At 41.0% G+C, this 63772-nt stretch overlaps 1 protein-coding gene and 1 long non-coding RNA gene across 2 annotated transcripts; both read left to right on the plus strand.

The window, feature by feature from the left end:
- The first annotated feature begins 3253 nt into the window (after window positions 1-3253).
- Window positions 3254-38092, plus strand: scara3 (scavenger receptor class A, member 3). Its single transcript, XM_050057603.1, has 12 exons — window positions 3254-3764; window positions 20775-20813; window positions 22426-22467; window positions 23346-23465; window positions 26582-26662; window positions 28760-28878; window positions 29778-30022; window positions 30690-30909; window positions 32124-32212; window positions 32570-32762; window positions 34412-34589; window positions 34677-38092. Exons 1-12 carry the CDS (start codon window positions 3758-3760, stop codon window positions 35135-35137), a joined length of 1794 nt encoding a protein of 597 aa, XP_049913560.1. The 5' UTR covers window positions 3254-3757; the 3' UTR covers window positions 35138-38092.
- A 5608-nt stretch (window positions 38093-43700) lies between these two features.
- LOC126398364 (uncharacterized) lies at window positions 43701-51687 on the plus strand. The gene is made up of 3 exons (XR_007570770.1): window positions 43701-44051; window positions 46226-46328; window positions 49548-51687. It is a non-coding gene; the product is annotated as an uncharacterized LOC126398364 (long non-coding RNA).
- Window positions 51688-63772: the final 12085 nt, after the last annotated feature.

Genomic DNA, 63772 nt, shown 5'->3' on the forward strand with positions numbered 1-63772 from the left:
TTCAGTTTGTGTTGCTCGGTGTTGACAGTTCACCAGCCGCAGATCCAGTGTGACTAAACTAATTATCTGTTACGTGATCCATTGCAAACTTGTGTTTTGCTCCACCTTGTCAGTGTGTGTGTGTGTGGGTGCATCCCATGCCAAGCTGCTCCAGTGTTAAATTGGCCAACTAAGGAATAGAAACCATGTAGCTTTCCGGCTAATCCTCAACCAGTGGCGTGGATTTCAACATTTCAACGCACGCATGCAGAGAGAGAGAGCTTTGACTGAGCTGCTCCACTGGCTTCTAACACAAAACATAATTATCACCAGGCTTAATTGGTCCCACTGGTGGTACCGAACAACTCGTGGCTGACAGGCCGCAGATGAACTTCAAACATGTGGACGATTCTGGTATCAATTTAGGGGAAATTGGGTTCTGTGTGCATGCGTGAGTATGAGTGTGTCGGAATGTGCATGAACCGAGCTGATTAAGACACTTAACGCTCTAATCAAAGGCTGCTGGCTTCGTAATCAAAATCCAGCTGACTTTGGTCATTAAATTACCTCATGGAATCTTAATTTTTTACAAACTGTAGCATTTTAAGCCAAAATAACTTGTAAACTAAAAGATAGGAAAGCGAGGCATGTGACTTCAAAGCCATTCAGGGATGTAGAAGTAATCAGCAAAAAGGCATTATTCACGCTGATTACAGCTGAGATGGAGACGTAACGCAGAACAAGTTGGCAGTGCGGAAATCTCATGATAAGTGCATCTACAGTAATTATCAGTGCAAGGAATGTCCTTTTGTGGCTGTGAAGTGTTTATCTAAATAGTTGCTCTTGATTAGTTGACCATTTGTTGCCCTTATCCTGCCCTTTGTCATGTTGGCCATTTGCCTGATGAACACAGAGTAGGACTGGAAGTAGCAGAAGCCAAATGTAAAGCTATTAAAATTAACTCCACCTTTAACAGCTGCAACATCAAAGTGATAACATTACATTAAGGTCTCACTGATTACAATCCAATAATGTAATAAATATTATTCTTTGAAAGGCCATTCTCCATAGTAAGTACTTTTACTTTGGCACTTTAGGTATATTTTGATGTTAATACCTTTGTGCTTCTTCCACCACTGCTTAAAGCTGGGGTAGGCAAACATCTGGAAAAGGTAAAAATACAGAGTAGGCAGCAGCTTAAGAGACGGACCTTCGGTTGTAGCATCTTAAAATCAGCCAGCACAAACCCTCCCAGTGGGACCTGTACTTGCTACTGCTGGCCACCAGCTTGTATACAATGTTAATAGTTCAACAAAATAAAATGACCACAAATTACACATTTAAATAGCTCCCATGTAGGTTTATATCACAAAAGATTTACAAAAGGTGGAGCATTGGTGGCTTAGTGGATAGAGCAGGTGCCCTATGTACAAGGCTGTTGCTGCAGCGCTCCAGCCTGTGGCCCTTTGCTGCATGTCTCTCCCTCTCTCTCTCCCCCTTTCACACTTCACTATCCTATCAATTAAAGGCAAAAAATTCCCTAAAAAATATCTTAAAAAAAACAAAAAAGATTTACAAAAGGTTTAATCACTTGATGACTCCAACTGGCATGTGTGCACGGCAAGACAGGAGTGGGAGAGACGCTGTGCTGCTGCCAGAGGAGCCGCTGAACGAGTTTCCTCTGCAGGGAGAATAACTCGCTAAAAGAGTGTGAGAAGACCGGGCCTGTTCATACAACATTTAGGAAGCCGAGGGCAAATCAAAAATAATTTTGTTTTTCGCCATGCTTGTTGTTGCCGTGGCTAACAGTATGACATCAATATGTCAACAAGCTAAAAAAATATGGTGAGTTTTTGATGATGATATTAAAAAGTATACCGGTATCCTAGTGAACGCAATGATATGGCACAGCCCTAGTGGGGAGTCGAGGCTGTCCGGTTCCCCGGAGCTGGGGTTTGCGCTGGCTGGATTTGGGTTGCTGCGGCTGCTGACTGGGAGTCCCTGTCTCTCATCTCCTCCTGGTGAGGTGGTCTTTAGCGGTGGGTTGTGAGGCAGAGGACACGCTGTGATTCGAGGCTCTAGATAAGTTTAGGTTCATAAACTTGTGGCCGCAGCTGTGAGCTTCGGTTACCAGAATGCTAACTATTATCACCATTTTTGTCCAATCCTTGAAACCCTTCACTGATATTGACACATTTTATTTTGTTTATTGTCAGACTCTCATTTAAACTCTCTTTGTTGTAAGTCTGTCTTCCTTTTTCTGGGTTGCTTTACAGTGTAGACAAGTAAGTTGCCGGTGCTGGAATAGCAACTTTCTTTGCAGGATTCTTTGCCATTAAATCAGTCTTTCGAGGAAAGGACGTCAAAAAGCTTCTGAATTTGTGCAACAGCCAATAGGAACGCCCTCTCTGGAATAACCTATGATTGGCCAAAGTGTCCTGTCACAGGCAGTTTTTCTGAAGCCTGAAAACAGAGCGGAGAGGAGGTGCAGAAGTCCAGTGTTTCCTCTGTCCACTTCAAAAGCAACATGCTGAAAGTTTATAATGGGATTTTTGCCCGGTGATTCCAAAATGAAAAAGCTCACCTTATTTTTAAGTCTCTGAAAATACACAGCGCCAGAGTTGTGTTCACATTCAGCCCATCTTCCTACTTTGCAGTATATATATTTAAGTTCCATAGTGAGTACAGGAGAGGAAAGAAATGAGTTGAAAGTCCATAGTGCCAGACAGTCACTGGGAGCTGCCCAGTCAGCTGGATGGCCGGATGTGTGTGTTGGTGAGAGAATTACACCTGCTGTTTAGCCATAGACACTGGTAGTCGAGGTTAGCGGGAGCAAGCTGAGAGCTGCTGCCAGATAGGGATTATAGCTTTGACATGTGTGTGAGTGTGTGTGTGTGTGTGTGTGTGTGTGTGTGTGTGTGTGTGTGTGTGTGTGTGTGAGAGAGTGTGTAGGTGTGTGTTCACAGAAACTATTTTCCTGTCACGCAGGCCAAGGCCACAGATATTCAAGGTGCTCATACCACAATGTTCAAACATTTGTTAGCAATTAGCCTCGGCCACAAAACTGACTTTCAACAAAACACATGGACCCTCCCTCTCCCTCCCTTTTTATTTTTTTTTTCACCCTGTCCCTTTCCCAGTCCCTCCCTCATTTTCCAGTTTCTTTGTTCCCCTCCCATCTCTCTCTCTCTCTCTCTCTCTCTCTGTCTTTCTTACCACCCTTGTCCTTTCTCTTCATCCCCTCTCGCTCCATTTCCTCCCTCCCTCTCTGAAGTTGCACATGGTTTCTGTCTGAGAAGGTTTAGTTTCCTCAGGCCCTGGATGGGAGAGGGATGATGCCAGAGAGCTTCAAGCAAACACACATGTTCCAAAATTAAGACGAGCCTTGACCAGTTTCCTTCAGCATTGAAAGACTTGCAAGAATATCTGAGATAATCTAGAAATCAGACCGTTTTTTAGATTGAAAAGGTGCCTTTTTCTTGCTCAAATGGAATAACATCCAGTGTGGCTGAATCCTAAAGTGCATCAAGTTTTTAAATATGTGGAAGTAAGACTTTTTGGGACTTTTGGGCTTGATCTGTCTTTGGAAAACTGGGAAATGTTTCACGAATGAGCTTGGTGGCACCTCAAAGGTACATTGCTGACTGCCTTTGTTATTCCTGGACTCTTGCTTTGTGGGAAAAAAAGGTGAAGAGGATTGCAATATCACCTCCATCAAGTTGGGCATCAGCAAACTAGATCACAAGTTGTTTGTGAAGGATTCTCAGAGGGAGGAATCATGAAAGGTAATATCTCTGAGTTCTTCCGTGTTGTTATACTGTGTTAATGAAGCACCTATACAGTCTCCTACTATATCACTGTCTAGTCTTGCAGAAAAAAACATTTCTCACCAATACCTGGGTGCATTTGCCAGTGTGAAAAACAATTTAAAATGTAAACAGGAACAGTATCTGTCATTGTGGCATACAGGCAGGCACCTGCACAGGGTACCAGCGACCACATATGCTTCTCATCTGCTGTGAAACTTGGCAGTGTGGATCCTGAGAAAGTGCCGGTTTGTTGTTGTTGGACGTGAGACTTTGATCAGTCAGCTTTAAATCTCTATATGTGTGTGTGTGTATGTGTGTGTGTGTGTGTGTGTGTGTGTGTGTGTGTGTGCGCGCGCACCACAGTCCTGTTTCATGAAACATAAAATGTTCCCTGGCCCTGCCAATCTGCTGCAGATTGACTTAATATCCCCCTTTAGAAGAGGGCGAGTGAAAGCATAACATCTGAATTTGAGCTTTTTCACAACATGCCATGAAAGGAGAGCTGCCACCGTCTTTGAAGAGGGCTGGGGCTTTTACATGGTTCCCAGACATACAGTATGAGAAGTGAGAGGCTGACAGAGATGGAAGGATACAGTGGGAAAGAGGAGATAAGAGAGGGGGAGTGAGAGGGGGCAGGAATGAAACCCACATGTGGGATAGCAGCTTGAAAAATGATGTTGAGTGTTGACATATTCATTACCGACAGTAATTGGCATATGATGGACTTGTTCCTGTATTTATTGTTGTTGTTAACTGAAATCTATCTGTATTCTTTCCTCTTTTAAAACTTGGCGTCTCTTACCTTGGACTTTGTTTTGATGGTGTTTCGGTATCAGTGGTGGCGCTGTTTCATTGACCACTTGTAATAAAACCCTCATCCAAACATTATAGCTTAGCAACCGTACCTTTTGGTTAGTTTACACTCCAATAACTCCAGTTCAGCCGACATTAGCATTTCAATTGTTTAGTCATCATCCTAGCAGCCATTTCTCTTGTAACATTAATGTAAAAGGTTTGTAATGAAATAACATTCTGGTCTTATATTTTTTCTTATTGTAATTATATAGTTATTGGCTCTATACTGCAATAAAAGAACTGCTGTTTTTCTAGGTAATGTTGGCTGACATGGATCAGCAACTGGTGAGGTTGCTTAGCCTCAGATCATAATTAAGATCCCTTTTGCATGGTACTCATTTTAAAATAAGTCAGCTGACAACAAAAAAGTCAGCTAAAGACTGTTTTCTAACTAATGCAAAGAGTTAGGTACGTTAGATGGATTAGCTAGCTAGGTACAGCCAAAACAATTTCCCAGCAACGGTTGTCATTTTAGCCAGGAGAGTAGACGGTTACCAACTGGAAATGAGAAGCTGCTTTTGGCTTCCTCTGCTGGAAATCAAGGAAAAAGTACTCCAGTGAATCGGTGCCATGCCATTGTTCCGATGGCCCAAAATGTTAAAGCTCAATTAGTCCGGAAATTGCCCCATTAGACCAAAAGCCCAATTCTCTGACACCCCATTATCCCCAAAACAAATGGCTATGCTCCAAAGAGACATTTCTCCGAAAATACACACTCCCTGCAGTCAGTGTTAGTTTGCCAGCTGTGTTTGAGACTCTGAAATAATGTACAAATGTAACATATCCGTAGTTTACAGAAACAGACAATGCTTCTTTGGTTTGATTTTTCTTATTGCAGGGAGTGGGTGTATTCGTAGAAACTGGATTGTTTTTGGAACAATAGGCTGTCAGAGAAATAGTCTTTCCATTCAATAGAACATTTTCAGGACTTCGGATTTCACTGCACATAGCAACTTCTCAGATTATCCACTGTTTTTTGTTTTTATGTTTTTTAATTTTCATTCTTCTGCTGGAAGAAAAACAATATACAGCCACCTAGTGGTATCATAAGTAGGACACTGCATTTCATGAAGGCTCTGCAGTGTGGTTTTGGAAGCAAAAAGTGAGAACACCACACTCAGAGCTCCTGGTGTGCTGTGGGTGTTTCATTGAGGTTAATTAGTTAATTACTTTCAGGTTAGTGCAGTGACATACTGTCTTGGTCTTGATTATATATAATGAAAACCAGGTATTGCAAAGTAAAGGTTTTTACAAAGTGAAGCTGTTTGTAATGGTTTTATTCCAGTCTGTGGTAGAAAATTGCAAAACATGTATCCAGGTGCAGGTTATTGCATTAGTTATCAGTGTACAATAATTCAGTTGCTCAATATGGTTTTAGTTTTTTTGTGTGATGTGGGGTCTAAGTTTTTAGTGTTAGGTTTTTTCCCTTAGAGCTGGGAGTGTGTATAGAGTGGTGCAGGGATGATGTTTATTTGTTGGCTAACCAGGAAGTTAGCGTCATCCTGGTTCCCTTGACAAACAGCTAAAGGGATTTTTCCATTGGATTTTAGATTATTGCAGAAATGCAACTCTGTGGCAAACAAAAGTTTATGATACTTGCATGTTTTGTTCAGCAAGATCATCTTCACAAATTAACACTACTTTTATGACTTCTGAAGTGTAAATGCAATCGCCGGAAGTAAAAAAAAAAACTAATAATAGGCTATAAACGAACTACACCACGGTTGCATGACTTCAGCCTCTCCATCACAACAAAACATGTAAAAGCTTAAAAATTAATCAGTGGAGGGTATTAACTGATTTATGTTGTAGAGCAAGAAGTGAAAATCTCTGAAGCTTGTGTTAACCACAGACCTTATTTTAGGCAGCTAAAAAAAACAAAAACATTCAAAACACCCACTGACTTCGAGACGAGGGATCTGGGAGTGCTAAAATGCTGACTCATTTTTAGAACTCGTGCCTGCACCACTGTATCATAGTAGGATTTTAATTTTTCACGAGTGCCTGAAGGAAATCAAGAAAAGCATACAAGTAAAGACAAAAGAAATTAAATCAAACTAAAATTCAAGTAAGCACATTGTGTCTGCTCCTGTTGAGTCTTGAGAAAAGAAACTACCATGAAGTACAAGACGATACAGCACATTAACTCCTGAGAACATATACAGTACTCTGCTCAGCCAGCACAGGAGGTCTGTTAATGTGGTTTCCAGTCTTGCTGAGAGCAGGTCCAACCCTGCCCGACCAGAACCAAACATGCTGCCTCATACATTCCTAACAGGGCTGGAGGGGAGGGGGGGAGTCAGAAGAGGTGAGGCAGGTGTATGGCTGGCAAAGGAGAAGGAAAGAGTGAGGGAAGGGGAGAAAAGAAAGGGGGTACAGAAAGAGAGATTTTCTTGTTTTCAATTCCACTTTTGCTGTGGCAGCGTTATGAATTTACAGTCAAAGCATTTTGAATTTGGTTTGAAAGGAGAACAAGGAAAAAGTCATATTGACTTGTCCTTTCTGTAGCCAGTTTGCACTTTTTCATTTATTTTTGCTTGCTTTGATTAATTGTCTGAAATGTTTCTGCTGGACTTATTCCTGTTTTTACACCAACACTAGTAGCAGACACATAAACATATTGAATATACAGCAACTGGATACTTAATTAGGAAGGCAGTGGTGTTGGTTAGTAGTAACAGCTGTTAATTTATTCTAGTTAACTTACTTTTATTCACAGGCAATGCTGTTTATGTAACTTTTATACTGATAAGGCCAAAGGTATGGAAAGTCCTGTTCATATATCTCTGTGTACTTTTGGTTTGGTTTCTCTTAATTCCAGTTAAGCTGAAGTGTTGATGCTACAGTTTCTCAGAAAATTTTCTAACTTTGTGTTAACAGTTTTTCTATCAACAAAACAAATACCCCACACACAAACACCATGATATGGCCAGTAGTAATTTTTAAATTCATTGCTAACTTTGAAGTGATTTACCAGATCAGGTTGCACCATGAAAACTTTAGTTTTGATACAGTTGGTATTTGTAGGAATGCCCAAAAATATCAAGTCCTTTTACAACAATGGGGAAAGTAAAGCATTAGCTACCATGCTGAAGAGTAAGAGTTACTGTGTGGCTTTTTTGCATGTCAAACAAACTTAAAACCCCAGAGTTAGAGGGTATTTTTTAATCCAGACTCTATTTTCCTATGTTTTTGTGTCTATGTGACTGATTAGATCAACATTTTTTAAATTGGTCCAGTATAGAGCAGGGGCAGAAGCCAGGCTGCAACAAAAACACCCAGGGCATGTTTGTACCATCAATTAAAAGTGCTTATTTTTGCCACTGAGAGGCTCCAATTGTTTATTTAGGTGTCTGACAACACTGTTGAAAGGATCCCTACAGAGATAGACCTTTCTTGTAAAAGAGTAGGATCTTTTTTGTCAAACAGCCCCAAAATTGCTTTCGTCAAACCCACCAAATTCCATTTAAATAAACAGTAATTTTATCATCATTAAGCACTCTTCATTCAGAGTTGACAGACACTAAATAAGACTCACAAAAAACTTCTTGGTTAGTCTTTCCACTGTTCTACCAATTACCAATTGTGGTTTGGTTGTAATAAACCCTTAATTCACCCAGTAGGATGTAAGAATATGCGGGCTCTATACAAGCTGAAATTACACTTTATTTAAATGGAGTTTGGTAGGGCTTGGCGATGGCAATTTCAGGGCTGTTTCCGGTTAAACAGAAAGGATCTAACCCTCTATCCAAACAGTGTTAGATTGTTAGCCACTGGTAGTTTTTTAGGTTCCAAATCTCAGTGTTGAGTAAAGTTAGTGCTACTATAGTGTCTCGAAATGAGCATGGTATTCTGATGGTAGGGTAAGTTTAATCAACCATATCTATGATAAATATAATAGTTAGGGGTGTAATGGTACACAGAAATCTCGGTTCGGTACATACCTCGGTACACAAGTCACGGTTCGTTTTTTTTTTCTCTGTACAGTAATGAAAAAAATAGACAACTATTAAATATCTTTTACTTATTGGTAACCTTATTAAAACATACCACCACAGCAGTTAACTCTTTTTACACAATTTTTGAATGAAAAAAATATATATAAAATCCTGCTTTTTCACATTGTTTGAATGAAAATAGAAATATAAAAGTGAAAAATAAAATCCTGCTGTTTTTTAAACTCATTTTTTGAATGAAAAATATAAATATACATTTCTGCTTTAACAGTTTTACTCAATTAAAATAAAAAGTATAGTGCAGCTGGTCAGCTTTAAAGCCTGCTCAGATTCAGTTTTACTAGGAACTTACTTAGCTTTCCCACTTTGTTAAAGTGCAGTAAACAAAACATGCTTATATCTAAAGTGCAGCTTAAACAATTTTACTCAACTCCAATGGCGTTGGTTATTTCTTTAGCGCGATGGTCAGGGAAACGCTCTTTCTTTTTAAACGACGACGATATCGTAGTTTGCACCAGATTGCTTTTTCTAGTCGTGCCGGTTAACGTTCAAACTCGGGTGGTGTCGCTTTAGATGCGTTAGCATGTTAGACGTGTTTCCAAGTACATACCCGACCGCTGTTCTGCAGTGTCGGCACACTGCTTTTGTCTTGTCCACTTGTTTATTTCCATCTTCGTATTTTACCCTGAAACCAAAGTGTTCCCAAACGGAGGACTTAAGGTTTGCGGGTGGGTCTTCAGGTTCGTCAGGCTCACTTGCCATGTTGTCAAAATGCGAGAATGCGCTGCACAAAGTGAAAGCGGAGATTTACGGGACTCGGTCCGTCACTCAATTATGTCCGTCGGGGAACTAGATATTTTAAATGGTTCGGCTCGCAAAAACGGAATTAAAATAAAACAAAACAAAATAAAATAATATCCTGCGCCCAATAATTCGGTACAGGGTTGTGCCGAACCGAAAGTCGCGTACCGAACGGTTCGACACAAATACATGTACCGTTATGGCCCTAATAATAGTGTCTCTTATGTGAGTTTAAAAAAAATGTGCTTTCCTAGCGTTTACAGGCTGGGGGCGACTCAGCCCTCACCAGTCCCCCCCAAACTATGACTAGAAACTGACCGCATCTATTCTGTAAATTGGTTGCTATTAACATTCAGCTACGCAAACAGGAAGGACTCTGTTTAATTCAAGTATGAATAAAAAGAGAAATGTGCTTGTTTCAGACATGACGTTAATTGTGTTCACGCAGCAGGCCTGTAGATTGAGTGGAAAATATTTGATTATGTATATTTAACTGATGCTATTTGGTTATTTAGTCTAACGTTGTTAGCATAACTGCACTCAAATTCAAAATACTGCCGCGAGTCGTGTTTGCCCCCCCTCCCCTACAGATTCGAGGTTGCTGGACAGTGGCCCGCTGGAGACTGATTTGTTTGCCCACGGGCGGCTGCTGTGGCAGGGCTGTGTCGCCGTGTCCTTGATCTTCGGTTTTCCAGCGGACCGTTTGAGCAAGTCCGGCTTCTCTGCTGCTAATGCTGCTGCCGGGATACAGCTGAGGAGGAGCCAGCTGCTGTATGCTATACAGCAGCTGGCTCACATACATGCTATGTACCGGGACACTGCTAATGCTGCTTGCCGTGCTGCTGTAGCTCAGTCGTAACTGTAACTGATGCTGAGACTCTACTGACTGTGTGACTGGTAGATGGCGGTACAACAGGCCAAAACACAAATTCAAAACATAAACATGATTTGCGGACTGGAAAAAATTTTTTTAAATGCGAATATTCTGGCCGTACTATTGTTGTCGGTGAGATCAGTATGTTATATGAACATTATTCCTTAGTCTCTGTGACATATTAGGAGGATTTTATGACTATTTGCTTTAGATTTTTTACATATAGCTCCTTTAAGATTCATTTGTGAAAATTTTCCCGGATTACATAAATAAGCAGAATTTTCACCCATTACCTCGTTAGTTTAAACAGGTAATATATATTAGATAGCTAGCTAACGTTTGTTTTTTAGGTTGGTTCTGTTTGCTAATAGTTATACATGGCAGTTAGCGGGTGTACATTTGTAGTGACAGTCAGTTACAACTAACTTAACATAGTTTGTGTGGTGCAGCCACTTTTGATTCACCGATGTAAATATACAACCCAATCAACAGAGAAAAGGTTGGCCTGGTACATTCCTGCAAACCAAGGATATGTTACATTTATATGTTATTATGTAGCAGATACACTGAAACTTTCAACAACATTGTGGTTAAGGCATGGTTAGGTATGAGCACAAAACTGCTTTGTCATGGTCAGGAAAAGATCATATTTGGGCTTAAAATACCCAGTTTTAGTGGCACAATCACTGCTGTAGAAGCCGTTGATGTCTTGGTAAAAATCAATCACCTTTCGAGACACTATCCTGGTAAGAAGCACAGTGATTTCATGATTAAATAAAAACAAACAAAAAAACAAACTGCTTGTCATAGCACTATCCCCAATGGATGAAAAACACATGTTTAATGGCTAAAAAGTGGCTTGAAACACAGCATTGACTCACTAAAACAACCAGCTTTGTTGTTTGTTGGTCTCAAACAGTCGTATGCAGCTTGGCAGGCATCTCACCTCAGTGTCACAGCATCCCCTTCTCCTCCCAATGACAAAGTCAGCTCATTAGTCACTTTAGAAACACTGATATGGTACGTATGAAACACACAAATATAACCTATTTGTGATCTGCACAAGCATACAATGCCAACATTTTCTTCCGGTGACTAAGCTGAGATATCCCTATTAGTAAACACTAATGTTATAACTAGACGAAATTTGAATTTGCCAACAGCTGAGGCAGCTGGCTCGAGGTCTGTCCAAATTGGATTGAGCAAGAACTTGATCGTTAACCACAATCTCAACTCAGGTGTCTTTACTTTATTTTGGAAAGCTTTTCTTATTCTAATCTTCATTATATCTCTGGAAAATTCCTGTAAGTGATCATGTGAAATTTGAGGGCAAGTAAGAAAATGGAGAAAGGCCCGCAAATAACCATTAGGAAAATATTGTACACGCCCTTTGGCCTTGAAGCCCTGTAAACCTAACCAGGCTTGTCTCCGTGTCTCAGCCTGGCTGTCCAAAGTGGTTTTACTCCTGAGAAAACATGATGCATTTATGGGATCGTGACTCTGAAAATCTCCCGTTTCACTGGCAAACCACAATAAAAGAACATTTCCTTGTAATGGCTCGTCCATAACTTGAGCGTTGCAGTCTGCAGCAACACATACCAGGCGTTTATAGTTTTGCGAGGAGACCACACATTCCAGTCAGAGGGCACCTAAATGGCTTGGATGTCAACAGAGGTTTGGAGAGGGACTCATTTGGTTTTATGAGTTGTGGTCAAGACCTCCGCTCTGATCTGGAGCAGGGCCCATCTCGGGACTCCTGGTTCCACTTAAGGCTGGGACTTGCTGAGGTTCTTGAGGGGGATTTTCTGGTCAAAGTAACTTAAATGAATTAATGAAAGAAAGGAACTTCAAAAAGCATGGCATGTTGAATCTGTGCATCTTTACGTGTAGAGGGCATGTCCATTTGCATGTTAAATCGGATCAGGGAGTGATGTGGTGAGGTTAAAGGACATTCAGGGCATGTAACTCACCAAGGATAACATTTTGCACAATCTCCTGGCACAATTTAAATCCAGAGGGGGAATGAGGTGAGGGACAGGGTGGGGAAGGGGTTTGGAAAGTCCAGAACCCCCTGAGAAGAACCACCACAGAGGAACCACAAACACGAAGTAGTTCGGATGGTTAGCTGACTCAAGTACAGGCCTGGCGCTGCGTTCGCATGGTGAAAGAGGACGGAGGAAGGAGGGCGGACTGACTCCATGTGGGTGAAGAACAACATCCTGATATTTTCATTTTGATTTTTTTTTTTAACTTCATCAGGCTTATCTTTTAGTCCTGCTTTCACTTGCAACCCTGTGGGTAATTCTGTACTTGATACTGTACATGTATCTATATGGAACTGATTAGAAACTATCCTAAATGTTTAGAAAAGCTCTGTAAACCTGTAGAATTTTCATTGGTGTGGTGGCTGGTTTACAATACACCATCTGAACCAGCAACATACAGTCTGTATCCTGACTGAAACCACAACAAGCTCCTACCTTAATATTTTCTTCAGGCATTTCGAGCTTTCGTCTGTGAGCTGATTATCTTTTTGTGGAGCTGTCAGGCCTCATGCAAGAACATTTTTGTATTCACTGTAACTTCTTTAATTCTGTAAGTTTTGCTCACACAAGGGTTGTCTAATTCATTGAACTCTCTTAACTGCATAAACTTATCAGAAATTACAAGTTTCAGTCTGATGAATGCCACCTGCTCAGATGTGCATTCAGGAGATGCGCATTCCCGGGATTTTATCATTAACACAATTGACAGCCCTGAAATTGCCAAATAAGGCTACCTGCTACACTCATGGCAACATTACGAGGAAGGACAATAGATGCTGTCTTCCATTTACCTTGAAAGTGGGAGCTGGTAATGGCGTAACACCAAAGCTGATCGTATTCCAGTACAACAAGATGAAAAACCAAGATGACCACCACCAGGAAAATCTATATTGTCACGCCAAACCGACATCAAAGAACTAGTGGTAAAAAAAGGCTGACCGCTGCACAAAAATTTGTGCTTCACGTAGGTTGTTTGTTTGCTTTCCCCACTTCTGTTTCTCTTCTCATGCGTTGAGCTGAACTAACCAATCCAGCACTAATTCAGCATGCTTGATCGGTTTAAAAAGAGCCAACTGGTTTGACAGACGCGCACCAATGGCCCAACATTGACGGTGGGCTGACTGTCAGCTTGGTGTGTTAGGGCCCTTAGCCATTGTTAGCAATGTCAGTTAATAGCAATGCATTACGCTGTATTTTTGCATGCAAACACTGTGGCAACATGTCCACAGCTAGAAGTTGGACAGTATTGTATGTATGACAGATTTAATGAGACACAACTAAGGAAGAAGTAATAAGTAATAACATATTGCTACAGATTTCACTTACTGCTGATGGGCAGAGCAGCCATCTTTTTGGCTAGCCATTTTGAGGTCAGGGTTGATGAGGTTCTTTTGATTTTAAGTCAGAAATGTAACTTCAGGGAGAGTCCCAGCTGAAATTTCCCACTGGGAACTTGGAAATTCTAAATTCCCAGTTCAAATGGAGCGCAGAGAGTCTGAGTGAACTCTCAAACATGCAGTGATACATGATCTGAGTGATGGATGACATGTTTGTGTCTTGTTCTGCTTTGTGACCTTGATTTGACAGTGCTGAAATGATATCTGTGAGACCAAAACGTTGCTCTATTAAATTAAAAATAAGTACAGCGTGCAGATGTTTCATCTGATTTTTGCAAGCAGTTTCAGGAAGGAGAACGATCACATATGGGTGTGATGTTAGGGTGTCTACATACATGGATTGTAGTTCTTATTTCACCAATACAACATTTAAAAGTATTGTAGTATTTCAGTTCAGTGATCTTGATCTGTGCAGAGCCGCTTTTAAAGTTAGGTATAAAACCAAAGACCCAGGTGTCAAAATAGCCGTGATGTAATTAATCACAAAAAGTATTCTTGGCAGAGTTTGGAAACATGGTCATTTTCCTGACCATGTTGTACTTTTATTGAATTATCCACAGTTCAGTACTAAATCCTTTGGAAGAACTCTTGGAAATGTTTAGTTAAACACATTTTTTTCAAGCCTTTCCTGGAAATACACATCCTTACAGTATATTTACTTATTGTCACAGCGTAAGTACACGCTTGCTCGGCCCTCAGTGTGTGTTTAAACTGCAACCAAGGTTTTCCATCCTCAGTGTGCCTCACTGTCTGGATAAACAGCCAACGACACATGTCTGGTTCGGTCTTTTTCTGCAGAACACAAAGCCGCAAATAATCCATTTAATTCATTTTATAGTTTCAGTTGCATTACAGGTTTTTCCATAGAATGTATTTCTGAATTTGATCCAGACAAAGCTTTAATATTGTCACAGATGTTGTGCATTTTACTGGTAAATTTTTAGTTGTTAAATTCTTTATGCTACAGAATTTGGTCCCACATAATACATATTCAGATATGTTGTTTTTTTGTAAGCAGTGCATCTCAGAATGAACATCCCCCAAGTCCTTATTTAAACTCTAACATTGTCATAGCATTGTCACATCATAAAACAGATTTATTTTAACAATTTTGGAGGTTACAAACAAATGTCATCTCGAAATATCAAATTGGACTGAGACTTTGTTGCGAGGGTGGTCTTGAATGATCCGATCCCACTCAGTTACAGGAAAGTAAAGTGCGTTACCTGTTAAACACGTCATAAAGGGTTTTTACAGATGCTTTGCTGCACCAAATTTTGAACCAAGTATAGCAAGCAAGTGTAAATTTTAAAGAGACAGAGTGCGTCCACTGACTGGCGCTAAAGTAAATAGAGTTTCCAGTGGTTTCAATGTTTTGCCATAGCCTGACTGCATAGGTGTGACCTTGGAGGGGCCGTGTTGTCCTGCTGTCACATCAGCTCAGTTCTGCTCTGTGAGTGTTGGACAGGTCGACTTCCTCACTAACGAGACAGACGGGAGGGTTTTTTTCCACAGAGAGTGCAGGGAAAACATAAGGCGAGAGAAGAGAAGAGGGAGGGAGGTGAAGGAGGAGAAACATGACCAGGGAGCAGATATTTGAGGGTGGATACTGATGGAGATATTTTGGAATTTCAGCTTCCAATAGCAAATAATGTGCTGACATTTAGACATTTCAATCTGACCATTTTCATGCCACAGAAGTCCAAAAAATGACAAAAATTCAGTTTCTCCCCAGACATGTATTTTAATCAGGGTGGGAAAGTCTCTGAAACAGGATTTAGACCATATGGGACGTGAAAACTCTCCACTGAAACCCAGAGTAATGATGGTATCTGATGCTGCTACTAACCTCACCATACTCCCACTACTTGTACCACTCTCTCTACTAATACTGCCTTCAGATTGAAGTCGTAGGTTTGATTTTGGGTGCTTTGCCTACATTGTTATGTTTCTAATAACACTTGACTGACTTGATATCAGCAAACTGGGGTATGAGTCAGTGGGTGCATTTACATGGACAAGAATAACCCATCAATGAGGCTTATCCTGATCATGATCATTTTCAGAATATGTTGTTTAAATAAATGTTTGGGTAGTGTCACCTCCAAGGCTCCGTACATCAGCGCAGAGAAATGGGATTGTTCATACAGTATTCCTCCATTATATAAAAAATGCTAGTAATGCGGTTACTGATTATTGCAGTCTGTTTGCTCAGGCACTGTGATGTTTACAAGAACGAATCGATGATAGGAGATGGGAGCAACAGGAAATATTGAACACAACACTGTACATTTACTTCCACTTTACAGCTTAACAAATTTCAGCCAACAACTGTCTGCTCTGAATGCATCCACATCTCTTTCTGTCTCTGTCTCTCTCTCAACCACACACACCACATAATTACCACTCACCTGACGTTTTGCCTGAAAGCAGCTACGTCACTCTTATAACACTGTTCTCCACTCCAGTGCCAGCCTGTCACTGTGTAGGACAGGGGAGCAGTGGATGACAATCCGCAGCCTCTTTTATTACTGAAAGATAAAACTCATGTTTCTTCACCACTCCAGAACTGAGACGCTGTCGCTGCTGTCATTTATTTGTATTTCTGCTGCGTCACTCTGCTGAAAGAACATCTGAGCAGGTAGTTGGCAGCTCTCAATAACAATTATAAGGTGTTTATTTCATTTGGAGTCCCTCAGATACATATTTTGGTTTCTTGTAAGTGGGATAAGGGCTTATCTGGGATTCTGAAAACAGGATATGGTGTTTACATGCACAAACACATAAACAGGATACTCCAAAAACACGATCATATACGGGTTCTGCATTTTTTGCATCCGTCAGAACCTTTTAGGGACATTTGACTTGAAGAATCAGTGAAGAAAATGTGGTAGTGGCACACAGCAGCAGCAAGACAGAGGAACGGGGCACACAGAATAATTTCATAGCTCAGATAGCTCACTTTCAGGAAGTCAGATAGTGATATTCAGGTGGATGATGGTGACGAACCACACACAGAATGTGGAGACAGAGAGGGAGGACAGCTCCACCCCGTCATGTAGCTGTGGTGCCAAACTAAAGACAGACAGGGAGGGAGTGGTGATGGCCAGATAGGTAACTCCAGTGGAGAGAGGCAGAGGAGGAAATGCGTCTTTTAATTTTGTCATGTATTGCCAATTTTCACAAAGAATAGAACAATAAAACGCATCGGAATCAGTGTGCAAGACTTAAAAAAGAAACATTCGAAAAACATGGACTCAGTGTGCAAAGGCCTTTATTCGTGTCCATGTAAACACACTCAGAATAACCTTGAAAGAGTTTGTGCAGCTCAGCCTTTGTCTCGTCCCTGTGTTTGTGTATATGTGTGTGTTTTAGTAACTGCAGAGCAACGATTTATCTGTTATCTGTTTAGTTATCTGAACTTTCTGTCAAAAAATATTGTGTGGACATGTAACATTTTGTCCTTCTTGCTTTCTATCTTTTAAGTCCTTGTTTTCTCTCCTCATGTCCCTCTGTCCTTCTTCTATCATTATGTCAGCGTCTGTTTTGTGACTCAGATCTGACCTCAGCTGTTCCACCGCTGGCTGACATAAACATCCACGTCATTCAGGCGTTTGCAGGCCAAGTGTACTTTTCTCTATCAAAACTTCACTGACACTGTTTTTTGAGATAATGTCATGTGTTTTCTTTATTTGGTTTAAGCCAAATTTAAACAAAAAGTTCATTTGTGGGAAACCTAACATTTAGATTCTCAAGTTTCATCCGTGTTTGTCACCACCTATCCCATAATACTACATGCAGACTGTTATTTGCTTCTCAAAGACTGAATACAAATAAGCTATTCTGCCTTTGAATTCATTACGAATATACAGTTTCAAGTCAAATATTTGTCTTGTGTAGAAATGCCAAGTACACATGGAATTATACATTTTCTATCTGATAAAAAACATACTTTTTTTTATGACAAATTATGTTTTTGACACTTAGATATTCATCAGAAATTGTGTGCAACTGCTCCTGGTTTTATTCTCTTCCCCAGCCATTTTTCTCCTTCTCATTCCCTATGAGAGGCCAGACCTCTCCTCATGTTGAGCTGATTATGTGGTTAACCACAGATATTGATCCACAGCAGACATTTTGGTTTCAGAAATTATTTTGCAACATTTTATATTGGCTTGAGAAATGGAATAAAACTGAATAACTTGAGATCTTTTTACAACTCAAAATGAACTGTAAACTAGTAAATCCAGGTTTACAGTTACACAACACATTGAAAGGACCAGAGTTGGGTTTCACAGTGGCAGTGACAGACAACAAAAGTCAGGCGTTGGCTCTTTAAAAGTTTGTAGCTCAGTGTTTATGCGGAGGACGGCAGATTTATTCAGCTCGGATATGGAATAAATCCAACTGATTCAAACCCACTGACTCTGTTTCTTCTCAAACCATTGTATGCTTTCTGTGTTCCAATATTTAGCTGCATTTTCACCAAAAATGGTGAGAGACATCTGAGAGAATATGATTGGATGTCAGTAGTCAGCTGGTAGCCAAGCAGCCAATGGATAAGCAGCTGATACCAACAGTAGTGTAATGAAGTAATAATACTTTGGTATTTTTTGAAAGTATCTAAACTTTACTTAAGTTTTTGTATTTCTGTCAACTTTTACTTTTACTCCACTACATTTTTTACATGAAATGTATACTTTTACTCCATTAGATTTCCCCTAAACATCTTGGTTAATTACTACAAAATAGGGAAGAAAGGGAGGAGGAAAGGAAGGAGGAAGGGACAGACAGACAAATGAAGGAATGGGAGGGAAGGAAAAACTGGGTTTTGTTGAGTTCTGGAAAAAAGAACTTGTTTTGTGTATCATCAAAAATTCTGACCACTAGCTTTTACTTTTTCTTTCAATACATAAGTACATTTAATATCAGAAAATTACTTTTGATACTTTTACTCAAGTGCGGCTTTCATGTACTTTATCCATCTTGCTGCATTCACATGCTCCCAGGAGGGTCCCATTGTCTGAGTTGGGAAGTCGTTCTTCTGAGATTTAAGTCCTAATGTGGAAACAACGTGGATGCTACATAGATGATGTGTTGTATTTTATTGCACAGAGTGTTTAAACAACAGGTTGATAACAGTTTGAAGCTTTATATTAGAGACTGACTTTGTCCCAGACTTGTTGCTGCACCAGTACATCCCCTGAAACTATACCATATTTCAATCAGGAGAGACAAAAGAATGAAATAAAAAAATAATATTTAATACAAAATATGAGTGAACAAATTAACAGATGATTTGTGCTGGTTAAGATTTAACAGAAGTCTTTGGCGCTTGGACACCAGCAGGAGATATTTTGTGATTGAGGGACATCTGAGCAGCAGCAGGTTAAATCCCCCAATGGAGTCCAGACACTGGTGGTGGTGGTGGTGGTGGTGGCGGCTGATGACTCTGAGGCTGATGGCTGCTGAGGCTGATGAGGCTGATGAATCTGTAAAGACTAGGTGGTGATGGGGAGGTGGAGGGCGCACACAACGGCAGCAAGAAAGAACCATATTTAAAATGAGGAGCAGTAAGATGATAGACTGACAGAGAAGGTGTGTCGCTGTGCTATTGGTTGATTGTGAATCAGATGATGAGTCAATTGACCTACCCAAACAATGACACCTAGAGATAGTGATTGAGCATAGGTGCAAGGAGTGAATGGCAGGGTGAGAAACAAACTTACAGCCTGAGCATGGAAAGTATTGTCTTCCTGACTGAACTTTTACTAGAGCTTCATTACAATAAAATTACATATGGGCAAAATATTGACATGCAATATATGAATTAATAAAAGGTTTATCACCATAAACTGAACTTTAACTTTCGTCTGCCACGTTTCTCATCATATGACTTCAGCTCGGAAACTCGTGTACCAAAATTTTTGCTGACTTTCTGAGTTGTTGTTCCAACCTGAGGGGGCATCCACGTACATTTTCCCAGTCGGAAACTCATTTTTCCGATTGTTCCGACACCACATGAATGCAGGGTAAGCTCCATTTGCTTTCAACAGGGAAATATCTTGAAACCTTTCACAGCCACCTTCTAGCTTACAGGTGGACTCACAACATATATTTTTCATGGAATACTCCCTTAGATTACATCAGATCTGTCTAGACTCAGTCAACACATTTTCCACATTTCCACAATCAGAGGCGTCATTTTAGAGTCATTTCGCTGTGCTCATTTTCAGGTGCAGCACTGCTGTAAGACTGCAGTAGCATGTGTGACCACATACTTTACATTATACAGCAGTGTTTCCGCAGTCTGACACTGTTTGCTTTAAGGCCAACTCCTTTGGCAGTATCAACACAGCACCATGGCAGGGTGTCCAACTGTCTCTCTTCAGCTACTCCCCAATCTGCCAAACCTCTTTTTTCCTGTTTTTGAGTGTATATAAATGTGTTCCCAGCCATTTTCTTCAGAAAAAGCCTCCCGTGCTGCTCCTTTGAGTGTTTTGGCTTCCTCAACATTGAATTCTTACAAGGTGTGGGGTTCGGTACCAATTTGGGTGGTGTACAGTTAATGACGTGTTGTATAAAGTCAATTGCTGTTTCACACAGTTATGAAAACATGACGTTAAATGTATTCGTCTTGTGTGGTTTATTAGGCCCTCTGGTTATATTCTGTGGACGTCATGCTTTTCATTTCAGTCCTTTCCAGCAAAGAGTGTGTGATGACAACCTCCTCAGACACACAATACTCCCATCAGATTCAGCACACAAAACCAACTGTTCTCATACTTTACACCACTGTGGGGCTGTTTTCTCCTGAGTGAGCAGAGAAAACATTTGAGCAGGACAAAAACCTTCCTATGTATTGTGCTGAGATAGCAGCCCCACACTGGATATGCTCAGTAGTATACAGGGTCTTCAGGGGGAGGCTTTTGGGGGACTGTGAGGCAGCTGGTTTTTATGATTTATGACAGGAGTAATAAAACTTGTTGGTGGCTCCAGCAAAATTGGTTTCAGTCAGCTAAATGTCTGTTCTGTTTATATCTTTCTTTCCTTTTTAGCAGACAACTATGGTGGATATGAGAACCAGCTTTTCAAAGGTAATGATCACAGTTTTCTATTGTCTGAGAAACAAATGCTTTTTATATGTAATTGTCACATCACCACACGATAAATATGTTACAGACAATATGGAATCTAATGTTAGTTGTTGCTGCCCTTACTTGATCTTATAAGATCCACCTTAGCCCCTTTTACTGCCCATTCAAGGTGGGAATATTGCACCGTTATGCCACCTCGCCATTCTGTATATAAGGTACAATTGCGAATATGGGGGACAGAGTGATCTCACCTTTAAGCAGCCATGGGAGGTAGTAACAGCTCTGGAACTATGTCTGTATAAACAGGACAGCCTGCAAGACAGGATCATGGTGTCTGTGTGACTCACCCTCTGAGATTTAAAAAGTAGCTGCTAGCAGTTAGCAGCTAACTGAAAAAAGAAGCACAGTGGCCATAAATGTCTGCAAATCTGATGACACGTTAATGTCATGGTTGTTGTTTAGAAAGCACTGCTGATGCATTTGTTTTATGTCACACTAGAGGCTAACTCTATTAACTTAAATGTCACACCTGTCATGCCTCTTTTGATTTCACAAAGCTGCGATGCAGTCTATAACCACACACTGGAGCAGAGTAATGCCACCGTCAAGTGGCTCTCTGTAAAAATGCAAAGGAGGCATAAAGAAGGGACTTTGTAATGACTCAGTAGTCTGATCTCTGTGCAAAAAGGGCTCTTGATAAATTTCAGAGAAAAATACATGAGGTTGAAGCTCTCTTTGAAGGGTATTCTATTATATACTAAAGGAATACATTGACATGTGTGAGACATTTATAAGCTGTCTTTACAAGAGTAGCATGAGATAATTGACACCACTCTCATGTCTGTGCATTAACGATGGACCTAGAGCCAGAAGGAAATTAGCTTAGCTTAGCATTAAGACCTAGCATTGAAATATCCACCCAGTAGTGCCTCTATGTGTACATCTTGACATCTTGTATCTTGTTTGTTAAATCTGTGCACAAACAGAAATGCAAAAATGGTCAATTTCTGGTATTAGAGGGAGACCAGGCAAGCTATTTCCAACCTTTATGCTAAGCTAAGCTAATTACCTCCTCACTTTAGCTGCATATTAAAGGGACATATATGAAAGAGAATATAACTCTCGGCAAGAGACCATACTTTTTTCAGCCAGGTCTGTGTCATTGAGCTGTAGAGAGTGTGTGCAGATGGAACGGGTCCGCCAGCCAAAATCCACTTGATGACACAAAATGACAGATTTTGCGTCACCCAATAGATTTTTTTCTCATTGCAAAGGCGGGGAGTTTTTGTCCCTGCCAGCACGGAGAGCACCTTTACATAGTTCATCTGCACACACTCCCCATACCTCGGTGACACAGACCTGGTTGAAAATTAGCAAAGTAGCCCTCCTTTAAATAAAAAAAAGTTTCAGTGATCTACATTAATGTGACTCCCTTTTAGATTTTTGTTTGTTTTACCTTTTTTTTCCACCACGTTAACTAATCAGAATGACACCACAATGAACACTACAAATATTAAAGTTTGTATATTCAGTGATTTCTTTATTTGGTCAGTAGTAGAGCATAATGTTTTCAAATTGTCATGTTTACATTTTTCCTTGTCTTGTTTTTCAGAGGAGGATTTCACTGGAGAGGAGGAAATGCCTACATTTAGAGGTGAAGGCCACACACACGCGCGCACACACACACACACACACACACACACACACACACACACACACACGTCCAGCAACAACAAATAATGTAATCTGCATCATGGGTTTTTTCACCAGGGACATACTGTGTATACATATGCCATGTGTGTATATGCATGGCTTAAGCGTAAATGTCTGACTCTGCTCTACAGAGTTTCACTCTTTTTATGTGTTTTTACATTTGCCATGATAAGAATACTCCATTACATTTAAGAAGGAAATATTGCACTTTTTAATGAACGTGATCATCTGATAAAATATGCTGTATAGATGAAACTCGACCAACACAGTAAGATTTAGCCTCACTTCAGCCATTTAGCCAGACAGCATTAAAATGATCTGATATAGAAAGCTGAAACAATAAATCAGTAAGTCGGTTGACAAAAAAAGAATCAGCAACTGTTTTGATAATTAATTAATTGTTTAAGTCATTTTAAAAAGGCTCAGACATTTTCTAAGTCTTGTATGATCACAAACTAAATAACTTTTGGTTTTGAGCTGTTAGTTGGAAAACAGGCAATTTGTAGACATCAGCTTGAGCTTTGGGAAATTGTGATGACATTATATAGACTAAACTATTAATTTGGTCAATCAAGATAATATTTACATCCTACTTATGACACTTATAATACATTTATTTTTATTATATTGCAGAATATTTTTATTGTATCACTGCTTTTACCCAAGTATAAGATTTGTATACTCCTACCACTGGTTTTATTGATCTCCAAACAGCCAAAACTGATAGAGATTTTGGAATTTTTTACAAAGTTGAATAATCAAATCAAATGTAGTGTAACGTTTTTGTTTCTGTGTCATGGTTACTCATTGTCCCTCCAGGTCGCAGCAGAGGAGGCTGTATGAGGTGCCAGCAGAGCCACTCTCTCCAGCTGGCTGTCAAAGTCCTCTATGGATTTGTTGCGTTCCTCATCATTACTGTGGCAGTGCTGGCAGCACTGGGTGAGCTTTTTTTTTAACAATTAAGTTGCAATGAATGAATCATGTGAAGTTAAAGTCTCTAAGCCAAAAAATACCCCATATATTATCTCCATACTCCCCCACGGAGACATTAATCTCTCAGGTTGGATGTGGTCAACAGCTCGGTGATTAATTAGGCCTATCCACTGACAGATGCTGACAGCTGCTCAGCACCAACAGATGCTTTTCACATTAACATCACATTTTATTGGGTATGAAGGCTGTAAATCTTCCATCTTTTACTACCGTTCAGGGATCTCAGAAGTAGAGAGAGAGAAAGTAGGGCGTAGTGAGAGTGATGTAAAATCCCACAACACTCGAACCAGCTCATATTCAGGTACAGAAGCATAATAAAACATTATTTAATCACACATGTGCTGGAAACATGTAGACATACTGTACATGCTCACTTAAGTTTGTGTTTTGCCACCAGCACTAGGTGTCAGTTAAACAGTCTGTTGCCATAGCAACCACTGCTGGCGGCGTTCCATAGCAGCACCTGTCGCATCTTATACCACCAGGAAAGCATAGGATCGGCTGCTGGGTGCAACTCTTATGCCAACTATGAAGGGCACAGAGGCAGGTTGCGCCTGATGTTGCTGAGCAAGCGTAACCTATTTACCAGAAATCCCAAATTTGGAGTTTTTCTTCTGGGTTTTGTGTTTTTTAAGTGCGTGTGCCAGGTTGTAAAGCTCTGGGTGGCCCTGCACTAAAACATCCATGGTTACCGTAGACTGATATGTACGGAAGAAAGGAAAGATATCTGCCAGCTGTGATTGGTTGGTCCTTGTCCCACGACATGTGGTGCACGTTGCTGTGTTCCAAAAGTTGAACTTTGTTTATTTCAGAGTGCAGCTGTTGCACCCTTGAAAAAAAAGGCACTTGGGAATGCTTGTGTCCTGCGATGGTGTTGCTCTTGCTTTTGGGCACACCTTCCACACGTCTGCAGACACCAGTGGATTTGAGGGTGCCAAACATGCGGCATGTGTCCACTCTGTGTATCATTGTTACATTGTGAGATTTGCAGATATTGACAGGAATCTTTTATCCACTCCTGAATGTCCTTGTTGCATAGTTACTTCACTTTCAATAGCTGTATACTGTTGTTTGTAATTTTAGATGTTAAAATGTTTATCTGCGATCAGTTTACAGCAATCCAAGCCAGCCTTGCACTAAAGCCAGGCTCAGACTACAGGAGTCTGGGGCAGATTTATCCTCGATTCACCCTTCCCGACAGTCTGAGGACAAATCTGGTGTGGGACCTTGGCCTCGCAAACTGCTCGCAGACTCATTGGGGCCGCTGGATAATTCCAAACGTGTTTGATATTTAGGATTAGAATCTGGATGATTATGATTACGTCAGTATGGAGCAGCTGACCATGTTGCCAAGTCATTCTCCCATCCAGACTAGTTTGGCCTTCTGCTTTTGTTTTTCTCAGTGCAAAGCTTTATCAACACTACAGCAAGTTGTGGCACCGTGTCAGTCTCAGGTTTGTTTACATCTGCCTCCCACGTAAGGGTTGTGCATTTTAGCTCCCTCTGTAGGATATAATATTCCAGTTATTTGTTTGGTGTTTTAAAAAATCTATTAATCTATATTTTTATTTATGATTATTATATCCAAAAATGTGCTATTGATAAATATCAGTCAAAAAAAAGGATAGTTAAGCACTTTGTGGTAAAGTTTGTTGTAAACATTACCAGTAAGAGGTATCCACTGGTTTACACAGCATTTTTTGTTAGTTATACTACCAGTAATATTGAAAACAAATGCATCATAGCGCCAGAAGGTAAAATTGATACCAGCTATTGGATGCTGTCAAATATTAGAAAAACAGGAAGTGTTTTGTTGCTAAGTCAAATGTCTGTGTGAAGATGGGAAATCACCCTGCATGTCAGTGGAGAATTTCAGCATCCTGTGGACAAGAACAATATTGTGGGGAAACATAATAATCAATTGGTAAATGTCAACATTTTTATGTAGGACACTGAGCATCAGCAAAGACAGTTGAGTATCCAGAGACAAACAAAACATGCACACCACATACACAAATCGCTGCTCTTTTATGATGCTTTACACACAGAAACTATGTTTGGTTTATGTTTGTGTCAACTTCCAGCACAGCTGTACGACACCAAAGCCCTGGAAACTTAAGTATAAACAGAAAAGATATTTCACTTGGCTGCAGCTCCTAGCTGTGCATGTGCACAAGGAAAAAAAGAAACAAATAACCTTTGATTTTTTTTTGTTCTCTGTCGAACATCTGTTTTATAAAAAACAAATTCTGCACCAAAAATCTGTTGAGTAACAAACGTGGAATGAAGTAACACATTTTCTGAGCTTGAGAGGAGGATTGTTGGAGTGAAATGCATTTTCCTAAGCCGTCACGTCCAGTGCATTAAAAAACAAATACTGCTGGAAAAGCATTCGAAGAAATCTGTGTTTACATTGTTTAAGCATTGTTGCACAGAATTCAGCTAAAGCTAGGAGCCATGTTCAGCATCACTGTCACAGCAGCTAATACAGCAGAGCAGGTGGTATGTGCAGATCGCATGTGGAAGCATTTATATATGCAAACACGTTATGGAACAGATCATTAATACCTTGGGTCCGGCCCTAGGATGCTAACACACACTATACAAACTTACACTCTCACAAGTGTGCACTTGTACATACAAAACCTCGTGCTCATTAAGTTGTTGTTGCTCTCTTGGGAAATATGTTGGGAGAGCAGGACCTGGCCAGCTGGCTGACCCATCATTCATCAGTGTTTTGGTTATATTTGTTAGCTAATGAAAACTTTACGTGTTTTGTTATCAGGGCTTAAATTACAACTTCCTGTTTTCACTCCTTTAAATACTTCCTATGTCCTGTTAACACCAAAGTACTGCTGATGTTAATCATTTTTGTATTTACTCCGTCAGAGGTCAGAACCATCTGCCATGGTTACTTTCAAGGTTATATTTTTAAAGCTAATGAGTTAATTTCGCATTTAATTACACTGACTTTCACAAAACAAACAGAAATCCTGAACTCGGTAGTAACAGTGTAATTTTATAACCTTTGAACATTCATATTTAATCAACTGTGTCTCCAGTGTTCAGGAAGGTTGACAGCCTGTCTGAGGAGGAGTCTGTCTACCACAAGAAGATCACCAGTGTTCAGCAAGGAATAGAAGGTAAAGTAAGGCGTGTTGCTGCCAAACACTTTTGGCATAGTACCATTACAAACAGTACGTAACCCCCTCAAACATGTACCTAAACCCTAGATCTGTTTAGTGTTACCACCACAGACAGTACTCTGAACGTGGGCGGGGTTGTTGTTACACTCTGCTCCATTCAGCTCTTGCCATATTTCCTGTTTGCCAGAGATGCAGAAAAACATCTGCACCTTGTTGATCGGCACAGGAACAGGGTTGCACACTGACGTTAAACTAAAAAAGAACAGGCTAGTGTGTGTAGTTTCTGTCGTAATCAGCGGGATATTTAAAATTGGCATGTTTTTGCATTGAGTCCTTGAAGAGCAAGAGTGACGATTCACTATTGACCAATCAATGGACTGCAGGGTTTCTAGCTCCGTCTTTATGTATCAATTTAGTGTGCTCGGTATCTTGACAGAGGGGTTATGGGAAAAAATGGTACAGAATGGAGTGGTTCTATTGGTACCATCCACAACTTCTGACAATTGAACTGCAAAAATAATTGTAACGTGTAACAAAGTGAACTGAACTGAACATGACTGCTTGGTGGAAACGAGGCTTTGGGTGGCCTCCTAGACCCTAAACATAATGGGTAAACAAAAGCAATGGAAACTCTCTTATGCACACAGAAAACAGAATTCTTTTAGGTTTCTTTGAGTAAAAACTTAGGAGAAAAAAACCCAATTGCTTCCCTACTGACATACATTATACATTCTTAAAAAACTGTTCAGAAGCTCCCTAAACGGATTCATTTGCAGCAGTAAAAGAGCCAAGAATATTTTTTTGTGTAGATCCCTCAGATTGTTCATTGTTCAGCAGTTCATGCTTGACATCGCAAAACGAACTCATTACAAGGTCCATTTCATAGCTACTCTGGAGTTTTGCTTATTTGTCATGGGAACTTGTAATGTAGATGTTTAAGATTTCTAATTCTGTCAGGGCAGCCAAAGGACTTCTTGTTCACATTGGCTAAAACAATTTGATTTGACACTTAAGGTCCTTTTAGTAAGTGTTTGGAAGACTTAATTACCTTTAGTGATTTAGTGTCTTCTGTTCCAATCTGCCGAGGAAGATGATACGAACCTGAACAGCCACTGCATGACTTTTTGAACTACATAGACCCTGCATATCTTCGCTGTTGGGAGGAAACCTCAACTATATATTTCATCGCTTTTATTTTATTTTTTCCATAAATAAATGCTATGTTGGTTTTACAAATATTCACCCAATAAGAAATATCAGAAAGAGCTTGTGACTAAAGCTCCACTCAATCCTAAAACTCAGCAAAACCTCATAGCTCTACCCCGCTTCCATTGAATGAAGTGCCACAATAGAGCATCATTGGTGTTGCATAGTAAAAAGGTAATGTTGTCTGACTTCTAATTAAAGAACTGGTTGTTTTGGGATTTGTGCATGCTGAATTCAGATTGCTACAGCCACCACTGATAGTCCATCACCAGAGCTTCTGCCTGCTGTTCTTTCAGTGAGTACTCTTCAAGTTGCAGGGAGTGAGGTGGAGGGGTTGTGTATTGTATTGAATGACAGAAAAAACTGAGCACACACATAGCTACAATGAATGCAACCTGTAAGTTGATGATAATGTAATGCAGTGCACTTACTGCAGATGCAGCCGATCTAATCAATAGCAGGCAACACACGTGTCTCTACCTTTGCTGATCAGTAACCTCATAACTCCTTTGGGCTTTTTTTAATGAAGCATTGATGATATATTGACACATGCAAGTGTCAGACTTTGACTACACAGGGTTCAGTTATTATAAAAACACCCCTTTTTTTATTTTCTGAAAAGTAACATTTTTGGACACACAAGGTTTCCTCCTGGCAGCAACAATATGTACCAGGTGTTTTAAGGTCCTTCATGAAGTGTGAAGCAACACAGATGATTAACTGTGATGTCAGGGGAGCTTAAAAGATCTTTTTCTCCCTCACACATATGGTTACCAGAAGCTTTTATATTTATCATATACAGACATCTAGAATGTTTTTCTCTCCCGTCTCACTGTCTTTCTATCTTTGTCTGGCCCCTCTTTTTCTCTCTCTGACTCCATCTATCAGATCTGAGCTCCACCTCCAACTGTTCAGGCTGTCTGGATGTGACTCTGTACAGCGAGGAGATCAGCAGGCTGAAGAAAGAGTTTGAAGACATCCAGAGAATGATACTAGGACAGGAGCAGGTACTGTGTAGTGATCACAAAGCAAGCTCTAAGAGACAGAGGGGACTTCTACAAGTCACCTTGTTTTGTGAAACCAAAAGTCCAAAACCTGAAGTTACTTACAATGCCTCCAAGCTGGTGATAGCTGTATCCAAGGGCATTATGTCTGTCCATTCGTCCCATTCTCATATCTCAAGAACACCTCGAAGGAATTTTTTCAAATTTGGCACAAACATCCATTTGGACTCAAGGATGAACTGGTAAGATTTTGATGGTCAAATGTCTCTGTGACCTTACATCTGTCTCATTTTTGTGAATGGGATATCTCAAGCACATTTTGAGGCATTTGTTTTAATTATTTTTTTCAAATTTGGCACAAACATCCACTTGGACTCAAGAATGAAAATATTACATTTTGGTGGTCAAGGTCACTGTCACCTTACATCTGTCTCATTCTTGTGAACTGGATAGCTCAAGAACGCCTTGAGGGATTTTTTTCAAATTTGGCACAAATGTCCACTTCAGTTCAAGCATGATCCGATTACACTTTGGTGGCCAAAGGTGAAGGTCACTGTGACCTTGTCCCTATTATTGTGAACATAATATTTCAAACACATTGAGGGTATTCCTTTAAATTTGGCACAAACATCTTTTGAGATTCAGGATTGAACTGATTAAACTATAGTGGTTAAAGGTCAAGGTCACTGTGACCTCACCAAGCACTTTTTTCAGCCATACCTCACAAACTTTCACACAAATGTCTAATGGGATACAATGATAAAGTGAAGACATTTTATATCCAAAAGGTCAAAGGTCAACTTCAATGTGAATCATAATTTACTGAAAAAATACTTAACAGCCTATGACGCCATTCATTTCTGATCACAGCCTCTTCCTCTTTGACCCCTGTCCCCCTCCAGGTCCTGGACCAGGCCTCCCAGACCCAGGGCACCATCAAGGCCACCACCACCCGACTGACACGTGACATGCAGAACCACCTCATGTCGATCAAACTCCTCAACCAGTCGCTGGAAAGATACCTGGATCGGGTGGAGGGCTGGAAGGACGTGATCGAGGAAACTGAAGAGAAAATGAAGAAAATGTTGGACGATCAGTACGACATCAAAGCTACAGCTCAGCAGGTTAACACGACGGTGGCACTCAGGTGAATAAAAGAGATGCAGGGAAGAGATACGGAGTATTTGATTGCTTGGGAAAAAAAAAAAGTTTTCCTTATAGAGTCTATTTTAAGTCTCCTTTTGTCACTAAAGCTGTAAGGGAAGCTGTAGTGGCAGTTATCATTTTATGAAGATGGTTTCATCTCGTCTTCTTCTACAGTATTTGTATGTTTATCAACCCCATACTAGATTATCATCTTGCCTTGTTAGCTACATGTACACATGTTGATGACCTCTTAGTGAACTGACCAAGTGGGAACTATAATCAGTGGCTGACAGACAGCAAGAAGCCAGATTCATCTTTCTGACAAGCAAATCAATATTTATGAGGGCGGAGTCGGTATAAATGATAACTGAGATCCGTTTGAAAAAGGCACAGCTGGGACTTATAACGCTGATTCAAACCTACTGTAGAATATGACTGATGTAGTTTATCATCCATCTTCTTTTCTGATTTTGAAATACATACATTTCAATGGGCTGATTTTTTTATGTGCACAAGATTTATTCTCATGAAAAACTTAAATAATATATCTAGTTAACACAGTGATTTAACAAAATATATACTCATACACTTTTTGGCTGCTTCTATAGTTTGTAAAAAGTAAACTAGCACTGCACCTCACATGTCTTATGCTCCCCTCTGCTCTCCAGTACACTGTGGATAGATGCACTGCAGAGGAAAGCAGACGAGGAGACTCTGGTGCTCCAGAAGTTGACCAGCGACTGGCAGAACTACAGCCGAGTTCTGAGCACCCTCAAGTCCAACACGAGCAGCACCACGCAAACGGTGCGCTTCCTCCAGAACAACATAGTGGCAGATCACCAGAGGATCGCCATGTCCACTGAGGTGTACTATGACCTCACCCAGCAGGTGTGTGTGTATAACTTTTACTAACAAACAGAACAGCTGTGATTGGAGGGCTTTTAATGTGAAAGTGTAGGTTAAATTATGGCGACTGGACATAGATGGCGGAAAAAAGGTTGATGAAAGAGGGAATAATAACTAAATTTTCTCAATAAGAACAATAAAACGCATCAGACTTTGTGTGGTGTCTGTGTGTAAACGTTTTTATCAGGTGACAGATTTTAAAAACGCATATGAAAAATGCAAGCTTAGTGACCAAAGGCCTTTAGATGATAGGTACCGATATGTTAATGAGGATACTCACACATAACAAAAGTACAACATTAGCTGTGTTCGAAATCGCTCCCTATCACGGATATAGTGTACTATATAGTGTGTTCGCCATTTTGTAGTGTTGTTCGAATTCTCCGCGGTTAATTTCATTCACTATATAGTGGACTATAAAATACCCACAATGCACAGCAAATGTGAGTGAACAAATGATGTACCCTACATTTTACTCCCATATACCACAATGCAATGCGGTCGTCTTTTGCCAGAGGAGAAGAAGAAAGGCGCAACAAGCCAATAGTTTGCTTATATCAGCTAGCATGTTAGCTTAGATTTTTTTTAGGCTAATTACCTACCTAGTTGACGTCGGCGAATCAACAAAAGGCGCCTTAAATGCCTAAGATACGTTTGCCTTCGCCTCCGTCTTTGCCCGAGGAGCAGGACTTGGGTCAGCAGCATCCAAACAATCACCGGAATCATTATTTTAATACACAAAAAGAAAAGAAACGAATAGGATGCTAGCTGGTAACATTAGCTCACAAGCTAACAATAGCCACTTAGCTTGTGCGAGCCAGGTAGCTTGTAGCTCGTGCACTATCGTGGGCTATTACAGCTCACAATGCAGACACACAACCATAGCTGACAAAACCAAACGTCCACACCATTGACATTTCAACAATTTATTGACAAAAAGTACAACCACCATACAGTTCGTTCATCCTCAAAGCGCCGGTTTGTTTACATGATGCTCAGCGTGTCCACTTGCATCACAGGAGTATGCGGCGCAGCTACTGACGCAATGACGTTCAGAAAATTTCAGTTAGTGTCCAAAATCTCGTTCAGTCGTTCCCCATGTAGTGCACTATATAGTAAACACGAAATAGGGAATAGTGAGTGAGTGAGTGAGTGGACGGTTTCGAACACATCTCCTATGTCTGTATTTTCCCCAGGTGATGAACCTGCAGATGCAGCTTGACAATGCTACGTCCTTCATGGATGAACACGAGGAAAACATGCATGACCTTCAATACCATTCCAGGTAACACGTGTACTACTACAAATGAGAGGACACTGTGCTGACTCACATAAATTCCCTGGAGGTGAACTGTAACCTTTCATGCCTGATCCCTACCCTTACCCTCAACTTGACTTGTGTCAAATTCTAACCACAACCCTAAAAACAACTTATAAAAGATGACTAACTTTGTGGGGATCAGTTTTTTGTCTCAGATGGGAGTCCCCATTTGTGACATTGTGAACAGATGTCCCCACAATGCAATAAGTACATGACACACACATACCCACTCTCAACATGCACACACACAAAGAAAGAGTATTTTCATTCAGGAAAAGTAAAAACTGACACTGCAGCTGTCCTCAACCTCATCCTCTTCAGGTACTATGAGAACCGGACAGGTGAGCGCTTCTCTGCATTGGATGGTCGCCTGAACTCCATCTCGATGGAGATCGACACAATCTCCTCCAGCATCAACGCCACTGTCAGCCACGTCCAGAGCATGTACAAGTACATCAACATCGAGAGCTCGTCCTGCCAGAGTCGAATGGGCAGACACACAGAAGATCTACAGGTAGTAAAACACGAAAGAATTTGTTCTTCTTGCTTATATATCTATCACACAAAAAGCATATATGGCCTATATATATGGCCTCGTTCAGACAGCCAGCCCATATCTGTTTTTTTGCAATTCTAATCAGATTTCTATACTTGTGTCTCAGTCTAGAATCTGGTGGCTCAAATTGGATTTCGAAGTGTCTTTTGTAAATTGTCACTGTATCGCTGAAGTAGGGCTTTTCCAGCTAAGCTGCGGGTGCATCTCAACCCCAGGCATTGAACTGTACTAATGAGAAACATCTGACATACTGGACACTTTAGAAATTAACTCTGGGGTTGATGACATTGTATATGACCCAACGTTACTAACTCTAAGATCCCTGGAGCGCTGCATTAAAAGACTTACCGCATTTTGTCCAGAGGCTCACATGAGCAGAGAGCAGCTCCAAAGAGGGCTCCTGTGCAATGGTGTCCCTTCCAGAAGTTTTGCAATCCAGCCTGAATATTTTCTGTGATCAATTATCCATTTTTGCGTGTTAAAAAAGTTGTTTGCCTCCCTTTGTCATGCTTTAGTGCTGGAAAGCTGCGTCATCAGCATAGCTATGTAATCACGTCATTACCATAACAATCAGATAGGTTGGTGCAAATAACAGATCTGATTTGAGAGGCAAATCTGATCTACCTGCAGTCTGAATGTAGTTTTAGGTGTCATCCTGCATCCAACATTAGACTTGCACTCTGTGTCTAACTGCCTGTTAGTGTATTTAATTCATGGCCATGTGTGTGATTGGTTGTCATTTTTATGATCCTCAATGTAAGGTTTTGTCTGATGCTACTGCAGTTATGATGTTTAAGAACACAATGGTAAAAAGTTAGTTATAACTAGTGAGCATCTTTAATTTCTTTGTAAAAACTGTTTGCACATCTGCTTAATATTATTGAGAGTGCTACTAACCATGCTTCCATTAAGCTGTCAAGCGAATTGTAAGCAAACTTTTGAAATGTGTCAAAAAAGAAATGCAGATTGGACGTATTTCCATCAAGTGATTTGGAGCAAATAAACTAGGCTACACAAAGCATAGTTTTGTCCAAAGCTAATGACAGCTAATATTGGCCATGTTTTATGTGGTCCAGAGATGAAAGCTTAATTAATGCACTGATTGTTATGCACAGAAAGACACTGACAACAGAAAAAGCTGATCAGACCAGCAACAATATCAACATTTGGTGCCACATATTGATTTTTTATTTTTGGAGCTGGACCATTCATTAGGAGCGCTACTGGAATATATACATACTATTCGGTTATTCCTAGCACCACACTCTCAGAGCACAGATTGTACTCAGGGCACAGATGGCGCAATAAAAGTGAAACCATTCGTTGACGTTCACTGATTCTCAAAATTTGCTTTCACTTGCCTCTGCAGCAGCTGCTCCTCTTATCTATCAATCTGATCAGCTGTGATTAGATAGACTGCTCAGTTATCTACCATACTAATCAAACTCCACAATGTGCTGCTGAGGAAAAATAAACAAATCAAGAGCTCCACCTGCACTGCGTTCACAGACCTGCAGAAACCTCCAAATTTAGGCAGGAGACACATAGATTCTAATTTCTTTCTACTTTCTTTATCCTCATGTCCTCCTTCTCCTCTCTTTGTGTAGAACCTGAACAACACTGTCTTGTTACTCCTCCACTTGGCCGACACACTGAGACAGCAAAACATGTTACTGAATGTTCGACTGGATGTGGACATCAGGAACCTGTCTATGGTGATGGAGGAGATGAAGCTTGTGGATGTTCACCATGTCCAGCTCATAAAGAACTTCACCATACTAAAAGGTACATTAGATGTTTCATATTAGATTTTATATTCGTATTATTTTACTCTTTATTTCTTTAACTCAACCCCCTGTACTCTCTCAACAGGTGCACCTGGACCACCAGGGCCGAAAGGGAACCGTGGCGAGACCGGCTCAAAAGGACCACAGGGACTGACTGGGAGCAAAGGTGACCGAGGCCCCATTGGAGTCCGTGGAACTGTTGGAGAGAAGGGTGCCTCTGGGCCCAGAGGACCCACAGGTGAATCAGGCCCCACTGGCAATAGGGGTACAGTAGGCGTCAAAGGAGCTAAAGGGGCTCTTGGCCCACCAGGACCACGTGGTGAGAAGGGTGAGAAAGGTGATAATGGCCTTCCAGGTTTGGAAGGCCTTCCAGGACCCTCAGGGAATCCAGGGATCCAGGGTCAGGCAGGACTGCCGGGCATCATTGGGCCAGCAGGACCAAGGGGAAAACCAGGGCCAGTAGGGCCACCTGGACCACCAGGTACCCCTGGACCTCCAGGGTCGCCGTATGCCATGACCGAATCAACACCTGGCAGCGGACCGTGACACCTGCTACTGACTCGAAGAGACAGTAGAAAGATGGACGAAGATGTAGACTCAGAGGTGATTTGTCTGGTACGAAGGTTCTTGACTGATGAAAGGATTGGAGACACGATAATCCATTTCTGTGGGATTATGTACGACATTTGAGATTTTTATCTTTATGAACAAATGCAACAAATCAGAGTTGAGATGGGGCTTTAAAGGAGGCTTCCTCTTGATGTTATGACACGGCCACATGAAAGGAACCAAGAGGAAGGTCTAGAAAGTAAAAAACAGAACTGGACTGATGATCTGAGGTGGAAAAGAAGGGTTCTTAAGGTCAGAAATGGACTGTGTTTGGACAGACTTTGAATTTCATTGAAGAAAACTGCCATCATACAACACATGGGTCTCATTACTACTTCTGATGAGTGTTTTCTTGTCCTCCAAAGCCAAAGAAAACCCAAAGATAACAATCTCCATCCGTATATGATGACAGTATGAGATTTTACCAGAATTAAAAACTTGTCTTGTGTGACGAGATTATTGGGAATAGAAAACATATTGAAGCTGAGGTCTTGCCTAGTTGAATGTACTGGAAGCAAAGAAAATGTTTGAGGTTATTGTCAAGCCACCAAAACCTCCTGAGGCATAATAAATAGGAGAGCTGTTAACCACAGATTTGGACTAAAGTAGTGGTGTTTCCCGTTCAGACTACTCAAAGATTTGCAATCCCATGCACTAGTATATGGGCACAGAAAAAAATATCTCTTTGTGTTTTTACATTGTGTATGTATCGAATCATCCTTTATGGATGGATGGCACTTTGGTGTCTCTTAAAGTGCAAAGTTGAAGTCAGTTTGTTTATCTTATGGCATTTCAGAGCAGGTACTCTGAAGGATTTTTGGTACGGGCAAAACTTTTATGGTCTGTGTTTGAAGAAGTTGCAGAATTTATGGCCTCTGAATTTGGGCTCTGATGATCTTTGTTTTACATGGTATGCAACATTTGCCTCTATTGTTGCTAGAAGGAATGAAGAGAGTAACTTTCTTGTTGAGTCCTGTTGACACGTTTATGAGAACATTTTGGGAAATACACTCATTTCTTTTCTTTCTATGAGTTTGACGAGAAAATATATCAATTTATTTGTCATTTTAAATCATATTAATACAATTTTAGTGAAATGTATTGTCAGTTTCTACAATTTGTGCATTTAAAACAGTGTTATAACAATAATTATATGTCTATGGGAGGGGTGTCTTAGGCAGGGTCTTCATTTAGGAACCTTGTGGTCTCAGTGCTGGCCTGGTTTCTGACCTCAACAGGGAGAAAAGGCCGTAATCGGAGTGGTTGGGATCTTTAATGAGGCTTATTTTTGCAGCGCCTGCTGTAAACATCCTTACAAACAGTGTGTTCAGCGGAGCGTTGCAGGGCCTTGTAGTCCTCTTTGGTGCTGTTTTCGCACCAGGCAGTGATGTTCCCCGCCAAGATGCTCTTGGTGGTGCAGGAGTAGAAATTCCTGAGTATTTAAGGAGATACTTGGAATTTCCTCAGGCGTCTAAGATAAAACAGTCTCTGCCTTGTTCTTCTCCCCACTGAGTCAGTATGCAGCGCCCAGGTCTGGCTCTCAGCAATGTGTACACCAAGGTACTTAAAGCTATTCTCCCTCTCCACTGAGGACCCACCCGCTGATATATATGTTCAGGAGTAGGTTGTTGTCTTGACACCAGCAGATCAGGTCCTCTACTTGTGTCACGTTGGCCTTTTCAGTGTTATCTGTCATCAGGCCAACCACAGCTGTGTCATCAGCAAATGTGATGATGGTGCTGGAGTCAAAGTAGCTACACAGTCCTGTGGTACAGGGAGTACAGCAGGGGGCTCAAAACGCAGCCCTGGGGTGCTCCGGTGTTAAGGATGAGGGTGGAAGAGGTGTGTCTGCCTGGGATCTGCCTGTCAGGAGGTGGAAGATTCACATGTACAGTGAGGTGTTTAATCCCAGCTCCTTGAGCTTTGTGGCCAGCCTGGAGGGAACTATGGTTTGAACGCTAAACTGTAGTCAATGAACAGCAATCTCGCAGAGCTCCCTTTCTTTTCCAGGTAAGATAGGTTGGTCTGGAGGATGTGCGCTATGGTGTCTTCTGTAGATCGGTTGAGACGATAAGCAAACTGTAGTGGGCCCAGTGTGCTGGTTAGTGAGGACCAGATGCAATCCAAACCAGCCGACCAAAGCACCTCATCACTACAAAGGTGAGTGTCACAGGGCGGTAGTCATTTTCTTGGGCACAGGAATGATGGTGGACTTCTTGAAGCATGTTGGTATGGCAGACTGAGTGAGGTTGAGACAGGTTGAGAATCATTGTAAACACCACCGTTAGTTGATACCACTCTGATGTCTGTGCGTGGAGCTGGAGCCAGGAGGTGATTAGCCTGGCTTAGCATACAGACTGGAAGCAGGGGTAAAGAGGAACCTTGTTCTTTTAATCTAAACACAAATAAAATTGTAAAATGGTCCATATATGATTAAGGGGAGTGACTGACTGTAGCTGTTTCCTACAGGTTACAATTTTTACATTAAGCTAAGCTAATTGACTCTGGCCCCGGCACTTTTCTCATTTAACCTTTGAAAGAAAGAAAAGCATATTTCACAATATGTTGAACCAATTTTTTTAGGATATATGAAGGCTAGGAATGTCACAAAACTCATTTAACACACGAATGATAATGTTTAACATGTCACGTAATAAAAAGAAAAACCAAGTTGCAGCTCTGCAACAGGAGTGTCACATTTGCCTCAGTTTCTACTCTTAACACTGATAGCAGAGTAATGACTCATAAGAGTGTTTGGGTCTTATGATACACACATAAATAACCTTTTTATATTACTGAAAATACGTCTTACAAAAAAGGGAAACGTGCTATTTTTGTAAACCTGTGTGTTGTAATGAAATGCGACTGGATTGCATCGAACTTCAATAAAGCTTTTTTTAATGGACTGGTTGTTGTAAGTGTCCCGCTGTACTTCCAGAGCAGAGTGCTATTGTTGCCCTGTGAGGGGAAGGGAGCGACCATTAATACAAAACACATGTCAAACCCCTCCCGTTAGATTTTTGAGGTTTCAATTGGTTTGTCTAGATTTAGCCTGTTGTTTTAACATAGGTACTCCACCATACAATAAATGTGACCAAGAATAAACTTTTTGCAGCTTATAGTAGGGTACAAATGTCCAAAAGTCAGTGTTAATGTGATAAAATAATACCTTCACTAAGCCCAAAATCGCCTGTTTTATGCTTTATAAAGGCATTTATCCTCTTAAAAATACTTCTCCGAATATTTTAACGTGACAATCAGTCAACATTAATGTCTGAAACAGGCGTATGTGGGTGTGTTATTGTAGAAAAACAGCTGATAACCTCTCTGCAGCAGGCGGCCCTGATCTCCTGCTGACTCATATTTTCACATTTCTCTCTCCTTCTCAGTGCTGGAACATGACAGGCCTTGCGGGATGTTAGGAACCTGATCCGCAACAAAAACTTCCTTCAAGAATCCACCCAAATCCCTTATTCCTGCAGTCCTCATAAGTGTTACTTATGAGCACGGAACATTTGCTCTAAATCACTCACTGTTTTCACCTCCGAAACTTGAGGCAAGAGTGTAAAATTGCTGCTGTTTCTGATCTGTGAAGCAGGAAAATGTGGCTGATATAAAATCCAGGATTAGACTCGTATAGGTCTGAATATCTGAATGTTTTCTTCACGTGTCAGACGTTATTCAAACCAGGGTTCCTGCAGATCCTTAAAAAGTATTAAAAGATGTTGAATTCATTAATCTAAATAGAAGGCCTTAAATGGTATTAAAATGCCTTGAATCAATCTATCAAAAGTCTTTAAAATGCTCAGACATGGGAAGTATGATTTTATTCTTTTTTGACCAATTGCCAATAAAACTTCCCACCATCGCCAGGTATTTCACGGTTCTGTTTTGCCCTTGTCTCTGCCACATGACAAAAAAAATTCCTGTTTTACTCTGCGTGAGTTTTGGCTTTCTCAGGAGAATATCTATGTGTGCACAATTATTAGACAACTATTAGCATGCAGAACTATTTTGCAGCAACAACAGTAGCCTCCCAAATGCTGTTCAAAGAGGTGTATCGTCTTCCCTCACTGTAAATCTCACATTTGAGAAGGGCCCACAAGTTCTCAATAGGGTTTAGGTCAGGTGAGGAAGGGGGCCATGTCATTATTCTGTCATCTTTAAGGCCTTTGCTGGCGAGGCACGCTGTGGAGAAGTTGGATGCACATGTTGGAGCATTGTCCTGCATAAAAGTCATGGCCTTCTTGAATGATGTAGACATTTTCCTGTACCACTGCTGAAAGAAAGTATCTTCTAAAAACTGGCATCTTCAACCAGAGAAGGTCCAACTAGCTCATTCTTAATAATAGTAATTATTTCCGTATTTTCTGCGCTGTGTCTCTTAGATGCTAACTTTATATAAAGCCCCAGTCTCACCTGAGCACTGTGGGGGTACACACCCATAAATATCCTGAGCACAGAAAATAAGAAAATACAGGCACATGCAGAGTCTCTGCAGAAAAATACACCACCCAGACTTCTAGATGATCATAAGTGATGATTTAGAGGGATCGCCTCTGTGTGAATCTATACATTGTTTTGGTCTTTTAGGAAAATCCTGCATAGTATATCTTAACGCTGTAGAAACCCTGTCAAACGAACCAGCACCATTTCTCTGTTTGTGGCGAACGAGACCTCCTGCAGACAAACTATTCCCACATGTGGAGCCATAAATCACCACTGTTCCTAAACTGTTGGACAGGGCACAGTCTAACAGATGTCACCACATGCAGCCACAGAAGACACGCTGAGAAAGCAAAGGGACTGAGAGGAGAATGGAAGAAACAGAGAGAAGAGAGGGACTGTATATTCACTAAAACCACACACATGACAAGTGACTGACAAAGCATTGTAAAGTCATTGTGATTCATCTGCCCTCAATATGCATGTTGGTCATCTGTCTATAGAAAGCTATAGAAACTTATATTTGACCTGAAGCACAGGGAGTGATTTGAAAGTTAGAATGATGTATCTTTATATATTAAATTCTACATTTTCCTGTGTTTATTAGAGGGTAATTTCATCACTAGAGTATATATAGATATATATATTTATATAAAAGGCGTTACCTGGTCAGTCAAGGGAATCATCATTGAGCTGCTTACACAACATAATAAATCTGGATGTTCTGGCATCATTTAAGAGGAAGACTCCAAATAAGTGTTGCTCAGTTTCTACAGGATGGGCTGAGTGTCATATGGCAGAAATATTGGGTAGTGTACTTATGTGTTTGTACCAGGTTTGCTAGGAACATCTGTTGCATGATTAAGAGTGTGATTTTATTTATTTATTATGTTGTTTCATGGTTTCAGTAAATGTCTCTCTGTGTATTTATTGCATGTTTTCATGTGTACAGTTTAAACCAGGCATGTATTTTACAGCACTTTCTGCTTTCTACTCTGAAAAACTCTAATTACTAATCCTCTGCACCTGCACCACTTTCAGTCCTGAGCACATGCTCTGCTCTTTCTTTTGCTGGAGGGGAGGATCTCTGCCTATTAAAGCTGGGGTAGGCTATATTAATTCATATTTGAAATCAAATGGTCTGCAAGGACAGTAGACGTCTGCACCTCCACTTAGCTCTGTTTTCAGACTTTAGAAAGTCTAGGCCATGACAGGAGACTTCCGCCAATGACGGGTTATTTCCTGTTGCCTGTTCTACAAATGCAGATGCTCGTGCACGTCCCTTCAGTGTGTAGATTAAGGCTGGGGCACTGCACCATTACTATGCCTGCATACGCCAGTGGTGCACACCATCTGTTATTGTTGCCGGCACGTCCACCGGATCTATCGCTAAGTTTCAACGGTGAGACCGGTTTTTAGTCACCACGACTACATAGCTCCTGCAAACACAAACTCAAGTCATGGGAGACTGATAAGACAATAACCCGATGAATGTCATTCAGGCTGGCATGAAATCATATTACGAACAGTACTGTCTGTGGAGTGGAAACGCAAGGATAGGAAATGTATGGAATGTAGAGTGATGGAGACCGTGCAACATGCTTCAGTGCCAGCTGAGCCCAGAACAAACAAAGTTGTAGGAAGAAGTGGCCAAAATGGGAGTTGAGACTTAGTCTTTAAGAACTCTGGAACAGAAGAGCAATAATAAATAAAAAGTAGAAACTACATTGTAAAAGTTGTTAGAATGGTGTCTGGATATAAATGGGTAGCAGATAAGGAGGCATTAATAGACATAAATAGGGCATTGATGAGATCAGCAATCGATAACAGGTGTTTTATTTAAGAGGCAGCAGCCAAATCTCTCCTAATTAAAATAAACGGACTATAAAACAAAGGCCTGGAACTTAGTATTGGTGCAATGAGGTCAACTCCAACTCATGCTGTGCTGGTAGAATCAGGAGAAATCCCAGTAGAGCTCAGAGGGGATAAACTTTCATTAGCTCACTGGATTCGTCTTAAAGGATGTGGGGATGAAAACACCACTAAAAGTGTCATAAAAGAATGCTGGGAGTAAAATAAATTTGAGGGAATGGTTTTGGATGGAATATAAAAGATAAATCAGAAAAATATTATATAAAAAAAAAAGCATTTTAATTCCCCTACTCCAATAAGCAGTGTTCCCCATGGCTATTTCCTAAAGCTAAAGCTAATGCTGATGTTTGATTTTTGTTGGGTGCCCACACATGTAGGGTTAAAGGGGAATTCATTTGCAGGCAGGCTAGCTGAAAGGTGACGCAACATGAGACATATAATAGACACTTCATTTGTCAAAGGGGAAGGTTGTTGTGGGAGTTCAACTCAGGACCCAAATGCAAACACAACCAGGAAACAGGGAATGATTAAAGGCACCTGAAGAAGGAGCTGAAGACTTGTATGAAATGATGGTGGAGGTGGGCTGGGAATGGCGAGGCATAGCAGGCAGATTAGCTGAAGGCAGAGCAGTCCAAATCTGGAGGCAGGAGACGAGAATGAGGCTGGATGTGGCGGATTATAGTTTAGGCTGGCGTGGTGAACCCGAGACACAGAACACAGTGTGAATTGGTGTCCAGAAGTACAAAAAAACAACCCCAAAGTGTGAAAAAAATAGAAGTTGGCATTGATGACTGAACGATCTGGCAGAGTGTGGATGTCTGAGCCAGGGTTTCTTCACCGCGGTGGCTTGATTGTAGATGAGGTTCAGGTGTGCAGGTTCAGCAGCTGCTGGCACTCAGGAGGATTGGCAGGAGGAGGGAACCAGAAGGCCAGGCCTGGCCAACACGCAGAGACAGACTGAAAACAAACATGAGACACTAGAAAGAGGAAACGGAAAGCTGAAACCCTAACAAAGGTAGAACACTAATCAAAAAGAAAATATCAGGACTTTGGCAGAAAAGATGGGATAGGGGCAGTAAGAGCAGAACATACTATGAGGTACAGAAGACAGTTCAGAGCACAGAGTGTCAAAGGAAGCAGTAGCAGAGAGGACGTAGTTATATCCAGCTTAAGGTTTGATCACACTGGCTTGGTTCCTGGCATTCACGTGAGTGCCACCAGACACGCTCCACCCACCTAAACACCAGAGTGCCACCAGACACGCTCCACCCACCTAAACACCAGTGGAGACCAGGTCCCCCCCTCATAGCAACAGCACTCCTCAGTAACAGTGGCCCCCCCAACAGGACAATACACCATGACACACCACAAAAACCCCCAACAGGACAATACACCATGACACACCACAAAAATGGCTCAGGAATAGTCTGAGGAATGAGACAAAGACCTCAAGGCATCAGCCTGACCTTCAAATTCCTTGGATCCCGATCTGATCAAACATCTGTAAGATGTGCTGGTACCCCACCTCACAACCCATGGGACTCAAAAGATCTAAAAGTAATGCCCTGATCCCAGGCACCAAAGGTCCTGTGTCCATACCTTGACAGGTCAAAGCCAAGTCTGGTCCAAAGAGGACCCACAGTGGATCGGGGGTACTTCTGGGGTATCAGCACACCCGTCAGATGTTCGATCAGCTTTGGATCTGGGGTATTTGAAGGCCTTAATGCTTTGAGCTCTTTGTCCCATTCCTGGGGTCATTCCTGAGCCGTTATTGTGATGTGGTATGGTGCACTGTCCTGCTGGGGAGGGGGGCCACTGCCATCGACCAGAGCTGTTGCCATGAGGGGGTTTACTTGGTCTGCAAGAGTGTTCAGGTGGGTGGAGTGTGTCAAGTAGCATCCACATGCATGCCAGGACCCAAAGTTTCCCAGCAGAACAATGCACTGTAACAAGGTGATCAATGGTATTCACTTCGCCTGTCAGTGGTTTTAATGTTTTGGCTGATTACAACAAAGGGTATGAGAGGCAGGACAAGGATGGAATTTAGGTGGGATACTAGGAACAAATGCAGAGGAAGTGTGAGTAATACATTTCCTAATAAACACTCTTGGTTTAATAGAATATATTTTTAGTTTTTTTATTTATTTATTTTTTCATTCCTATTGAATATATACAAGATACTGTTTTGCGTACTCCGGTACGGTAGGTGGCGATATTCACCTAAAAGTTACATCCGCCAAAAAAAAAAGCATCGACGAAGAAGAAAAAGTTTCTCCGGATGAAAACTTGACTCAATGGCGAATACTCCTGCAGGGAAAATTGCTATCCCAGCCCTGGCGACAACTGCTTACACTGCCAAACAACCCAAAAAGAGAAAGACGGACCTGTCTAAAAGACAGTCAAAGAGGGTGTCCGACAATAAACGAAATAAAACTCGAGTTAATCTCGGAGAAGCGTTTCAGAGGTGGAGAGAACTTCGCGACAGGATGGGCTTCAAACTGGATTCACAGCTCGCAGTTTTCCTCATCGACTGGTAAGTTAACAGATAAGCTACAAACTTCATTTACCTGTAGTATCGAGAGTTAATGTAGTGGTTTGTGAGGTTGTGTGTTTGGTAGCGATAGTATGAAAGCAGGTCGGGCTATTTGAATGTTGCTAACAGTTAGCCTTCCGCTAACTATAAAGAAAGCCTCACAGCTGCAGCAAATTAAAGTTAATTAGTCACAGTATGTCATGTGAAGGGGATTTACGGGACCACAAGTTGGCAAAGACATCAGAGGAGAATCACAGTTTCACTGAAGTCACATTGCTAGGCAACAGCTTGACTCCATGTTTACTTCCTGTCAGCTGACGTCACTACACACGGAAGACATTCCAACAGGAAGAAGAGTGATAATGTTATCAAGGTTGAAAGGGTCTGTAATGAGTGTTGGGGAAGCAAAATCATAGCTCTGAAAGGTACCAACTATTTCACACTGGAGGAAGAAGGGAGGAATCTAGTTTGGTTAACTAAAGATACTTTATTTTAAAGATAATTTGTTCAAACTACTTTGTAAAGATAAATAAAATTGGCAATCTACATGTGATCAAAATAATATAACTATTATATATATATATAACTATAGCAGAGCATTTAAAAGCTTTCTTTCCAGCACAGTTCGTGCACGAGGAACAGACAACAAAACTAAATCTTGACTATAGCTACAGTCAGATTTATGTTCAGTTAAAGTACAAATTTACAAAGGGAGTTTACCCACTATGGCATTATAATTGAACAAATACCAGTGATTGAGCCTACAAAATATCAAAGCTGGCCAACCAGCCCTGGAATAAAACACACACAGTGATGAGTGAGGGATTTACAATTTGTAACAAATCTCAGTGCACTATGATATGCAGTATCTAACGTGCAAACACTGTGCAGATGTGTTTATGTACAACAAAATACCATAATCCAGAACATGTAAAAACGTAGCAGCAACCAGTCTTTTTCTGGCCTCAAAGGAAAAACAGGACTTGTTTCTCAAATAAAACCTGAACTTCACACTGAAGTTATTGTGTCAGAATTATTGTTTAACATAATTTTTGTGTTATACATTTCATCATAATCTTTTATTAACATTCATCTCCCTGTTAGTGATCGTTTAATGTTATCCTGTGAAGCACCTTGTAAAGTGTTTTTGAACATGAGCCCTCTGAATGAATCATCAGTCATCTTTCGGACGTTTAATAATAATGATAATGATCGAGATTTTACAGAGACAGCGGTTCGCAGAAATGTAATTAATAGTACGGATGCTACAAATCACCACAACCATGTGTAATTACAGCTGTCCTTGCACCGTTTTAGAACCTCGCCGTCAGTAAAATGGCTCTTTCTTTACTGTTTTTCTCACAAGTATGTGCAAAGGCATTTTTACATTCATTTATGGCAAACTGTGGGTGTGGAAATGAGGCTTGTGCACATGTGCTCAGTGCCAGACTGATTGTGATTTATAAAACAGAATCTGGATGTGCGCATGGTGTTATAAATCTGACACAAAGAATGCTTATGCTTATTTTTGCCTTTGAGTTTTAGTCATGAATCTACACAGAGTATTATGTATCTGGCCCCTGGTTTTTCAACAATATTCAAACTTGAACAACTAGCTCAAACTCTTCCCACAACAGTCACCCGCACCACCAGTGGAAGTGTTAGTTTCACACTCAGTCACAACCTGTGCAGACCATCTATGTTAATCTCAGCCTACGATGTCTTCATTTGTTATTAATGCTTTATTTTATTATGCAGTGGTTAGCATTGTCGCCTCACAGCAAGACAGTTCCTGGTTCGATCCCAGGAGGGAGCCCTTCTGTGCAGAGTTTGAATGCTCTCCCTGTGTCAGTGTGGGTTTTCTCCAGGTACTCCGGCTTCCTCCCACAGTCCAAAGACATGCAGGTTAATTGGTGACTCTAAATTGTCCGTAGGTGTGAATGTGAGTGTGAATGGTTGTCTGTCTCTATGTGTCAGCCCTGTGATAGTCTGGCGACCTGTCCAGGGTGTCCCACGCCTCTCACCCAATGTCAGCTGGGATAGGCTCCAGCCCCCGAGACTTCCAACAGGATAAGTGGTCACAGAAAATGAATGAATGAACTTTATCTTATATCCCTTTGCTATGACATGTGTTATCAAAATCTATAGTGATATTGTGTGTATGTGTGTTGCAGTTATGAGAAGACGAGGCTAAAATCTACACCACAGAAGGTTGGATACGTTGCCAGACTGCCAGACCCAGCAGCATCTATCATTCTGGCTGAATCTCTCTGATGGGTGAGTCCAACTCTTTATGTTTGAAACAAATGGTGCAGGTGGAGGGGATTAGTAGTTAGAGCTCCTCAGAGTCAAAGGCAGAAAACTCGAAGAGGCTGTAAAATACATGCCTGGTTAAAACTGTACACACCATAAACTATTATATTTCTGCCTTATGACATAAGCAACAACTTCAGAGGGCCTGTGTAATATATGGGCTGTGGGTTTGGCAGCTTGTTGCAGAGCTTACTGAAGTGGCAAAAAAAAATGTATGAATGCAGCTCTAACAGTGAAAATGTGTGAGCTGATGATTGACAAAGCTAAAAGGAAAGCTGTAGTAATACAAGCTTTCCACATCTCAAGCATAAAATTGAAGCTCCAGTTAGGTAATCTTGATAGTTCCTGTGGGGGTTACATACATGAGTGTTTCATTCATCTTTTCAGAGTGCCTTTTCCAGCCTCTGCATCATCCAGACTCTATCAGTTACAACAACACGAAGTGATTCGTGTTTCAGATTGTCAGCCCGCCATCAAACTGAGGTTCACTTGAGTAACATGGGAAAAGGGGGCTGGGGATCCAAGGCCTGTTTAAGTTGGCAGGAATCACTTGTTAATTTTGGTTTGCTGTGCACACCGCATACTTACTCACAAGGTATATTTGGGAACTTTAAAATTGCCGGGGGTCACTGGAAGGGGATTTTTAGAGGAGCTTAATGATTGTTGTTTTCTGCTAACTATAGTTGCTTGGCATCTCCAGTCATCGCCAGAAAATGTTTGTCGAGATGAAATCCGCTAGTGTGGCATCTTTTTGGTGACTCAGGAAAGCAGCAGTGTTTTTATCGTGGGATTTGTAAAGGTTTAATCAACCTGAGCGTAGTATAATTACTGTGAAACGACAGCAGTGAATGAAGTTAAAACATGAAAATCTCCAATATAGACTCAGAGAACGAGAGTCAAAGGAAGTGAAGTGAGAAGTGTGGGCACGGTATGCTATAGCTGTGGTGAAAAACACCAGGCCGAGCCAGCATAAACCCCAAGGCCAGATGTGCACTCTGGAACCTCTGCCAGCTCCGACTTTTCCCAGGTGGAATATATTTCACCGCTTCATAGATGTGTAATTTTCTCGCCCCAGAGGCTTAGCAACAGGCTGAAAGCTCTAACTTCACAATTTATTTTTCTGAGAGTCATTAATGATCAGGATATAACACCTCTCTCCCTCTTTCCACATGAACACTTAAAGCCTGATTGGCTGTGAAGTGGATTGAGTAGCTGTGATGTACTGTAATGGAGTAATGGTTTGCTGCCCAACGCAGCACACAGCACCGGTGCTTTCTGCTGACTCAGTGATGTGATGTCGTGCCTGTACATGGCTGGGTTTCTGCATGTAACAAGTAATCCTGTTTTATCTAATCAAAGGAGATCTATACAGCGCTTGGATGGTATCAGGGTATTAAGGTATACCAGGGTATTAGAATGAAGTAAGGTTTCCTCTATGTGTGGTAATCTGAGCTTCTCTGTTTTTTGTTGTGATAGACAGTCTGACTGAATGTGCATGTTAGTGCATGTGTGCCCCTGTGTGTGTATCTCATCGGCTAGCTAATCACTGCTGTTCTGCACTGTGTACATACGGTTATAATGCGATCCTGACTCACACTGGTGGAACGGTGTCATTGCGGAGGCGTAGCACTCACCCTCCCGTGCCCCTAGGTCAGCTGAATTAACACTGTTGACCTGTTAGCACTGTTGCCATTATTAGCGCTGTTCCTGCTGTTAGAAACATTAGCTGCTAGCCGTCAGCTCAGCCACCTCCATGTTGAGAGCTGTGTGCAGATCTAAATCACACATACGCTTTGAATATCATATTGAGCTACTATTTCATTGCAGGAGGGTTTTTTGTTTTGCCTATGTTGGTCACAAAAACGCTGGCTAATCACAGAATTCACCTGAATGGTTTTACTGTTTAAATGCTGTACAGTCTGATTAATGTCGTTGTAAATGAGAACTGATGGATACTGAAATTTAACTCGATATATATTAATAGCTGACTATGTTTGCAGCATAGTCAGGTCACATTTAGTCAGCTGTGGTGCAATTGAAAAGCTATAGTAAATAGACATTTACACAGCATTTACACAATGTGGTCACTCTTATAAGTCTCCATAGATGACAAGAAAGCCTGATCCTAAAGGTACACTATTCAGTTTTCATATTGATAAGTGTTCTCCCATGCCCTTAAAAACAACAATAGTGCTGTTTTTATCGTGACACCTGTTGCTACAATAATTTGTGAAATGATTATTTTTCAGAGTTGTTTGTCCAACAGAAAACAAATAATGATGGTGACACTTCAAAGGGATTTTTTCATTCTCAGAGTCTCCTAAATGATATATTTTGCAAAGCCATGTGACTCACTAATGCCTTTTGATGGACATGTTTTTCTTAGCGGTCATCGACTGCTTACATTTTAGTAAGATTTACAGCACTGGCAAGTGAACCCTCTGCTACAGTAATACAACAAACTCATAATGGAGACCAGTTCCTTTCCCAGCTTTTGTTCTTAATGTCTTTTAGATAAGATTAAAATGAACAGATCTCAGTGCAGAACAGTGATTGATTTCTCTTTATATTCCCTTTTTTAAAATGTCATGCTTTCTCCTCAGCCTTCTGCCTCGTCACATTGTGTAATTACAGTCATGACGACATTAAATCTGTCAGGAATGGGAGGTGACACACAGAGAGACATTACCTAACCTGGACCAACACACACACACACACACACACACACTTAAACATATACGCTCACAACTTGAGACGTTAGCTAACCGTTAACTTGACAGGCCCCCAAAGAGCTCATTACGTAGACAGCTGTAAAAACACACTTGGCCTTTCACTCTGGCTCAGGTAACCATTATTCTGTGCATGTGTGTGTGTGTTGTGATCACACCTGCTGCAGTGTGTGTAGTGAATCAGCAAGTAACTCTGAAAATAAATAGAGTGCTCAGGCTGATGATTGAAATGCACAAATTGTGAAATTGTGATTGCAGTGACGAGGCTCAAGGCCAACCTCACGTCCTCACACAGAGACAGAGCCGGATGATTTATAAGTGCTACCCAAAGTGAACATTTAATTAAAAACATAAAGAAAGTCAGACAACTTGTTTTTTCATGCTGGTGTCAGTATTCATTGGATAGGAGGACATCTTGATTGAATCTTAAATGTTGGGTTGCTGTTTTCCACAGGTTGGCCACACACTGGTGTTAATGTTCCCTCGCTGCACTTTCAAGACACTGACTTGAAAATAAGGGCCTGGATGGACCTTTTGAACCCTTGAGTCACCCAGCTGGAGACAGTGTTTCTGTTGGCAGTGACCGCAGCGAGGAGGGTGAGGACCCGCTCCATGCACGAGAGCGTCTGCAGAGTCACGACAGACAATGGAGGAACAGTCTGAACCCTGTTCTTGTCCCTGCTGAGGTACTTCACAAACTTCTCCTGGAAGCTGTGAACAAAGGAGTGGGTCTGGTCATTGATTTATCACGGCAGAGATATAACAGATGTTTTAAGTCTACGTGTCCTCACAGGAACACAGAACAATTTGTTTTACGATATTATTCACTCTCTTTCTGAGACTAAAAGAGGTAAATAGATTAACTAGGCTCTGGAGGTGGATTAGCAATTAGCCAAGGCTAGCAGTCACTCTAGCTTGGCATAAAGACAGGAAGTAGAGGAAAACTAGTTCTGTAAATGTGGCTGTAACACCTTGCAGATTTGCAAACTCAAACAGAAAGGTAGAAAGAGCAGGTGCTGTAACCACTTCTCAGCAAACAGCCACAGATTATGTCATCATTGTGAGTTTGCCAGGAAACTTGTGTTAGTTCCAGCAGGTATGCTAACTCCCTCACAACTCTTTTTTTTTTTTTTACCAATTTGTGTATGTATAAAAAATTAGATGTAAAATATTAATTTGTGAGCTTTGGAGAGCCAGGCTAGCTGTTTACGCCTGCTTCCAGTCTTAATTAATGCTAAGCTATATGCTAATTCCTTCCAACATACAGCTTTATACTTAATGCACAGACATCAGAATGGTATCATTTTCTGAGCTAAGTCTTTGGAAGAAAGCTTGAAAGCATTTTCCTCAAAATGTTGCACTAGTACTTATTTTAATAAGGCCGCCAGATTACATATGCGTCTTTGTGAGGTGGATGTATTCATGTAGGGGATAATGTACAGCGAGCAGGTCATTATTGCAAAATAAACCCTGACAGGGTGATGCAAAGCCATAAAATCTGCAATAATGACCTGCTCACTGTACAGTGTCCCACTTATTACCAGATTTGGGAGTAACTTGTTACTGTAATTCCACTACTTTGGGTGGTAACTAGTAATGTAACTCATTACTTTAAGTAAATAACCCAGTTACAGTTGCAGAAATGGGCTTTATTACTTGTTACTTGACATCTAATGTCACCTGTAGTGATGTGCGGCTCAGCCGAGAAGCATTTAGTTCCTCCATTGTGTGTATGTGTGGGTCTGTTTCTGTAAGTCATTAATAAATTTACGTTACTCGGAGTGCAACGGGACCCGCCAGTTAATGTGTAAGAATTAAATAACAGTTAATGTTACAAAGAATACATTTCAGTATTTTTATGTTTTTGTAGATAATTTAGCAGTTTTATTTCATTAGGCATATCATGATAAAAAATAACAGACAGAAGTCTGAGAAACAGTTGGTATTTCATTTTACTCGTCCAAAAGAGTCTTAAAACCTGACTAGTATTGCTTAATTTTTAAGACTGGTAAAGCTACATTAACTAACCCTATCAAAACATATGTTTATTATGTTTTATTGTTCCTCTACTTACTTTTCATCATCGGGATAATGGGTACAATCATAGATAGAATCTGACAGTTGTCTTGTCCCACACTGCGCAACAGCAACACTAAAATAATATAGGTATGGGTACACACTGTTGACCGTCCCAAGAGTCAGAGCAAAACATAGTGAAGCAGCGTTTTGTTATCATGCAGCACAAACCATAACCTCCCAGATGATGTTAGACAAGCCCTGACTCTGATTACTTTTAAGTCAAAGCCAAAAACATTCCTTTTTTACACTGCCTACTCCACCCTGTAGTGACTGCAACATGATTTTAAAACTCAGTTTTAAATAATTTTAAATAATCTTTTTATCTTTGCACTTCTTGTCTGCACTTTTGCTATTTTTAATGGCGATTTTTTTAAAATTGTAAATCATTTATTAATTGTATCTTTTATATCTATTTTTTCTTTACTCTTTTCTGTATGTTTTATTATGTTTTATATATATTGCTCTGTAAAGCACTTTGAATTGCTCTTGTGTATGAAATTTGCTATTCAAATAAAGCTGCCTTGCCTACTTTTCAGTAACTTGCACAACACTGTTTATTAAGTGCCTACTTACTAAAGAAATCATTACTCTCACACAAAATATTGATTTAAAAATGACAATCCAATCAGAATCAAGCTTTGACATCTGGCTAGAATTCATCTCAGGTTTCAGTTGGTCTTGAATGCATTTACACTCAGCTTTTTTGAGACCGGACAGCTACTCAATCAGCCCAAGACACGTGAAGCGATGTCCCTTTTACAGAGTGTAAAGAAGGCTACACGGCCTGTTCAAGGCGGAATGCTGCACTGTTATTTCATCATACCGTTCTTTATGACAGGTGGTCCGCCCTGGTCCACTTCCAAGGATAGTTCGGTTCGTTTGGAGAGGTGTGAACGCTCATTCGAACTCTGGTGCGGACCAAACGAGCGAACCCTGCTGGGGATCTCGGTTCACTTGCAAGTGAACCCTGGTGCAAACGGACTACCCAGCGAACCAAAGAGAGGAAGTCAACCAAAGAGAGGAAATGACGTAGAGCGCAGTGCATTTTGGGTGGAAAAAAACAAAACAAAGCCAACAGTGTGAACCAGGTGTGAGATATGAGAGCGATGGCAAATGATTGTTATTGTTTAGAAAGTGCTGCCGACGCGTATGTTGTATGTCGCACTAGGGGCCAACACTGTTGTGTTACACATCACACCTGTCATGCCTGCCTCTTTTGCTTCTAGGGTGTCAGCATGCTGTCTAAGATTGCACACTGCGGTGGCATTATGCATGCGTTGTTTGGTCCTGTGTAAAAAAGCAAACGTGGCGTGATGAAGGGACTTTTTAGCAGCCCTGATGTGGAATCTCTGTGGAAAAAGGGGTATTGACTCATTGCATTGTGAAGTGCACCAGTGCCTCATGATTGAGATCTGCCGCTTCTGTTAGCTCAGTTTGCTTTTGCCAGGTTTAACAGGTTGAAAGTCTGTTTGGAATATACTGTAAATGTATGCATCTGAGGGGGAAAGATAGTTCTAATATGATAGAGAGCTTGTCATCAGAAAACAGACTTGCAATTTTCACATCACACACCTGTTTACCTTGAGCACCTGCCCGGCTCCTGATCCACTCTCTGTTTTCCTTCAGAGGAAAAATGACTCGCCTCGCAAAACAGCTTCCTTCAGACGCTCTGAAGTTATTTCAATAAGTAACCTAACATTTAATACTGAGACTAAATTAAAGTATTACATGTTTGTTTGCTTTGCATGGCAGCGGGGGAAAAATGAGGTCTCGTATTATTATAACCATGTGTTTTGAGTTTGGAGCGAAGCTGTGGCCTCAATGAGGAAGATTAGTCTGCAGTCACCAGCTCGAGAACATTGGCTGATTTGTTTTCCTTCGTTTTATTTTTGGCACATTGATTCAGTGTGTCCCGTATTGGCTCCAGAAACTGTCGTGTGAACTGGTTCAGTTTTTAAATGCTTATTTTATTGAGGCTAATTCCAATGAGATGCTTTCGGCCCAGTAATTGAAGCCTGGCGAGAAATCGTAATGAGCAACGCCTCAGAAGCATAAATCAGAACATTACACAACAGATGTGTGGCCAACTTATCCCAATAGAAATGTTGTTTTATGCACAACAGATAAATGACTACAGTTTTAGACAGAGTATTGCAATAAACAGTCAGCTTTGTAATTTTTCACCAATATTAAAATAAACAGTCAAAACCTTTGCTTTGAAAGACTCATGTCCAGTTTTGTTCGTCAGTGCTTTTGGGATTGTGTCATTAAGGTGGAAATTGGTCATCTGATCCCGTCTTTTACAATCTGACATGTTTTGTTCATGATCTACATCTGCCATCTTTGTTCTCCAGCACTGCCAAACAACTAATTTGAACATAATAGCTTAAAGCTCCGGGTCCTGAATATCATCATCACACAGCTCAGCAGCAGCATGATGGTGGTCTTGTTGCGTGTTGGTGGATTTTCACTCATTGCTTCTCTCGTGTGGTGCATCAGTGCCATGCAGTGGCCCACATGGCCCACAGCTGTGGTCACCGAGAGGATGGGCCGTGACAGTTTCTCAATGTTAAAAAACTGTCATTTGGTTTTTGAAATAAAAACATATTTCTCATCTATGTTGCCATCTTCTATAAAACTTCCTCCTCAGTCAAAAAGTCCATCTGTCAGTTTGCAAACTCTGGTGTTCATTGATGAATGGCCCAAAGCAATTTAGCAAAGATTTACCACACAGCAGGGACCGGAGAAACAAAACAAATGTATGTCACCATCTCTTTGCATGTTTTAGCAATAAAAATGTTCCCACTGGTCCGTCATGTTTGTCTTTCCAAATACTGTCAGTTCCTTCACTGTCACCACAGATAATAATCACTTCAATGAGGCTGTAGCTTAAAAACATGAGTAAATAGACTTCTTTCTTTAAATCTATTTGTGTCTCTAAAACTGTGCTACATGTTTTGGCATTATCAATGTGTAATCTGAAAGTGTCGCTTATAGTGACAAAGCCACAGATCATTATCATCTGACTGAGTTTCCTCTCAGTTTTAACAGCGGGTGTTTTTAGCAACTTTCAGCTCTTTTTTTTTTTTAAGGCTCTGTATGTAACTTTTATATGTTGCTTATTAATCACATTTAATGCCAATGTAAAAACTGTGACATTATATGACTTTTCCTGACCCTTCCTGTTGCCTCTAACAGCCTATTGACTGATTTCTATGGAAAGAATTTGGGGCAAATTTTCTGGAAAAATAAATAGATATCACCTCTGCGTATTTCCAAGTGCTGCTCACTTCAGCTCCCCTATAGCACCAACATTGTGCAACAGTAGCTAACGTTAGTTTGGAAATAGAGTCTACCAACTTCAACAGACTATCAACACCCACCTCAACACAGAGTCCACACATGCTGTGTTTCAGTGATATTAATTTTGCTGCAGCACCCCATAGAGGGACCCTCACTTAGCGCTGGAGTTTGCGCTGGTTGAATTTGATCTACAGAGCTCTGCACCCTGAAGGTCCATCTCCAGAGCTGCTGTCTCAGTGTTGCTAACTCTTTTCTAATGAAAGTAGCTAGCGCTAGCTCCAAAAGTTGCTAAATGTTGACAGATGATTTTATACTTATATTTGCATATTGCTGATGGTCTGATTAAATCGCTAAGAGGATCTGAAAAGTAGCTAAATCTAGCAAGAATGTTGCCAATTTGGCAACACTGTGCCATCTGCTCTCCTCTTGGTGAAGTAATCTGTGAGCTGGAAGGACGGCAGTGTACGCTAGTTAATTATTGTCTAATTTTCTGTCTGATAAACAGTAAATTAATCAAAATTCAGTCCCCATAGCATAAAGTCAGTATCCCCCGTCGAAATATATTGCGTTATTAAGGTTTTAGCTGGCTACTGTTAGCCAGTGTTCGCTTGATCTTTAACATGGATGAATTGCTTGCTAGCTAAAGTAGCAAAATACTGCCTTGCGTGGATAACTTCAGCTAATTCATCCAGACTCCCAGGGCTGATTTGTAAATTTCTTTATCAGCTAACATCACGAAGCAACCAACAGCAGATCCATGAAGTGTAGCTTAGCTACAGCCAACAAGCTAACCTTAAGTTAGGTTACGGTTAGCTTGTTGGCTGCCCAGTTTGTTGTAGCTTGGCTACTCTACATCAATTTGCCGTTGGTTGCTTTGTGATGGTAGCTGATAAAGTATTTTGCAAATAGCAAGCTACTTGGTATCATACGGCCAATGGTTCAAATGAAATAGGCCATAGGAACATTTAATAATAATATTTAAATCCTAAACAAACATGCAAGATTTTATGTGTAAATTCATCAGACTTTTTCATATTTTTTGTCTTAATATATCTAACTAGGTAAAATCATGAAAATGACCCTATTAATCAGTTTCCTATGCCAAGTTCCACAGAAAATTGTGTCATTTGTCTTAAATTTTTATGATGTCCAGCCAAAAATGTAAGCCGGTTCTCAACTTTTGTCGCAAATCCAAGAAAGCCGCAAAGATGTCTGCCAAACAGATCCTTGGGATAATGGCTGTGTTTAATGGAACTCCTACGCTTGTATTTACGACATGTGAGTCATGAAAATGAACTGGTGTACTTAAAGCTTTTAGAAAATCTCCACTTACAATGTTGTGAATACCACACGGGGGCATTGATATAGACTCTTCTTGTGAACATGATAAACACGATCCCATTTAAATGCAGCATATTTTTGAAGTTGTAAACGCTTGTAACACCTGCGGAGTGCGAGCACGAGCAACAGGATGCTGACTGCAGTTCACTTAATGGCTTCAGAGAGAGATGTCTCTAATAGCAAGGATTTTCTAAAAGTTACATACAGAATCCACAACTTAGCTGTTCTGTATTTTCTATTTTTTAAGGTTATCGTACCTTAAAAAGGGAGTGTTTCTTTAAAAGCTGCACCCAGCACATGACCCTGTACAGACGCACAGTCAGACCCGTGGTTAACCTTCATCCAGGGTTTTTGGGAGGAGCTGCAGTACAAAATCCTCTCCTCATTTCCCCCCATGTGTTTAGAATAACAGAAGTGCAGCTGCTCAAATCACTTAGCTCTGCTCTTTCTGCTCTCTGTTTCATTTCAAGTGAAGCAGCGCCTCGTTCATTCAGCACAGCAGCGCTGCCAGAGGAGGGATGTCAGCCATTACATATTTAAATAACCTCTTCCCTGCGTTATGTAAGCAGGCTCCATACCCTGCCATACGTCTGTGTTCTTCCATACTGTAACACACTCTCAACACACACTAAACATAAACATCAGCAGGGACACACATGTGCAGAACATCACTTGGTTTTCTGGGTTTCATTTGCACATGTAGGGAATGAAAAAAAATGGGAAAACAAAATTGATATGTGTTTAATAATATCACTCATAATAATGTGATTATGTGATGTCACGAGTCCTTCAGAGTTCAGCATCATTTATCAGTCAGCAGCTCCAGGCCTCCAGAAATTACTCTTTTTATTATCAGAATTATATCAATTTTGTCCAATAGCATTTGGAAAGCCCAGAACAGTTTTATAAGTAAATTCCTTTATCCCAATCTCATGTATGGGGACCCAACAGGAAGTCACTCCGCGAGGCCAGAGGAAGTGGTAAAAAATGCAGAAGCATAATGCTGCAATCAGTTGCACTCAGAACTGTGCACTGTGGTAACTGATACAGGTCCTCTATGGATGCCTGTGAAGCTCAGAAACTTAACATACAAACATCAGTTTGCTGTCGCAGTCCATGTTTTCCTGAGCAGATGCACTGGTACGCAATCAAGAAGTCGGGAATACCCACTCAGAATTATCAGTTTTCGACATGCAGTTGATTGCAGCATAAGGAAACCTGCGTAGGCCTTTTGGGCGCATGGTCAGCTTTTATAGAAATGACTGGGGTACCATCTTTAAACATAAAATCCGGTTCTCTTAATTGAGCAGCCGTGAACCAGACAAGGATTCAGAGTCTTGCAGGGACACTCTTCATGCTGTGTTCACACTATGAGCAGCAACACAACAGCATTACCAGCTACATTATCCCTGAGTCGCAGTTGAGTGTTGCTAAAGCGCTTGTTAATGTACTTACATATTCGCAGGCTGATGTGCCTTAGCAACTTGCCACAAAGTACCTTGACTAAACATCATCTGAAGTTTGAATTTGGTCAAAAAAATATCTATGCTTTTGATCACTGAACATCACATTTTGCCGCCCCATTGCATCCCTGTGTGCACTGCAATACATTAAAGCTAGCATAGTGTCAGCTAACTAAGCTAAATAACACAGTACCATAGCTAGCAACAAAAACATAATGATTGGTTTGAACTTCACCGCATCATTGGAATGCTAAAAAATGTTGAGGCCAACTCAAGTTTGATTTGTGGCGTGTCACGCCTGTCTGCAGTGACAAGTGTTGGGTGACACATGTGGGTCCATGTCATTGGTTCGACAGCCCATTGGTTCAACATCCCATTAGTCCGACTGTCCGCGGTGCTGCGTATGGTACGCCCGCCGCGACCGGCTTGAGGCGGAGCAGGCTCACGGCTTATGTGTTTGTCACTTTCTTTTTCATTTTAACCCACACCATGATCTTTTCCTGACCCTAACCAAGTGGTTTTTGTGCCTAAACCTAACCAGACCTTAACCACAGGGCATCATGATGATTTCGGAATGGACTTCGGAACAATGAGTTTAATATGGTCGGAACAATGGGCTGTCGAACCAATGGGCTGTCGAACCAATGGGCAGTTCCCGCACATGTCACTGGCTTCCATTCAAAATGAGTTGTCACTCATCATATGAACACAGCATTTCACACCTTGATAACTTTAAAGTCCTGACGCAGTCTTTGCAAAGAATGCATCTGATGGCTGCAGTACTTGACCATGAGCATGTGCTGCATTCTATGCTTGCACAAGATGAGATAATGACCTAATAGTCTGAGCTTGTTGTCCAAAAAACTCTCAAAACTAGCCAACTATTTTCATACCAATGTGAGTCTGCTGAAACACTTTACCTCTCTTCAACCATGACCACTTTCCAGGCTCTTTAAGTGTTATTCTTCACCACTTAATCAGATGCCCTCAGGCTTATCTCCTTTCATCACAGATCCTGCCACTTACATTTGTACTGCAATCAACTCATTTCCTTCACCTGAGCTTCCCTTGGCTGTCTCCCCACCTGCACCTCATTCCCTCATCAGCCACTCACTATCCACCATCCACCAGATCTACCATTCTTCTGACAGATTGTCTGGTGTTTTGGTGTACTGTGCAGTGTAAGTCACATTTACAATGATGATGAATAGAATTATTAGAAAAACTTTGGGCCAAGGTTTGCAGTGCACATGACTGGTCCTGGTGCAAAACAAAAGAATGCAACATTAAGTGAAATCAACCAGACACAAAACAGATACAGAACAATAACAAACATAGTAGTGGAATGGTAGAAAAATCCAAATACAAGTAGAGTAAAGTGAAGTAGTGCAACAAACAACAGCAGTTTTTGGGTCCCTGAGATATCTGAGGATATCTATGTTACAGTGTGTTTTGATAGCAGTTGTACTACCGTGGGTTTGTAGGAGTCAGGGGGTCCCTGAGGCAATCAGACATAATTATGGGATGTTTATAATGTCATTGCCTGAGAACACAAGTAAACAAGTACGCACACGTAACCACCCACTTTCACAACACATTCCTCACTCATTCACTCGTGTAAACAGAAAAACAAGACACCAGATTGAGTCCGATCCGTCTTATTTGGAAATGGTTTTCAGGGTACTTAGGCCCAAATCTTCTGGGCTCTTAAGAGCTCAAAGTATTCATATCCAGAGCCTTTTTTATTCTTCAGGATGATGGCTTTCCACTCTGCACAGAAAGACTATCGGTGTCCAAAGCTGAGCCTTTTCTGGTGGTTATTCTCTCCGTGTTGCATCACAGGCACATATTCCCTCTTTACATTCAAACAGCTTCTTCTCGCTGTCCAAACATTCCTTGTACAGACTCGCAGGAACCTCTCCTCTGAGGCCTGAACCTGGCTCCCATTAGCATTTGGAAACCGTTCAGATATTTGTATCTGCGACTGATCGAGAGCGCCCGTTCACCCCGGAGCCTGCTGAGAAGTCACGAGTAGAACTGCTGACACTTCCTCAACTCGAAACTGATGCTCCAAGAGGATTAAAGGGAGTGTTGGCCAACTTTTTTTGGCCCCTGCTCGACCCACAGAGGCTTTATTACGCTGTCAGGAAGACGTGGTAAATGAGTGCTCATGTGTCATACATATCATGTCAGAGGTGCACACTACGGTCTGATACGCAGACGAGATCATGTATCCATAAATATATGGAAGCAGAGAGGAGAGAGGGGATATTTTCAGGGTGGAAACACAGGCATGAAAGAAAGTTTGTGGTGTTTCTGTGTACCCTCTGCTCATTGGATTTCCTATTCTGGAACATCAATCCATCCATTAAATCATAAAATTAAATTACGTTAAATTTTGTCCTATTGAAATAATGTTTTTGTGCTACTTTTCCTATCACTGTTGGGCACTCAGCAACTCTGCAGGAGGAAACAACAGATTAGTGGTAAATGTGGTTTTCATGCAATATTTCTCCCCTGTGGTCTCATTTGTTTACTATATTTACATTAATGCATTGTATTTAATTTTACAACGACAGAAGTAACTGGAGGCTCAGAGCCGTTTTATCCCCAACACTTTTACTGTATATAAACACAAAACATGTTATGCAAAACTCCCTCGCACGCACGAGAGGCTGCCAGATTAAACAGCAGGAGCGCACATGGGAAAAATAAAAAATGATCTCACAGTGCTTCGCTGCAGAACATCACCTGGTACGTGTTAGCCGCACGTTCTTAATAAGTCATTTGATCATAAACTTGAGAGGAAAAATAATTTGAGCTAAATGTGGGGGATGCCACTGACCTGGTAGAGCCGCTGCAGTGGAGGGAACTTCAGTTTTTAAGAGGAGGATGTTCTTTTTTGAAATGTGTTGTTTATGTGATTTTAATGGAAGCATGATGGATGGTTTATTTTTGTTTCAACTGTTTAAACTACAAAATGCTTCCTCAGCTCAACACCAACGTGCCAAAGACATTTAAGAAACTAGTTTTTAAAAAAAATTGAATTGAAGTTTTTGGTCTATAGCTAATCACAACATTTATGACAGCTGTAAGGGAGGTCATTTTTATATAACTCACCTGTTCATATATAATTAAGGCTTAAAGTTATGCATATTTAAGGTCAGGGCAGGTTGAGGGACAGGCTGACAGCGAGGCGTCTGCACAGTCTCTACCCCTTCTTGCACAGAGATTGCACTACAGAGCCGCTACGAAGTACACCGCCTTTGTATTTTTACACAAAACCAAACAACAGTGGCATCATGCTGCTCTAGTGTGTGATTTTAGCCAGCATCCCAGGAGCAAAAAAGGTGTGATGGACCTGACATGTAACACAACAGTGTCAATGGCAATAACAATCATTTATCATCCCTGTTATATGGCGGCTGATTGATTAGATTGCTGTTCTTCTTTGAGTTAGCTGCTAACTGCTACTTATTGCTTTTTAAATCTCCCAGTGGTGGGTTGCACATATATAACATCATCAAAACGCGTCCGTCCTATCCATGGTCCTATCCATGGCTGTCCCTTTTACACAGGTCCATGGTTTGGCGTTGTTACTACCTACGCTGCGACTTCAAGGCAAGACAACTCTGACCCCCCAGTCCACAATCGTACCTTCTGTACAAAACGATGAGGCAGAATAACGGCTGGACATCCCCCCCCCTTGAACAGGCAGTGTAAAAGGGGCTTATGTGTCATATCCACCCCTCCAGAGCTCCACTCTCTCCTCCAAATATGGTCGCTTCTGAGTCCAAACTACCAAGATGGCGTCAAAGGCTTCACAACAGAAGTCCACAAACCAACGGGTGACATCACCGTGGCTACATCAATTATTTTTATACAGTCTATGTTCAAGTGACTAGGGGAATTTATGAGACTTTGTGCAGCTCCCTCTGGAGTCACAAAAGGCTTTATTTTTTTTATTTTTTTACATATGCAGTATTACTCCCCATCTCCTGTCAACATTCTTGTTCAAGCTTTTGTTTACATCTCCTAAAGTTTCCCTCTGAAGAAGTTTCAAGGCCAATTTCAGACAATTATCATGTCACAGGATGCTTCACAACATGTCTCCTCTGCTGGGCTGTTTACAAGGTATTTCAGTAATCGTTGTTGTTTATGGAACAACAGACCTTTAATCTGGCATTTGGAAAACTGGTGAAACCCACGTTCTCACCAGCAACATGTTGCCCTCTGAGACAAATAAGGCTCGACCTTTCTGACCCCTCGTGGGTGACTGGTTAGCACGCTTAGCGAAGCATGTCTGCATACAAGGACACACACATACACACACACACACCATACCACTCTCTTTAGACTGTCTCATTATCCAACAAAAGCAAGCACTGCTGTTAAACACAGCTTGGTATAGAGTGTGTGTGTGCATGAACATGTGACACTGTGATCTAGTGTGAGGTAGGTCAATATGGCCAACACGTGCATGTGTATTATCACAATGAGAAACACTGAGATGGTTCACTTCCCTGTCCACATACATCTATGGTATGGTGTGTGTGTGTGTGTGTGTGTGTGTGTGTGTGTGTGGTCCTCTTTTAGCATTTTCAACCACCAGCAGATGTTAGGGTGACCACCACGGGGGTGGCAGATGCTATTTCCATGTTTTCTGTGTGTGTGTGTGTGTGTGTGTGTGTGTGTGTGCGTGTGCGAGACCACTACAGGGGTGGTAGAGGTTATTGTGACTGGAAGCCTAGCAGATAAAACATCATGGCTAACTGAGACCACCTCAGACCTCACTCTGACTCTGTCCTACATACACACACACACACACACGCACACGCAAGATGTGTGCAGACCTTTTGGCACCATGGGTAATAAAAAAAATGGTTTCCTTTTCTTTTACATGAGTCCTCTCTGTCTCTAATTTGTTGTAGGAGGATGGACCATGGAGAGGATGACAACATATTTCCTATACACAGGAACACACACACACACACACACACACACACACACACATCAGTGATGGTACGACTTGTACTTGAGCTACTCGTATGACTGGTGCTGATAATACAACAAAAACAAAGTTAAACTAACACATTTCCACAGGAACAAACACACAAAGAGGATATAATATTAGGAAGCAATCGAAGGGAAAATTGCTCTAAATTAATATGAATTAAATAAAACATGTCGTCCGACAAGGTCGAGGAAAGAGGAATATATTTCCACCATAGTGTTCTGTATTTGAGCCGGATGAGCTGACGCCCTGCACCACAGAATGAGACCTTTCTTCATGGCTGGTTCAGGTGAAAGTCCTCACTAACACTATTTCTGTCTGCCTGGATTAAAGGTTTTCCACTGGAGAGCCGCCATGATGGTGGAGCAGACAGTGACCTCTGGCTGTGACCTCTGGCTGTGACCACGGACAGGACAACACTAGGTCTTTTCATCATTCATTTACTATTGTATTTAGCAAGTAAGTCTCAAGTCTTTAAACTCGAATCCCAAGTCAAGACTGGCAAGTCCCCACTTTAGTCCTGAGTCAAGACTGAAAAGTCCCAAGTCAAGTCACAAGTTAAGACAGGCAAGTCCCAAGTGCAGTCACAAGTCAAGACAGGCAAGTCCCAAGTCAAGTCCCAAGTCCAGACAGGCAAGTTCTGAGTCAAGTCCCAAGTCCCAACAGGCTAGTCCCAAGTTAAGTCCCGAGCCAAGAGTGACAAGTTCCAAGTACAGTCCGAAGTCAAGACAGGCAAGTCATAAGTTTAGTCCTGATTAAGGACTGAAAAGTCCAGAGTCAAGTCACAAGTCAAGACAGGCAAGTTTGTCTAAATACCAGGTCAAGTAACGAGTCAAAATAGGCATTTCACAAGCCAATTCACAAGTCAAGACTTACAAGTCCCAAGTCAAGACAGGCAAGTTCTGAGTCAAGACTGACAAGTCCCAAGTCAAGTCATAAGTCAAGACAAGCAAATCACAAGTTAAGTCCCAAGTCCTAAACCTTGAGTTTCCAGTCATAATTTGCTCTTCACCAAATGTAACACCATTTTAACAACAGAGTAATAATATGTTGAATTTACAAAAATCAAAAATGCTTGTTAAAACATGTTTAAAACAAGTGCGACTAAACTTTATCATAAAAAAGTAGTGCTGAAATGCACTCTCGTATCATACAGTGAAGCACTATTAATTTTTCAATTCAATTTTATTTATAAAGCCCAATATCCCAAATAACAATTTGCCCCAGAGGGCTTTACAGCATACGACATCCCTCTGTCCTATGGACCCTCACAGCGGATAAGGAATCCCCCCCCCAAAAAAAAAACCTTTAACGGGGAAAAAAAATTGGTAGAAACCTCAGGAAGAGCAACTGAGGAGGGATCCCTCTTCCAGGACGGACAGACGTGCAATAGATGTCGCACAGAACAGATCAACATGATACATTTACAGTATTCCATATAACAAAATGATTCATAAAGGTACAACAGAATTAATTTCG

Source organism: Epinephelus moara, chromosome 12 (genome assembly GCF_006386435.1).
Source record: "Epinephelus moara isolate mb chromosome 12, YSFRI_EMoa_1.0, whole genome shotgun sequence".
Taxonomy (NCBI): domain Eukaryota; kingdom Metazoa; phylum Chordata; class Actinopteri; order Perciformes; family Serranidae; genus Epinephelus; species Epinephelus moara.

Coding starts and splice junctions, on each gene's coding strand:
- scara3 (XM_050057603.1), top strand. Junction 22,468..23,345: donor GGAAATGCCTACATTTAGAG/GTGAAGGCCACA, acceptor TTGTCCCTCCAG/GTCGCAGCAGAGGAGGCTGT. Junction 23,466..26,581: donor GGCAGTGCTGGCAGCACTGG/GTGAGCTTTTTT, acceptor CTGTGTCTCCAG/TGTTCAGGAAGGTTGACAGC.